Genomic DNA, 60,948 nt, shown 5'->3' with positions numbered 1-60,948 from the left:
GCAACATAGGGCAGGGGTTCACATTTTAGATCTGGGTGCTGCACACTTTAGTGTCTTAGTGGGGACATTTCAGGCATGGTACTAAGCCAGTGGAGAAAAGGGAGGCTGTTTTACGGGGCTGGATCAGCCAGTTGGTCAGAAAGTCCCCACCCCCGACCAGACCCACCCTTGGTAACGACCTGCAGAAAGCACAAGAGACAAGGGGCCAAGGTTTGTCATTTAATGCCCAACCATCACAATATGAGGTTTTACATGGTGCTCGTCAAGGCAGGACCAGAAACCAGGCTGGAGGTAAGTGACCCGCATGGAATCCCAGCACAGGGACCAGGTTCCCTCTAGACACTGGTATCCAAGGCTCCACCCAGGAGCCAGCAGGCTGGCCGGGTTTCTGCTCATCGAGGGCCCCAAGAATGAGGCGGGGACTTCAGGACACAGTGACGAGAACCAGAAATCTGCTTGCAAACAACCCCAAAAGGCTTTCATTTCAAATGCTTTAAGCCACACCATGCTCGGACACAGGAACACCCAAACTCTTTCACTAAAAACTAAACACAGCACAGAACTGAGACTGAACACCTGGAAAGGAGAAATGAAGTCAAACCCACACAACAGCCAGTTTTAATGCGCTGTACCTTCCTCTTCTTCCCTGTGGCCGCGCTGCTCAGACCACAGTGTGGCTGTGGAGAAGGGAGGGTATGCTGGTTTTAAGAAATGTCCTCAAATCTCCGAACTCTATCAGACAACTTAATGCTACTGGGTTCCCAGCAGCCCCTGCGCCTTAGATGCCCCTGGGGGCACAAGTGATGGGGGCACGGCGGGGGTAGGCTGCCAGAGGGACTGGGAGATTTCCTGGCAGAAATAAAGTACCTCAGAAAGAAACTGGCTTTTCTTCTACCCTGGTTTTAAAGTTTATTGGGCCCCTAAAGGGAATTCCACTCAAAATGCTTTTTAATGCACTTAATGGAACTTGGGAGGTTTCAGGCGTCACTGGCAAGAAAGAGGCACGAAGTTGTTTCCTGCATGGAACCCGAGGCTTGGCCCGGGTGGTCCAGGCCCTGAGCCAGGCCGGGTGTGGAGAGGTTGGGATGGGAGGGGGCAGAGGCAGCTGCTCTAGATACAGGCCATGGGCCCAAGGGGCAGCCCCTCTGTCTGGCCCTGTGGCTAGGCTTTTGGGGAATGAGCTTCAATTCTGGCTGGACTTTGCCATAAGATTCATTCCCGGTGGGTCCTGCCAGCCTCTCCTTTTTTTCTGATTTAATTCTAGGAGAAAGCTCCAGCCAGCGCCCCAGGCGTGGAAGGCAAAGGTCTCTGTCCTCAAAGATGGCACATGGCTAAACCACCTCACAAGAGCCATGACGTCTCCAGCCCCACGCGCTCCAAACCAGGTCCTTCCCTCCACCCAAGGGCCCAGGGGCAGTCTCTTGGCCCTGGGCATGATGGGCTTCCAAACTGCCTTTTGCTGAGACCCTTGTGAGTATCAGGAGAGAGGAGACGAAATGCACCTCTGTAAAAGGCAAACAATTAGTCCTGTTATAGACTGGGGCAGCTGGGACCATTCCTGAGAGGGTACCGACTTGAGGACCAGGAAGCTGAGCCGATGACAAGGCCTGACTGTCCCCAGCTGGGCATTAGCTCACATTGGACCCCACCCCCAAAGAAGCCCACCTCCCAAACTTCAGATGCCAGTAGGTCAGCTCAGGAGCAACCCCACTGAGCCGACTTCATATTTGAAACCAACTTAATGCTACAAACTTAAAAAACAAGAAAGTGCTGCCCTGCTGAGTCCCTGAGGAAACCTAGCTGCCCAAGGGTGGGTGTTGGGTCTCAGACTACCACCACCCCGGGCTGCCTCTCTCCAGAAGGCACAGCCTGGCTTTGGCCCAGAGCACCCCCACCCCGAGTTGGGTGGGGAGAAGAGCTGATTCCTTGCTACCCAGCTGGGCTATATGGACAACGTGGGATGGTCCAGCCTCTGGGGGATGGGGAAGAGGTCAAAAGACCAGCTTATTAATAGGACCCCAAGCCTGAAGAGGTAATCTGAGCACATCTCCCCATTGGTTAGCTGCCAGTGTCTGGTCTGCAATGAAGACCCTTCCCTGTCACCTTTTCAACGTCCTGTGACAAAAGGAGCCAACGTGCCATCAAACCATGGTCACTTCTGTCCCTAGGTGGGTCTGTGTGAGAGCTGGGGGCAAGGGGAGGTCCTTAAAGAATCACCCCCTTCCACGAATGTGCCAAAAAAAAAAAAAAAAAAAGCTTCCTGGGATGGGGAGGCCCATACCAGCAGCTGCCATACCAGCAGCTACGGCAAGAGGTACTTTCTGGCAGTTTCTTCCTTTAATCTCACCCTTGTCTTCAGTGAGGCTGCCTCTGCCTCCCAGGTCTTCAGTGTTAAACAGCCCCCTGTCCCAGAGAGAGGCAACCACAGAGCAAAGGAGCCTACAGCAACGTCCCTCGCTTCCACGTTCCTGCCCCTGTTTCCCCAGGAGCTCTTCTGGGCTTAAGCCCCTGGGAACCCCAGCTCTGGGACACAGAACAGGAATCCAGCGGCTCCCTCTCGCTGGAGTGAGGAGGCCGAAGTGCAACTGGCGTTCCAGAAGACTGGACGGGCCCTCGGGCCCAGCCCGCTGTGTTGGGGGCAGCTGGGGATTTGGCCTGGGCCCCTGGAAGCCCCAGCCTGCCCTTGGACAGCAGACGGCGCTGGGCCTGTCTGAGGAGCAGTCTTACTAGAAACTAGAAACACCTCCCTGCTAAAACTCAGGGAGGGCAGACAAACAAAACTCAACCTGCAATAAATACAAAGGCATTAAGTGCTTCTCGATAAACTGAGGGTTCTAGTGGCCCCTCAAAAAGGCAGTCGCCAGGCCTCTCCTTAGACCCAGTCCCCTCCTCTAGAGCCCTTCAGGCGAGAGGTCAGAGATCAGGAAGCTCACTAGGCCTTCCCAGGCCCGGCTTCCACGAGGAAGGACAGGGCCCCACCCCTGCTGGGCTCCTACCCGGTATCCTTCACCTCCCCCAGGACAGCATCGACTGGCAGGTGGGTAGGAAAGGAAAGGGGAGGAGGGAACCCTTCCATCCTGAGGGCAGCACCTCATGTCTCACATCCCGTGAGGAGGTAGAAACGGGCCGGGCTGCCCCGGGTCGGGTGGAGGGTGCAGGCAGCGCCAATTCAGTTAATCAGCAGGTCCCCGAGATCATAGGTGTCGAAGAGGTCGCTGATGCCCTCCCCGCCGTCCAGGCCCCACAGGTAGTCATCCTGGTCTAAGGGCGGGGAGAAGCTGATCAGAGGGGAGCTGCCGGGCAGCGTCGGGGACAGGAACTGGTCCTCAGTCTGCTGCAGCAGTGGGTGCGGCAGCTCCAGCATGTTCTCCGTGGCCTCCAGGGGGACAAGGGGAGGCGGGGGCTGTGGCAGGACCTGCGGGGATGTCAGTGCTGGCTCTGCAGGCAGACAGACAGACAGGGTTACGCCCGGTCCCCCCAGAGCCGCCGGTCAGACCTCTGGGAACAAGAACTGCCTCCAGTTCCCTGGGCGGCTATGAACCCTGTCTCTTCCATCCTGGCCCTCGCCCGAAGGCACAGGACACCTCCCTTTCCCACCCCAGTTCCAGCAGCAACCCCCTTCACCCGCACTCTCTCCCCTCCCCTCTCCTGTCTCCACACACACCCCCAGCTTCTGCCCCAACCCTCCCCACTGTCACCATCAAGGCCCGCTCCCCTGAAGTCATCCACTGTTCTCTTTCTGCATCCACCCCTCTCACTCTCCTAGGTCTTTCCTGTCGACGCACAGACATCCTTTAATAATTCTTATCTTTAAAGAGCATTCCTCCTCTGACCTCATGACTCTCTCCAATTACCAGCCCATTATACTGCTCCCTTTCGCAGTGAAGTTTCTCAAGAGTTACCCATGGGACTTTCCTGGTGGTCCAGTGGCTAAGACATTGTGCTCCCGATGCGGGATGCTGGGGTTCAACCCCCGGTCAGGGAACTAGATCTTACATGCCGCAACCAAGAGTTTACATGTTGCAACTAAAGATCTCGCATGCTGTAACTCATACCTGGTGCGGCCAAAAAAATGTTTCCCGTGTTCACTCCCTACTTCCCCACCACTGTTCATGCTTCAGCCCACTCCAACCTGGGGTCTGTCCCCACCACGCCACTGAGCCAGGGCCCTCTGTGTTGCTAAATCCAGTGGTCGGTTCTCTGACCTCATCCTGTTTGACCTTCCAGCAGAATCGCACGCAGTCATTCACAACCTTCTGGAAACATGTTCTTCCCTTGGCTTCAGAGGTACTAGATTCTCCTGCTTTTCTTTCTACTGCTTTGGCTTCTTCTCCTTGATCTTCTTTCCTCTTCCCAACTTCTAAACCCTGAAGCCCAGAGGCTCCATCCTCTGATTCTTCTCTCCTTTGGTTTCACTCAAACCCAGGTAATCTTAGCCAGCCCATGGCTTTATACTTGTCTCCAGACCTGCTGCTCCCAAGTGGATGCCTCCAGCCTGGCCGCCACTTCCAGGCTCTGGGTTCCTGCTTCATCTCTACTTGGTGTTTACACGACATCAGAGCTCAGCATGTCAAAACCACACTCCCGGTTTAGTTCAGTTCAGTTGCTCAGTCATGTCTGACTCTTTGCGACCCCGTGGACTGCAGCACACCAGGCCTCCCTGTCCATCACCAACTCCCGGAGTTTATTGAAACTTATGTCCATTGAGTTGGTGATGCCATCCAACCATCTCATCCTCTGTCGTCCCCTTCTCCTCCGGCTTTCAATCTTTCCCAGCATCAGGGTCTTTTCCAGTGAGTCAGTTCTTCACATCAGGTGGCCAATGTATTGGAGTTTCAGCTTCATTTTCAGTCATTCCAGTGAATATTCAGGACTGATTTACTTTAAGATAGACTGGTTGGATCTCCTTGTAGTCAAGGGACTCTCATGAGTCTTCAACACCACAGTTCAAAGGCATAAATTCTTTGGCTCTCAGCTTTCCTCATAGTCCAACTCCCCAAATCTCGGTCTCCCCCATACGTTCAGTGAACCCACACCCACTTGGCTGGGCTTCCCTGATAGCTCAGTTGGTGAGGAATCCACCTGCAATGTGGGAGACGTGGGTTTGATCCCTTGGTTGGGAAGATCCCCTGGAGAAGGGAAAAGGCTACCCATTCTGGTATTCTGGCCTGGAGAATTCCGTGGACTGTATAGTCCATGGGGTTGCAAAGAGTCAGACATGACTGAGTGACTTTTACTTTCAGCTACTTAGTTGGGCTTAGGCCAAGAGGCCCAAGAATCATCTGAAATCCTGCCATTTCCCCCGAATCTAACCCAGCAGCAAGTCTGGTCATCTCCACAACCAAGTCAACCCTCCAAGCTGCCCACTGGCTCTTCAGTCCTGCTGCTGCGGTCTGGGGCTCACCCCCTCGTCTCTCACTCAGGCCCCTGCCAGGGCCGCCTCGCCCGTCTTCTTGCTTCAACTCTTGGCCCTCAGTCTATGCTCTGACTTAAAAATGGGTTAGAGGGACTTCCCTGGTGGTCCAGTGGTTAAGAATCCACGCTTCCAGAGCAAGGGGTCTGGGTTCAGTCCCTGGTCAGGGAACTAAGATCCCATATGCTGTGTGGTACCACCAAAAAATTGTTTGTTTCTTTTTAAAAGACTTAGAATAAAATCCAAGTTCCCACCAGAACTGAATAGGCTCTGTACAATCTCGTCCCTGCCTCCCTTTCTGTTCTCTCTCCGCACTATCCCCCACAGCTCACGCCGACCTCTCCAGACACGCCGGCCATCACCTCCTCTTCAGCATACCCAGCTCATTTCCACTTAGATGTAAGGAGGTGATTCCCTACACAGGCATGTGGAGCAAGGCACTGGAAATCCCCTGCCAAATATACCCTGACACCCAGAATCTCACCACCCGAATCGGTCCTTACCAACCAAGCATTGTTTTGAAAATACAACCATGCTGGTGTGCCAGACTGCCTGATCAACCTCCGAGCTAGGTGACTTCCTGGGTGGCCCAGAGGTTAAGAATCTGCCTTGCAAGGCAGGGGATGCAGGTTTGATCCCTGGTTGGGGAACAAAGATCCCATATGCCGTGGGGCAATTAAGCCCGCACACAGCAACTACTGAGCCTGCGTGCTGCAATGAAAGATCTCTCATATGATGCAACGAAGACCCTGCATGTCTAAACTAAGGCCTGATGCAGCCAAATAAATACTTTTTAAAATGGGTGGAAGGAAAATAAAATAAAATTCATGAAAAATCCCTAGAATTACAAAAAACGAACAGCATACACACACAAACCTCAAGCTAGCTGTGTAATTGTGTGGACGAATGACAGCACTCACAGGCCTCAGTTTCCTCATCCCTAAAACGGGAATGACAATACCTGCCTCTGGTTGTTGAGAGGCTTAAATGCTAAGTGAGGCTAAAAAGAGCTGGTCTGCAGGCTGCCCTTCTGAAAAATAAAAATAGATTCCGATTACTGAGGGCTTGCTTCTCAGGTGGCTCAGTGGTAAAGAATCCACCTGTCAATGAAGGAGATGCAGGTTCAATCCCCGGGTCAGGAAGATCCCCAGGGGGAGGAAATGGCAGTCCACTCCAGTATTCTTGCCTAGAGAATTCCATGGACAGAGGAGCCTGGCGGGCTACAGTCCACGGGGTCCCAAAGAGTTGCACATGACTAAAGAACCACCACCGAGGGCTTGCCAGACCCAGCTCTCCTCTCAAGGAGAGGCCTGTTCACCTCCTCAGACACTCAAGCAGCCCCAAGGGAGGTACTGTTATGATGTCTATTTATAGATGAGGAAACTGAAGCTCAAAGAAGCCAATCAAATGTAGCATTTGCATGAAAAAAAAGTTTGTTTAGCACACTGCAGAGGCCTGCAGGTGTTAAGAGGAAAAGACTGGAGGCTCAGACTCTAGCCCCTCTCACCGGCTACAGGACTCGGCACCTCGGTTTTCCCACCCAGAAAAATAAGGACCCACCTCCCTGAGCTGCGGAAGCAGTAACCGAGCTGTCACATGTGAGAGGTTCAACCCCAGGTCAGACTCCTCTCATCCATCCACCCACCGACCCGCCCACCCATCCATTTCCTCTCTCTCGCTCCCTCTTTCTCTCTCGCTATTTATTACATCCAGAAGAGAACTGCTCCTTATAACATCTGCGCCTCCACTGCACCCTGAATGGCTTGTATCCACTTAAATATCTCCAAACCCATACACAGTAGGTGTTTAGTTCACATAAATTTTTAAAAAGTCACATTCACGCTGTATCCTTGCCTGAAATGCACCCAAACATCACGAGGGAGATTTAGTGTCTCTGTTTTAGAAACATGGAAACAGAGGCTCAGAGGAGTTAAAACAGCTCTCCCACAGTCACCCCATCATAGAAGGGGAAGCGCAGACTGAAACCCAAGCCTCCCAACTTCAGCTCGGGCACCCTCAGCCACATGTAGGTTTAAGTCAGAATGTCACAGCCTGGAGGGATGTTCAATGACCCAGGTTCTAACCCTCCCGTTACAGATGAAGGAAAAAAGTTCCCAAAGTGTTAGTGATTTCCCTGGTGGTTCCAGAACTGGGAAACCATCCCTTCCCAGGATGGGAACCTGGGTCCCAAGACTGCAGTGACTTCCTCTTGGACCTGGCCCTTGGACCACAGGATGACCCTGCTTCAAGCCAGAACATGGAGCATGTGCGTGTGTGTGTGTATACTTTCTGGAAGACTTCTCTTCTCAGCAGGGACATCACTAAGAGGCCATGTGACAAGGGTGGAGGGGGGCAGCAAGGGCACAGGCCCTGGTACAGAGCTGGCCCCTCCACCGGCTCTTCTGTAAACCTCTCGTCCTTTGGGGCCTCAGGCTCTTGACTTGTACAAGTGAGGTGAAAACCTCACCCTGGTTTCTGCATTCAGGTCCACCACCTCTGCCCAAGGTCTCAGATGAAAACTGAAGGTTCTAACTCTGGAGAGCCACGCACATGTTGACAGTGGGGTGAAAGAGCAGCGGAGGAGGAGGGAACAGGGCGGGGCCCCAGTCTGGACTGGCAGATAGGCACTGGGAGGTGCCCAGAGGGACAGATGGCTGACGCAGGGAGAGCCTTGGTCCCCGGACCAGGCCAGGACACAGCAGAGATCACTAGAGAAGAACTGGAAGTCTGGGCTCTTGTCTAGGCCCTGCTGCTATCTTGCTGTGTGACTGCAGGAAAGTCACTTGCCCTCTCTGGGCTTCAGTTTATTTGTGTATAAGATGAAGCGCTGAGTTAAAACAGAGGTCAACAAACTTCTGTAAAGGGGCCAGATAGTATTTTAGGCTTTGCAGGACATGTATGGACTCTGCCACACACTCATCACTTGCCCTACCCCGAACCCTCAGCTCTGTAAAACTATGAAAACCATTCTCAGCTTATGGGTCATATAAAAACAGGTCAGATTTGCTTTGCAGGCAATAGTTTTGTTAACCCTTGAGTTAAAGAAATGGAATCCAATCTGCGTTCTGTAGATACCTGCTCCCATCCACCACACACACAAAAGCCTCTTCCAGGGGATTCCCTGGCAGTTAAGAGGTGAGGACTCAGAACTTTCACTGTCATAGCCTGGGTTCAATCCCTGGTTGGGGAACTAAGATCTCACAAGCCACACGGCCACACACACACACAAAAAAGCCTTTTCCACCAGACCAGCTCTAGCTTTGCATTTGTTTAAACACCAGGGTTCTATTTAGGGGAATTCTGCTGCTAAGAAAACACGAGCCTTGCAGAGGCTCCCATTTCTACTCCTACCCGACTCCCAGTCTGCCCAGGAAGCCCTCAGGGACTCTCCCACTTCCTTACTTCTTGGAAACAGCCTCATTCTACCTCCGGCCAGGTGTAGACAGCTTTTAGCAGTACCACCCACCTCCCAGCCACCGTCCTTGATTTGTTCTGTGCCTGGTGGAGAGATTCCTGGGCTATGAGTGTGGAGACCAAGGTTCAAGATACAGCTCCACTGCCTTCCAGCTGGGAGGCCTTGGGCAGGTCACATCAGCTCTGTTTCAGTTTATTTATCTCTAAACTGGGAACAATAAAAACCACCTCAAGAACTGATGTGAGGAGTTATGTGATAATGGATGTCCTTGATACATGGTTGTGGTTCAAAAAACCTTCGTTATTATCTCCTAAGAAAGTGTTCAGAACTTCCCTGGCGGTCCAGTGGCTAAGAATCCACCTGCCAATGCAGGAGGGTTCAGTCCCTGGTCTGGGAAGATCCTACCTGCCACAGAGCAACTACTCCTGTGCACCACAGCAACTGAGTCCATTGTTGAGCCTTCCTTGGAAAACCTACAGTTTCCATTCACTAAGGGCTGATTGAGTGTCAAGGAGCTTTTCTATTGGTTGTTACAGAAGTAGCAGGACTAACGGCAGAGACCACCATAATGATAATAATAGGTAATTATTATTGCTGTTAATAACAATATTGCCAGTTATCACCAGGCATTGTTCTAAATGCTTTACCTATATACATATTTTTTTGGCTGCACCTTGCAGTATGCAGGATCTCAGGTCCCCCAACCAAGATTCAAACCTGTGTCCCCTGAATTGGAAGCTTGATGTCTTAACCATTGGACCACCAGGAAAGCCCCCACCTTACTTATATTTATTAACTCATTCAATTTTCACAACCTGTGAAGTAGATCCTATTAATTACTATGCCCAAGTTACAGATGAGATTAAGACAAAGAAAGGTTAAGTGACCTGTCCAAGATCATACGGCTGGTAAGTGGAAGAGCTAGGATTCGAACACAGGCCCTCCTCTGCCCAGAGCCACGTCAGTCTTCCCACTGAGACAAGGAACATGCGTGTGCTTTATAAAGTGTAACGTGCAATGCACACACGTGGGGGAGGATTCTCTCCCCTGATGGTGGGTAGAAGGTAGGTATCCCACAATTGCTGATACGGAAAAGGAAGACTCGAAGGCCGGTGCCCTCCCCATCTCCCGCCCCTTGTCTCACCTGAGGATGCCATGGGTTCTGTGATCCCAGGGTCGCTGTTGCTGCTGGGCTGGGTGGAGTCAGGGCTGGGGCTGAGGGCGGAAGTGGAGGGAAGGGGCTCCCTGGCAGGACTGTGGGGCTCCTGCACCTCTTCTGGGCACAGGTAAACCTCGATGGGCCCCTGGGTGCTCTTCAGATGTATCTGCAGGTTTTCCTGCAGAAGGGAGAGAACCCAGGTCATGGGTCTGGGCACCAGAGCACTTACTCATGGCTCAGCATGTGTGGACGGACACATGAGGCTCTCAATGTCCATGCGAGCTCGCAGCCCCTGAGCTGGGTGCTGGGCCTGCCCCATGTGGCCTGTGGCAGACATCTGTCTGGGCCCAAGACCTCCCCGACCCCTTCTTTTAGGGAGAAATCTTTGATTTTCCTTAGAGAAACCACTCCTTGCCTACTCTCAGGCCTGAGCTGGTATCATAAAAGCTGTCTTTGCCACTGCAAGTGGAGAGCTGGCCCGGAGTATGGCAGAGTGAGAGACGGAGTGCGTGAGGCCAACTTGAAGTCCCAGTCTGAGCACCTGAATCCAGCCTTGCCTGCAATTCCCAAATCTTCCCCTGGACCCATCACTTGGTTCCCCCGGGGTGCCCCTCACTGAAGCAGGTTGGACGAAGTTTTCTGTTATTTGTAACAGAGAGACTGATACTTGGCCTTCCCGCCCTTGCTTCCTGGCTGCCTCAACCAACGTAAGCCACAGCTGCTAACACAGCTGCTGCTCCTGACGGCATCCAGGTGTCCACGCCTGCGCCCAGGCAGCCCCTCTGCCTGCCCCCACTTCTCCTGGCAAAGACCCTATTCATTCTTTAGGACTCGATTTTCCTGTCATCACCTGTGGGCCCTTCTTCCAACTCTTCCTCCAGGCCCTCAAAGCAAATGACAGCATCACTGCTTGCTTGGCTGGCTCTTTTCCCCACTAAGTCCTGAGATTTTTCAAAGTGAGGGCAGGGCCCTTATTTATCTGAATGCTTTTCTGCTAAACAGATTATGTCCTGAGCCCTTATTAGACTCTGGGTTGGGAGTACAACACGGGTGGAACATGGTTTTGTGGAGGTTACCCTCTAAAAGAGGAAGCAGCACATAATTATGTAATCGCCGATACATTCTGGCCAACGGAGGTTAAATGTGATGGAGAAGGGCAGGTGGTTATGAAGCTGGGGAGTAATCAAGGAAGGCTTCCTGAGGAGGTGACATTCACGTTTTGACCTGCAGGATGAACAGCAGTAAAGCAGGCAGAGACGGACTTCCCTGATGGTCCAGTGGTTAAGAATCTGCTTTCCAGTGCAGGGAACGAGGGTTCAAGGAACCTGGTTGGGGAACTAAGAGTCCACATGCTGCAGGGCAACTAAGCCCACGTGCCCTAGAGCTCACGAGCTGCAACTACCAAGCCCACACACTCTGGGGTCGGCACTACAACTAGAGAACCCGTGTGCTGCAGCTAAAACCCAAATAGAAATAATGAGGCCAAGAGAGCGAACAGCATGACAGAAGGCCTCGTACTGGGGTTGAGCTTAGCGTGGTGTGGGAACCGCAGGCAGGTCAGTGTGGCCGAAGTAAAGACAGGTCAGGAGCAGCACAGAGAGGAGGCTGGAGGGGTCAGAGCTCAGACGGTCCCATAAGGTGTGTAAAGAATGCTGGCCTTTAACCTAGGAGAGCACAGTTAACATGGAAGGACCATTGTGAGTACCGACAGCGCTGTGCGTGGGCAGGGCTGGTGGGAGGCGGAGAGAAACCGGGAACAGAGAGATTTCTCAGGCCGGTAACTGATGCCCTTGCCAGCTTCTGCCTCTTCTGCCGCAGCTCGGAGACCATCAGTCTTCCCAGGGCCACCAGCACGGCCTTGGGAAGCTTGGGCCTGGGCAGTTCTGGGGACAGAACCCGCAGGGCTGCCTGGAATGTCCCTGGCCCTGCCCGCCACCCAACGCTTCCCCTCTCACCTCACTCCTGTCAGGCACCTCCAGTCTCGTCTGCGGAGGGGCCTTGACCGCAATCACCGTCTGCTCCTTAAAGTTGCCCACAGCACGGATGTCCTGGTACGTCACGTAGGCCAGTGTAGGGGCAGGGGAGTCAAGAGAAGTGACTGTTGGCTTGAAATTCAAATTCCCAGCTTGCCCAGAAGGGATCTAAACCCACCTCTCAAAACCTCTAACCATCTCCAAACTATAATCTGTTATTTTAATATCATAAGCTACATTGAATCCCTTGAGATATAGGGGTATAAATCATTTTTTAAAAAATCTGCCTTAGGGGTTTCCCTGGCAGTCCAGTGGTTAAGACTGCACTTCAAATGCAGAGAGTGTGGGTTCAATCCCTGGTCAGGGAACTAAGATCCCACTTGCCACGTGGCATGACCAAAAAAATAAATGGTGCCTTATATCAGCTTTTTACATAAAGGCTTCAACTGTTAAGGTAGATTATAAGCTCTGTCTTATTTCTTTATATTTCTCACAATGCCTCCCATCCTTCCAAAAATATAAAGTCAGATCCAATTGCCAATTAGATGGGCAAACCATTTGGGGAAAGAGTATGTAAAGCCATTGCAAAATTTATGCTCTTTGACCTCATTGATTCAATCCTAGGAATATAACCCAAGGAAATAAGTTAAAAAAAAAAGAACTCAGGAAAAGGTTCTATCTATAAAGATATTCATAACAATGTTTCTTTACAGATACAGAAATCTAGAACTGATCTCATTGCCATTCTAGGCCTTGTCAACAAATCACAGTGGGCTGAGTAGGACATTCTCAAGCCATTTAAAATGCAAGGTTAAACCATACGAAACTGCTGTTTTTTATAGCTTAAAAAATGGTCCAATACCAATTTCAAGTGAATCAACCAAAATAATTAGAAAGGACGTATAACAACATAAAAACCACCTATGGTAATATACTAAGTGGAGAAAAAAAATGAAAGTGAAGTCGCTTAGTCATGTCCAACTCTTTGTGACCCCATGGACTGTAGCCTACTCGGATCCTTCATCCATGGGGTTTTCTAGGCAAGAGTACTGGAGTGGGTTGCCATTTCCTTCTCCAGGGGATCTTCCCGACCCAGGGATCGAACCTGGGTCTGCTGCTCTGCAGACAGACGCTTTACCGTCTGAGCCACCAGGGAAGCCAAGTGGAGAAAAGTAGGATATATTAAAATACTGTGTACAGTAGGCACACATTGTATTTATTTTTCTCCATATATTATGTTTTCTCCATTTTCCAGATTTACGGAAATGTACTTGTCTTTTTTTTTTTTAATCATAAGAAAGTAACTTTAATAGACCCAAGAGGAAAAACCACCAAGGAAGTCTTTCTTCAGTGATATGCCAGACCCCTGGGATACATCAGCCCCTGCAGAGAGGTTCTGCATCAGCTCTGGGTGGTTATGAGCATGCCACAGGCCCCCTGCCCCCAGACCCCTTCTTCCCAACCAAGGAGGATATCTCTTGTTGGCCTTGTCCTCTGTCAGGTGCTTGAAGTTCAGAGAGCAGCTGTGGATGAGCTGGTCCAGGGCCTGCTCCATGCTCATCAGCTCCTTCAGCTCCTGCCCCAGCTGCTGCTGCTTCCCAGGCCGCGTGGGGTCTTCAAACAGTCCCCTGCCTCTGGGGACAGAACAGCCACCCCACCCAACAGTGTCAGTCTCAGTCTCCACCCAGGGACCCCCGCCCCAGGGCTGCTGTGCAAAGCCGCACAGGCGGTGCAGGCGAAACTCCAGGAAGAGGCCGTTCACAGGGTCTATGAAGGTGCCCCCTGGCTTGTAAAGATCAGTGGTCCTGCCTAGCTCCCAGGGAACTGCCAGGGATTGAAACTTGAGTTTTGGGGATTGGGCTAGGGAAAAGAAACAAGTCAGGGCCTGACTCCACTTTTGAGGGGCGGAGGCTTTCAATGTTACCCACCCCATGCCGCAGGCTGCTCCAAATGGCAGGGAGCTGCAGTGACCTCACTCCTGACTCCTCTGCCTGCATTCTCTTAAGAGCTCATGCCAGGGGTTACAGACCTGTTCTATAAGACCTTGTAGAAGTGAGGGATGGAGTCCTTATCTCAGCTGAAAGGAGTCTAGGTTACTACTGCTCAGTATCCCACAGGACTGTCCTAAATTAGAAATATTGGGACCCCTGGCTTAAAAAGATCTAGGGTGCTCTTAGCCTCTACACGCCCTGGATATCACTCTCTGCTCCCGCATGCTCTCCTCGTTTTATTCTAGCATATACACCTGCTCTTCCATCCCCTTCTTAAATACACTGGCTCCACCCCCAGCATGTAAGCTCATTGGATGTTGCCCTGGAATTCCCCAGCCAGCGCGTGTGCCCATTGGATGCTGCTCTCAGGCCCGCCTCCCACATTGCAACCTGCGGCTATTGCCCCTGGCCCCGCCCACTACACCTGCACTCACTGGTGCCGCCTGCCCCAGGCCCAGGCACTCACACCCACTGGATGTTGTTCTTGGCCTTCTTGCGGATGAGCTGGATGCCCTCCAGCACGTTGGTGATGTCGTAGATGCGTCGCTTCTGCACGTCCAGCACCTCAGCAGCCCAGTTCAGGTCCAGAACCCCATCCTCAGACTCACTCAGGAGGTAAATGAATTTCTTGGTGAGCAGCCCCAGCGATGTGTCATAGCGAGTCTTTTCCCCAGGGGACTTGGGGGCTGAGGAGGAAAGGGGCTCAGTCACTGCTCAGAGAGGGGCCCTGGGGACCTTCCTCCATTGACCTGAAGCCACTAAGTCCCACCCTTCACATGAGCACCCACTTCCCAGTTTACAGAGTACTGGGAGGGTGGGAGGGTGGTCATTCACCACCACTGTTCAAATAGGGAATCTGATAAACTAGAGAGGCAAAGTAACTTGCTTCAGGTTTCACAATCATGGAGGCGTTATCAGGGCTGGAAACCAATTATTCTAACTCTTGGTTCACACCTCTCCACCAAAGCTCAGAGCAGCCATACCACCACCAACACCAACAACAAATGCTTACTGTGTGTAGGTCACTGTTCTAGGCACTTCCCATATACAACATATTTAATCCTTACCACACCCTATAGGTTTGGTATGGAAGCATCCCCATTTCACAGATGAGAACACTGAGGCACAGACAGACTAAGTAATTTGCTCAACTCCCTCAACTAGCAAGTGGCCGAGTTGGCACTTAAATCCAGGCAGCCTGGCTCCAGAAGTCTCCTTTCCTAACCACTACCCAATCCTACCAGTTATGTCAGAAATTTGGAATTAGGGTAGGAAGGAAATAACAAGGAGATGTTTATAGACTTGCTTTTTCTTTGTTTTACTGAGATATAATTGACATCCAACACTGCATAAGTGTAGACTTGCCTTTTCTTTCTATGTGTCATCCAGTGATTATCTGAGAGGAATCAGTCTTGTTACGTCACATGCAGCTGGTTCACGAAAAAGGTCCCTTTCTTAATGAGGTCGATGTCACAAGACCATACCTCAGCTGCAGCATCTTAAACCACAAGAAGACTTTTGCAATCTAGTGACTTGCAAGTCATATAGCAAGTTAGTGGCTAAACTAGTTCTGGGAAGTGAGTTTTAGAGAGTCTCAGATTCCTCTAGAAGGGGACTTTAGAACCCCTTAATATATAGACCCAACCAGTCCATCCTAAAGGAGATCAGTCCTGGGTGTTCATTGGAAGAACTAATGCTGAAGCTGAAACTCCAATACTTTGGCCACCTCATGCAAAGAGTTGACTCATTGGAAAAGACCCTAATGCTGGGAGGGATTGGGGGCAGGAGGAGAAGGGGACAATAGAGGATGAGATGGCTGGATGGCATCACTGACTCGATGGACATGAGTCTGAGTGAACTCTGGGAGTTGGTGATGGACAGGGAGGCCTGGTGTGCTATGATTCATGAGGTCACAAAGAGTCGGACACGACTGAGCGACTGAACTGAACTGAATATATAGATAGCAAGTATTTGGCACACAGACAGCTTTGTCAATTTTTGCATCCAAGACAGACATTACTAATTGATTGGGACCCTTCAATGAAGAGCTCTGGGAAGCCTCTACTAGTCAACTGAGAGGAAACTTTCTTGCTATTCCTGATCTAGCTGCGCCTTGTTTGACAGATGATATGGCTAAGGAGTGACCACTCATGTGCCCTGCCCAGACCTGGAAGTTCCAGACCCTCCATCTTCCAACCCAGTCACATACCTTTTTTTATTAGGTCTCAGTTCCCCCAAATTAGCGTTAATACAATTGCTTAAACTCCCTCTCAAACCAGGATGGTCCTCAGTCACTCAGTCGTGTCTGACTCTTTGCAACACTGAGGACTGTAGCCGCCAGGCTCCTCAGTCCATGGGATTCTCCAGGCAAGAATACTGGAGTAAGTTCCCATGCCCTCCTCCAGGAGCTCTTCCTGACCCAGGGACTGAACCCACGTCTTCTGTGTCCCAGGTGGATTCTTTCCTGCTGAGACACCCCTGGAAACCCCTCAAGCCAGAATACTGACTGAAAATATCAAGAGGCAGAAACTGGCTTCTGGCCCTGACTCCACTGACTAGCAGTTTGACCTTGGGTAAGTCCCTGAAGCTCTGAGTCTCCAGCTGCCTCATCAGTAAAAGGGGGATAATCAACCTGCCTGGCAGGATCCAGTAAGAAGGTACAGGACACTGCTTTGTAAACCAGAAAGTGCGCTACAAATATCACTCCTAGTGACTTGGCCTGGGCTGCTGCCCTCTGGCCCTCCCCTCTCCACCTTGTCTCCGAGCCTGCCCTTAGATAATATCCCATCGGCGTGGGTATCTTACTTTTGGGGCTGGGGAGGCCATCCACTCTAATGCACTTCCCCTTGGGAGTCCGGAATTCAGGGACCGTGGGCCTCCCGATCCCCTCCAGGTCCAGCTTCCTTTTGGCCTTGGAGAGAGAGAGGAGAGAGAGGCAGAGTTTGAGAAGCATTCCTGCTTTAGCCTTTCCCCAACCTGGGGCCAAAGCCCTAAGGCCGCCAGAAGCCTAAGGCCTCCGCCTCAGTTTACCACCAATCCTGGGGGAAAAAAAATCACTGTACCTGGTAAGGAAATATCAGTGACTTGAAAAGGAAGCTTTCAGGGGAAGGAAGTCCTATTGCTGAGGGGCCTACCACACTCCCATCTTCCGAGGCCCAGGCCCTCAAGGCTACCAAAGCCAGTGTGGGTTTTAATGCAGGGTTCCTTAATAAGAAGCCCCAAGGTCACTTCTGCATCCGTCTCTCCACCCACTCCCGGTATGATACAGGGAGGAAGGAATGGGTGGGGCCTACCCCACATCAGGCTGGGGAGAGCCCCCCTCCCCCCTTGCAGAAGCAGCTGGCCCAGCCAGACCGAGTGCCCATCACAGCCTCACAGCTGGCCCTTTATCAGGGTGGGGCTGGGCATCCGCCCAGGCTCAGGGGACTTCCTGGCTCAGTGCCACACCCCAGGGAGGTGCCCACATGGGGAAGAAGTGCAAACATCCCCCCACCCCCATGTTTGGGCTCCAGCTCAAGGGCCCCGGGAGCCTCCTGAATAGACTCTATTTGCCATTCTTTCTTTGCTGAGCAGGGCAGACAATGAATCCTTCCCCTGTGTCTTAAGGACAAGCAGCTGAGGTCCCCCCTGCTCCCCCCTCCCTGTTCCCGCCAAGCTTGGGAAACACCTGCTGGGGAAATCAAACCACAGACCCATCTGCTCCTCTCCACCCCACTGCCGCCCGGCCTCAATTACGCCCAGAAGCAGTGCTGGCCCGGAAGGGGCCTCTCTCTTTGCGAGGGCTGGGCAGAGGCAGGGTTGGGGCACTGGGGCACAGGTCAGAGATATGGGCTTGGGTCTCCCCACTCCTTCACAGGCTCGCTGTGTGACTTGGGAAACGTTCCACATTTAGGAGCCCCTGTTTCCTCCTCCTAAAATGAGGTAGACGATACCTACCACCGGGGGCTGTCCTAGAGCTTCAAGGACACAGACAACCTTTGTAAAGTGCTCAGCACTCAGTAGGGGTTCAGGCTAATCTCAGCTTCTTCTTTGACAAACTATTCTGGGGGTCGCTGAACCCATTTCCTTCCTCTCCCTTTCCCCCAGTCACCTAGACACCCCTACCCTAGCTAAGACAGAGAGGCCTATTTTAACCTTTGGTGGTGAGGTCATGCTCAACAGGGCTGAGACTTCTAACCGCTGCTGAGCACAGCTGGGCTGACAGGTGTTGGGGGTGATGATGGCTCTTGCTGCTGTCAGCTCCCTTCCCCCTTCTCATGCCTCCTCCAGGAAGTCTTCCTGGACTGATCTGAGGAGCCCTGTTCCTTGGTTTGAGGAGCCTGGATATGATTCTCCTCTCCTCCACCCCCATCCAGACCTGGACATGATCCAAACACCACACCTCTCTGCTTATTTGAATCTCTTGTTGAAGTCTCTCTGAAATATTCCTTTTCTAACCTCCCAGCTGGGGAGATGCTAGATTCTAGGGACGGTAACCTGCTCTAGTCCCATCTTGTCTATAGAAAAAGTCCTAATCATTCACTGAGATCTTCTACCTGCCTTAGACCAAGTCCCAACATTCATCATCTCGCTGAATCTTTTCCATATCGCAAATCCCCATTTTACAGCTGAAGAAAGTGAGACCTGGTGAGTCCAGGGCAAGGAGAGGAAGGGGAGTCACGCTGAGTTCTACCTGAGACAGAGATGGCGCCCAGAGTCTCCCCACCCCCACTCGCCTCCCCCACCCAAAGAAAACCAGCCTCTGCTGAGCTCACAGAACACACCAGGAAGAACCACACGACCTGCAGAGCAAGGAGGGGAGGGCCTTGAACGGAGTACCCGAGCGGGGCCTAGCGCATGCTCACCAGCCCTAACTCATTATGGCAATCTCTCTTCCAGAAGGAGAAGTGGAGACTCAGAGAGGATAAGCCATGTGCCCAAGGCCACACAGAGAGGACAGCCAGAGTTTGAACCCAGGTCTGTCTGACTCCAAAGCCATAGACCAGCTCCAAACCAAACACATTGCCCAAGAACCTGCTGAAATTCAAGTCAAGACCTGGCTGTGTTCATCTGCCCCCATCACTACTTCACACACACACACCGGTCCCCTCCCTTTTCTTCCCCCCTTCACCTGGTTGTGTTCACCTGCCCCCATCACTATTTCACGCACACACATACCGGTCCCTTCCCTTTTCTTCCTCCCCTTCACCCTTATCCTGCACTCTCAGGGTCCCTAAGCAGCAAACTGTGAGTACGTCTCGCTGACACCTTTGAGCACTGCCCAGAGAAAAGTCAGCACGGATGCGCCTGAGCCCGGAGAACAGAAGTGGCAGAGGACAAGCCCAGGAGGATGAGGACCGAGGAGAGGCTGAGTGCAGGCCTTGGAGCCAGAGCCATCTGGGTCCCCATCCAGGCAGACCTCCTGAGCTCCACCGGCAGAATGGGGATGGCTGCTCATCCCCTGTCATCGAGGATCCCGTGAGAGGGCAGCAAAGGGCTTGCACAAGCCGCGGAGCTGTGATCGCTAACCAGGGGCAATAGCGAGGGGAGGGCTCAGAGGCGAGCTCAAAAGCATCGCGGATGTGCCTCAGAGCAAAGGCCAGCTGGGCTCCAACCTGACCCTCTTAGGCAGCCCCTCTGACTTAACCTAAAGGCCTGGTTAAGATTCCAGTCCACACTGGCAACCCCACAGGAGAAGAATGAAGTTCCTTGCTCGGGCAGCCCTAGAGGTGAGAGGGCCAGTGATGCCAGACATCACCCCCAGCAGGTGAGGTAACCCAGGCTCAGAGGAGGGGAGGTGACTTGCCCAAAATCACACGGGGCGTGGAGCCTCGTCTCTCCTGAGTCCCAAGTCCTAAGTTAGACGGTGCGGATAGGAGCTGGTGTTAAGAAGCTGAGAACTTCGCTTCCAGATCCCCCCCCAGCCTCCCTATGCCTACATTTCCTCATCGGACCCAGCTTGTAGGGGTGCTCATTAAAATGCTCATTTTCCTTCCTGATTCTCAGAGGAAATTTGGAAAATACAGACAAATGAAAAGCAAAGGAGAAGTCCGCAGGATCCCACCCTTTCCCCAGGCTCCGGCAGCCTGACCCCAAGTGAGGCCATGGGCCTGGCTGGAGCCAGATCACCCCACAGGTGGTGGAAAGAGCTCTAGCCAGGGAGCGAGGAGACCCAGGTGCCTGCCTTCTGTCTGCCACTGATCTTGTTTTGCCATCCCTGAGCAGTGCCTAAGGTCCCTTTAAACAGCAGCTCCCCAACAAATCCTGCCTCACCCTGCACTTTGCAGCCTGGCCACAAAGCAAGTGGCCACACCCAGGGTTGGGGTTGGAGCTGCTCCTGGTCACACCCTGTGAAAATGAGTAACAGGGGTCCACGGCCTGCCCACAAGGCTTTGGGACACAGGGCAGCCGGGGAATGACCGGAGAGGGGGCTCTGGGCCCCAGAGGCCTTTAGGGTGACCTGAGGCAAAGAGATGCTCCCACGTCTTGGCTTAGGACCTGGACAAGTGACTTCACAACTCAGCTTAGTTTCCTCATCTGTGAGATGCCTCATCCCAGGCATCTTGACCAAGAAAACGAATGTGAAGAGTGCCAAGCAGTGCCTGGCACATGAGAGGCATTCAGTAAAAGAGCCATTCTTGCTGTGCTCACTGAGCCCCTCCGGGAGGGAGGTACAGACAGATGCACTCGGCTCCTCTGGGAGGCAAGCGGTTCAAAACCACAGCTGTTACTAAAACTCTGCCGGGTCGCCTGAAAGCAGCTGGCCAGAGGAGAGATTGGCCCACCACTGAGCCCCCTCCCTGGGGGCACCCAGCTCCTAAATCAGGTGGTACTGGAGAAAGTCAAGCAGAGAAGAGACTGTATCTCCCTATATAACTTCAGACAGATTACATTCCCTTTCCAAGCCTCAGTTTCCCCCTGCAACATGGAGCTGCTAGGGTACAAAACTGTTTTAGATTGTAAAATACTGATCAAGAGATAGATGCAAAACTCCTGGTTATCCTTGGGTGCTTGAATTGTAAAAATAGGAAAAGCACTTCTGCCTCCTTCCTCCTAATTGGAAAGAATGTACAAGAAGGGGCTCTGAAAGTTGAAAGCCTTGATCATGAGCAAAGCAGGATTCCAGAAGCAGGAAGTGGGGGCTCTGCCTGCAGCCTGGGAGCCTAAGCCTGCTGACTGACACAAGTCTGATCAGTGCCTCTAGAGGCACTGGGGCAGAGGGGGTTATCAGTTTCTGTACTTGAACTTGATTCACCTCTCGCAAGAAAGCAACCTACAACATCACCATCTTCCCTCCCGGATCCTGCTTCCAAAACCCTGGACCTTGAGCTAGGAGAGAACTGAGGTGAATTAGTTCCCACAGCTACCCCACCCCGCAACCCCAACACACACACAGATTTTCAAGACAAGGAAAATGAAGCCTAGACTCGGGCTAAGACTTGTTCGAGGACACACAGTGAATTAGTGGCAATCAGGATGAGAAACCAGGCTCCCCAACTACCACCCCCACTCCCCAGGGCTCTTCTCACTCCATCCCCACCCTATAGTTGTTTCATTTTGCTTGGGCTCCAGGAATTCCACTCCCACAAAACACACCCTGTGCCTGGTGCCACCACACTTTGGGCCCTCCCTGGCAACAGGCCTGGGGGTTTGAGAAAGGAACACTCCATCTGCAAAGGAACCTCAGAGGGCTGCCCCAACCTTGCACCTGCTACTGGCTGGCTGGGACAGAAGACTGGGCCTGGGGGTGGGGGTGGGGGTGGGGGTGGCACCTAGTGCAGATAATTGGGAAAGAGTTGGCTGGATGGTAAATTGAGTCTCAGCCCAGCTGGATCTGAGACCTCCTCCTGTTTTAAAGCCCCCACGGTATCCCCAGGCTCAGCTCGGTGCTTGGACAATAGCAGATACCAAGTACTGGTTTCTGAACCAAACAATGAATGAAAGAATGAATGAAACTGATTCCATAGATTTCCCCAAGGTCACAGGTGCCCCGGGGGTCGTGGATTGGGTCTCCACACTCCTGATCCAGTATTCTTTCTAATCCACTCCAGTGGATGAGCTCATTTCATCCCAAGTCTGAAAAGGAAAGGTTCTTCTCCTTAGATATTGGGGCAATGAGTTGTTCTGGAAGCTGAAAGCAACCCTTCTGCCTCCCCAGACTCGATCTGCCTCACTTAGACTAGGTCCCAGGCGCCCCTCCCGCCTTCCCCACACCCGTAAAAGCAGAGAGGGAAGCGTTGGGTGTGGGTGGGTGGGGGTCCCCAGCATTACCGGCAGCCGGCCAGCCGGCACGCATCGCACAGCTTGACCCTCCGGTCCGTGGGGGGTGGCGTCGAGGCAGGTGCCGGGCGCCGCAGCGGGAGGCACAGTCTGCGGATACATCTGGGTGTAGTAGGTGGTGGTCGGGCAGAGCTGGGGGCTGCTGAGGCCCGGCGACCACAGCTCCGTGGGGCTCATCGCGGGCAGCCCCTTTGGGGGTGGCCCGGCTGCAGGAGCCAGGGCCCGAGGCCCCCGCAGCATGGCGAGCGCAGCGCCCCCCTTCCCAGCCAGGCCTGGCGCGCCCGCCGGCACCTGCGGGCTTCGGAGCCCGCGGCGGCTCACACCGCCCGCGGCATGGCGCGCAGGCCAGGCAGGGCCGGACCCTCCTCTCCTGGCCCGCAGCCGAGCCGGGCAGCGCTTGGAGATCGCCGCTTGGAGATCGCCCGGCGCCGCCGGCGGCGGCGGCTGCGGCAGGGCCAGGGGCTGCCCCGCCCCTGGGGCGCCAGCGACCTGCGAGGGCCCCGCGCCCCCGAAGGCTTCAGCCCCTGGGGTCCGGCGCACTCCGGGGAGGGGGTCTCTGGGATGCCCACGGGCTCGGCAGAAACAGCGATGCACTCAGATGGGGGAGGGGGACCGATCGCACCGACTCCCTCTCGCCTCGATCTGAAGTCCCTGAGTCTTTCTCCGCTGCTTTTTTTTTTTCCCCTTTTTTTTTTTTAGCGCGAAACTGCGTGCCGCGAAATTCGGATCTCCCGCGGAAAATGCCGGGCTCCAATTGGTCGTGCTACAGGCACAGGCTCCACCCCCCGGAAGGACCAGTCCCTCGAGGTGGTGATTGCAACACAAGCTTGATGCTTAAAGGGGCCGCCGTACGTGCTGTCGCCCGGTGCCCTCCCGCTCTGGCAGCCCGAGAAACAGACCCGGAGGGTGGTTCCCAGACAGCAGAGGCAACCACGCCCTGAGGACTGGGTCCGACTACCCAGGGGGTGGAGGGGATCTTTTGGCGTAGAGTCTTTGGCCTGAACCCAAACCCAGTGGTACATTGCTCCAGCTGCAGGCCTTTTGTTAGTTTGCATTATAGCTCAGCTAACGCTAATGTAGAGGTATTTATATCCTTTTCCCCGCTGAAATGAAAGCCAGAAAAGTCCACTCTTTCTTGGCACGGGGCGGGGTGGCGGTGGGGGAAGGGCGAAGGACGGAGACTAAGGTTTATACCTCTTCATAGGGGGATCCTAACATCTATCGGATGAGATGGATGGCATCACCGACTCAGTGGGCATGAGTTTGAGTAGGCTCCAGGAGTTGGTGATGGACAGGGAGGCCTGATGTGCTGCAGTCCATGGGGTCGCAAAGAGTCAGACACGACTGAGCGACTGAACTGAACTGAACATCTGTGCCCGGCCACAGCATGCCTAGCACCCCGCTAGATGATTGCTTTATTCTATTTTATTTAACTGAATCCAATAATTGCCAAAAGAAGAGTGATGATCTTCCTGGCAAAGATGGACCGTCTGAGAGACTAGGTCACTTGCTCAAGGTCACACAGAGAGACTGGCTGATTTGTGATCTGACAGTTCAGTCTGGGACAGGCCAGCTCCTGAGCCCTTGTTTGTTCCAATGAAAGGATCCTCCCACACTCTCCCAAGCTGAGCCCAGGCCCTTGCAGGCTTGGGTGGAAGTCCAGAGTGCAGAGCTCTGACTTGTCCACAGTTGTATTCCCAGAGCCCAGCACTCAGTAAATATTTGAACATCTCCAGGTTTCTCCTCAACAATCCTTTCGTCACAGGTCTTCCTTCCTTCATGGCCAATAATCCATTTACATTCTTCATCTCTCCAGTCTAGAGAGGCCAAGGCTCAGAGAAGTAACCTTGGCTAGTGAGTGGCAGAGCCACTAAAAGGTGCTGCTAGATTCCAGGTCTGCTGATTCCTGCCTGCTTCTGTATGATTTTTATGCAAGTCTGAACCTGGCATTTAAAGCACTTCTTCAGAGTCAGTTCCCAGATCTTCATACTTGATCCTCAGATCTCGAAGAAGAGATGGTAATAATGCATGGGAATGAAGAACCCAGAGTTTGAAGCAGATAGCCCTGCTTTCAAACTTTACTAGCTGTGTGAGCCCAGGCAAGTTTTGTAAACTCTCTGAACTTGGGTTTTCTTGTCTCTTAACACTCACTTCATAAGACTGTGGGGAAATCTCATGAAATAATGCATGTAAAGCTCTTAGCACAGAGCATGGTTTATAAGGAACCCCCAAGAAATGGCAGCTGTGGTTACATCTCTGACCTTATCTCCAGTGCACAGATCCCTTTACTCCAGTCTGCACATTTCACTGGTCTTTCATGGCTCAGTTTATCTTTAAAAGTTTTATTATTATTGTGTTATGTTATTCGAATGAAAATAGACTTTACTGCCCAGGGATTAAAACCATTTGAACATATATTTTTCTATATAACGTATTATGAGGTGATCAGTGTTCACTAAAATATTAATTTTCATCATTTGCTTCAATTCATGTCCTCTTGACCAATTCTTTTTTTTTCCTTCTCATATATTGTATGACACATCTTTCAGGCAATGAAGAATTTTTTAAACACCACAGCTAAGGGCTTGAACATTCATCTGCAAGTACTTATATGCTTATTATTAATACATGCATCTATGTTCTTTGTAGTTTTTTCACAGCCATCCTCTACCACAAGTTTTTGGAAAACATTTATCATGACAACCTTCACTCACCTTCAACTCATAGGCTCTGTTTCACCTTGAAGAGTCTGGTAACTGGCCTCCAGGTGCTGCTGCCCTATCCACACAGCTGATGGTGCCCTTGGTGACTTCTTTCCCCAGCAACCACATGGGGAAAAGTTTCATGCCCTAGTTTAAATATCACCTCCTCCAGGAAGTCTTCCCTGCCTGCCTCCCCTCTCCTAGTCAGAGTGCTTCTCGCCCTTTTCTGGACCCTTTGTGTGTTCTGCCTCCACAAACAAGGCTTTGTTTCCATGCTTTGTTTATCTGTTAGGTTCTAAGCTTCCTCAAGGGACCGGGTGGTATCCCTCTCTGAATGTCCCTCAGCATCTAGAGCCTGGCTTGGCATGCAGAAGATGGATAATAAATATTGATTAAATGATTCATTCATCTTCCCAGCAAAGACTGGCAGAAGTTAATGAGATGTGAAATCAGAGGCTCGGCAAGCCCAGATTCAAGTCCCACTCTCCAACCTCCCAGCTGAGAACCCTCAGAGAGGCTTCGGCTCCACCTCTCCACGACAGTTTCCTCAACCATCAAATACTGATAATGCTTCCAGTTGGCCGCTGTCACTAGACTCCAGGGATATTATTGGCTAATGATGGTGTTGATGATTGCTAATATTTATGGAACCTACTGTGTGCTGGGCTGCAAGCACTTGGGCCTCTCTTCTGATCCTCGTGACACCCCTCTGATACAGGCACTGTTATTATCCCCATTTTACAGATGAGAGAACCTGGAAGGAATTGTGGAAGAGCAGGTTTGGGGAAGGAACAGGGCCCCAGGGCCAAGAAGGGAAATGGGGGTGGTAGGGTGGGGCTGAGATGAAAGAAGGGAGCCAACAAGGGGGCCATGAGCCAGCTCTCTGCGGCTGAGTTTCGGGCAGCTGGGGCTGCCTTTAGAGTTTCACTGCCTGGGAACTAATTCCTGCCAGAGGTGTGGGATGCCAATCTGCAGTCTGTCGCCCTGAACTTGAATTCCTGCCCCTTCTGCTCCTAGTGTACGGCTCTTAGTCAGGCTGCTGGGTCTCTCCGAGCCTCAATTTATCCATCCTTGCAATGGGTATGGCAAAAGTGACTTTTCCATTCAAGATTCAATGAGGTGTTGGATATAAGGGGTGCACAGCAGGTATTTAATATATTTTCACTGAGCTTTGTGTGAGTGAACCAGAGAGACCTTCACAAGGAACTAAACTAAAATACTTGCAGTTTTCCATTCACGCCCTATACGCTCCTGTCTCCCAGCCTTGACTTCCATGCCTCGGTATCCACAAGGCCCCTCCTGCCTGCCAGCCCCACGTGACAGATCTGACCCATCCTTCAAGGCCAGTTCAAATGGTGGAGTGGCAGGAACAGAGTCAGAATAAAACTTCCACCGACCCATGCTGTGTCTTCATCTTCATGCCCTCTCCCTAAGCGTGCTGGGCACATAGTAGGCCAGCAGTAAGTGATGACGGTGTTAAGAGTTCACGTCTCCTGAACACTTCGTCAGTGTAAAGCACCAACCAGGCACTTTATATGCATTCTTATTTTTTAATATTTATTTAGTTTTGCCTGTGCTGGGAGTTGGTGATAGACAAGGAGGCTTGGCGTGCTGCAGTCCATGGGGTCACAAAGAGTTGGACACGACTGAGCGACTGAACTGAACTGAACTGTGCTGGGTCTTCACTGCTATGTGCGGGCTTTCTCTAGTTGCCAGGAGCAGGGAGTATTTTAGGTGCGATGGTTGGTCTTCTCATAGTGGTTTCTCTTGTAGAGGAGCACCGGCTCGACACTCAGGCTTCAGTAGTTGCAGCTCCTGGCCTCTAGAGGGCGGGCTCAGTAGTTGTGGTACACGGGCGTAGTTGCCGGGCAGCCTGTGGGATCTTCGTGTGTGTCTCCTGCATTGGCAGGTGGATTCTTAGCCACTGAACCACCAGGGAAGTCCTATGTGCATTATTATATTGAAACTTCCCAACTACCCTATAACATTGTACAATGAGGGCATGTGTGCATGCCTACTAAGTCGCTTTGGTCACGTCTGACTCTGCAATCCTATGGACTGTACTCTGCCAGGCTCTTTTGTCCATGGATTCTCCAGGCAAGAATACTAGAGTGGGTTGCCATGCCCTCCTCCAGGGGATCTTCCTGACCCAGGGACTGACAGAGGCTCAGATCTGTGAGGAATTTGAGCTGGGGCTGGTTAAAGAGGAGAGTGAAAGCGTTAGTTGCTCTGCTGCTGCTAAGTCGCTTCAGTTGTATCCGACTCTGTGCAACCCCATAGATGGCAGCCCACGAGGCTCCCCCGTTCCTGGGATTCTCCAGGCAAGAACGCTGGAGTGGGTTGCCATTTCCTTCTCCAATGCATGAAAATGAAAGGTGAAAGTGAAGTCGCTCAGTCATGTCCAACTCTCTGCGACCCCGTGGACTGCAGCCCACCAGGCTCCTCCATCCATGGGATTTTCCAGGCAAGAGGACTAGAGTGGGGTGCCAGTGCCTTCTCCGGTTAGTTGCTCAGTCATGTCCAACTCTGTGATCCCATGGACTATATAGCCCACCAGGCTCCTCTGGGCAGGGAATTCTCTAGGCAAGAATACTGGAGTGGGTTGCCGTTCCCTTCTCCAGAGGATCTTCCTGACAGAGGGACTGAACCCAGGTCTCCGGCATTGCAGGCAGATTCTTTACTATCTGAGCCACAAAGGAAGCTCAGTGGTTAAAGGGGAAACCAGGATCTGAACTCAGATCTCTGTCTCCCAAGACTCTGAGCTATTATTTTGAATGAAGAACTCAATGCTAGAACCAACCCCATTGAAGCAGGGTATGTTCTGCCACTGAACCCAAGGTTCCACTGCTGCACACATTGCCGTGGGTGGGAAGAGTGTGCCCACAACTATCAATTACTTTGTAATTACAGATGTTTAGCCCCATTTTCCAGATGAGGAAACTGAGTCACAGGGGATGTTAAGAGAGGCTACACAGCTGGTAAGGGAGGCAGCCCTGTTCTAGCAAGAACCAAAAGCCCTGGAAAAGTCCCCAAAACAAAGCAAATTTTCATTTCAGCTATTGTACCTCATCCCTGGTGAATTTTCTTATAAAAAATGCCTCTGATTCCCTCTCCTCAAAGCCCTACTTATCAAAATATAATATACTTGATAGAAACTTCCCAAAGGCACAGCCCTCCTGTTCTGGGGCTCCCAGTGTGTTCAGTTCAGTTCAGTTCAGTCGCTCAGTCGTGTCCAACTCTTTGCGACCCCATGAACCGCAGCACGCCAGGCCTCCCTGTCCATCACCAACTCCCAGAGTCCACCCAAACCCATGTCCATCGAGTCGGTGATGCCATCCAACCATCTCATCCTCTGTCGTCCCCTTCTCCTCCTGCCCTCACCTTTCCCAGCATCAGGGTCTTTTCAAATGAGTCAGCTCTTCTCATCAGATAGCCAAAGTATTGGAGTTTCAGCTTCAACATCAGTCCCTCCAATGAAAAACCAGGACTGATCTCCTTTAGGATGGACTGGTTGGATCTCCTTGCAGTCCAAGAGACTCTCAAGAGTCTTCTCCAACACTACAGTTCAAAAGCATCAATTCTTTGGCTCTCAGCCTTCTTTATAGTCCAACTCTCACATCCATACATGACCGCTAGAAAAACCATAGTCTTGACTAGACAGACCTTTGTTGGCAAAGTAATGTCTCTGCTTTTTTAATAGGCTGTCTAGGTAGGTCATAAGTTTCCTTCCAAGGAGCAAGCATCTTTTAATTTCATGGCTGCAGTCATCATCTGCAGTGATTTTGGAGCCCAGAAAAATAAAGACAGCCACTGTGTCCACTGTTTCCCCATCTATCTGCCGTGAAGTGATGGGACCAGATGCCATGATTTTAGTTATCTGAATGTTGAGCTTTAAGCCAGTGTGTTATCTGTTCACAAAAATCCAGAATCAGACGGAAGGCACGTTGGAGCTGTGCAAAGGGAGGGGGACCTCTGCTCTGCCGTATTTGTACTTTTCTGTGCAGTCTTTTTCAACTATTCTAAAATAAGTGCGTATTCCTCAGCCAGTAAAGAATCCGCCTGCGATGCAGGAGACCCCGGTGTGATCCCTGGGTTGGGAAGATCCCCTGGAGAAGGGAACAGCTACCCACTACAGTATTCTGGCCTGGAGAATGCCATGGACTGTATAGTACATGGGGTTACAAAGAGTTGGACACGACTGAGCAACTCACACTTTCACACTTTGGTAACTGGAGAAAAAACGTTATTTTAAAAAAGAAGTTGTGAGGGGGCACTTTCCTGGTGATTCAGAGGTAAAGAATCTGCCTGCCAAGGAGACATGGGTTCGATCCCCTGGGTGGAGAAAATCCCCTGGAGAAAGAAATGGCAACCACTCCAGTATTCTTGCCTGAGAAATTTCAAGGAAGGAGGAGTCTGGTGAGCTACAGTCCATGGGGTTGCAAAAGAGTTGGACGTGACTTAACAACTAAAAAATGAGTCATTTTTTTAAAGAAAAGCAATAAGTTGCTGCTTCAGGGAAGCAGAGAAGTTCTATTGATAACGATAGTTTCACTGGAAAATTGTTGAAATGTGAGGTTCAGGGGTTCTCTGGACTGGCACATAGTAAATGCTATATGAGTATTTGTCAAGTAAATAAAACTCTGGGCCCTGACATTCTGTAAGCTGGGGCCTCTTGGGCATATCATGCCACTACTCAGGGCCTCAGTTTCTTCACCTGAGAAATGGGACAAATCATGGATTCCTCATCTAGTTACTATGACAGCTGAAGAAAATCCAGGATGGTACATGAATGTGTTGTGTGTGTTGGGCATAATATTACCAAAGTGAATTGAGAAGATAAAAGATTTGAATGAACAGTTCTCCAGAAAAGACATATAGAGGCCAGTAAGCATATGAAATGGTGCCCAGTATCATTAATCATTAAGTAAATGAAAATCCAAATCACAAGACTCATACCCTCTAGAATGGTTATAATCAAAAAGAATGTTAGTAACAAGTTTTGGCCAGGATATGAAGAAATTAAAACCCTCATATATTGCTGGTGGGAATGTAAATTGGTGTAGCCATGTTGGAAAACAGTTTGGCAGTTCCTCCAAAAGTTATACACAGCTACCATTATTGTTGTTCACTTGCTAAGCTGGGTCTGACTCTGCGATCCCATGGACTGCAGCACGCCAGGCTTCCCGGTCCTTCGATATCTCCCGGAGTTTTCTCACATTCATGTCCATTGAGTCAATGATGCCATCCAACCATCTCGTCCTCTACTACCCCTTGCTTTTGTCTTCAATCTTTCTCAGCATCAGGGTCTTTTCCAATGAGTTGGCTCTTCACATCAGGTAGCCAAAGTGTTGGAGCTTCAGCTTCAGCATCAGTCCTTCCAATGAATATTCAGGATAGAGTTATGATATGAACCAAGGATTCCACTCCTAGATATACATCCGTGTTCATACAAAAACATATACACGGGTGTTCACAGCAGCAGTATTCATAATGAGCAAAACATGGAGACAACCCAGATGTCCATCAGCTGATGAATGGATGCACAAATGTATATCCATCCAAAGGAATATCATTCAGCCAAAAAGAAATGAAGTACTGATATCTGCTACCACCTGCATGAGTCTTGAAAACATTATGCTAAGTGAAAGAAGCCAGACACAAAAGGTTCCATACTACATTATTATATTTAGGTAAAATGTCTAGAATAGGCAAATCTATAGGGACAGAAAACATTCCGACATGAGGATGTTAGTGCCATGCTTCTCCAGTGGAGACAGGCCATAAGAGGATGCTGTTCGTGACCCCCACACATGGGTAGGGCTTCCCAGGTGGCTCGGACGGTAAAAAGAATCTGCCTGTAATGCAGGAGACCCAGGTTTGATCCATGAGTTGGGAGATCCCCTGGAGAAGGGAACAGCAACCCTTTCCAGTATTCTTGCCTGCAGAATTCCACGGACAGTCCAGGAGGTCGCAAAGAGTCAGACATAACTGAGCGACTAACACTTTCACCTTTTTCACAGGGACAGAAAGTCGATCAGTGTTGCCGGGGGTGGGTTGGTTTCATCTTACAGATGAGGAAACTGAGGCTCAGAGAAACTGAGTTCCGCTATGCCCACCTATCTGGTGACTTTGGACTGGTGCCTTCACCTCTCAGAGCCTTTAGTTTTCTCAACTAAAAAATGGAAGTAATGATGGGCACCTGAGAGGGTGGTTGCCCACCTTCAAATTAGATCATGTCCCTTCTCTCTGGCCTTTCCAGGCGGAAGCTGGTGGGGTTAAAGGGGTAAGGCTGCCACCTAGAGGTGAACTCTGGTACCTACCAGAAGCCTGCAAAGCTATATAATACCTGTTAATCAATGAACCAACCCCTTACAGACTTGGGGAGGAGAAAAAGAATGTGAAAGATGCGGCCCACTGGGAAGCCCAGGGCTACCAGACTAGCCAAATTCTTTCCAGATGTTTCCAGGCCCTGAAGATGTTTTTCACAGATGTTCGGTCTCATTGGAGGAGGGCAATTGGATTCAGGTCCCAGCAGAGGTGCCCAGAGGAGTTTGGGGAAACACAACCTACGAGTCTTGTGATTCTCAGTTTATTCCCTCCTTTTCCCAAAGGAACTCTTTAAAACACACACCTGGTCTTGTCACTCTCTAGCTTATGATCTTGCAAATAGCTCCCCGGCATGGCCTGGCCAGCCCACCCCCTGCAAGTCCCTTAGATCTTCAGCCTCCTTCACACAACAACCTTAGGCTTTGATAAAACACCCTTCTCTTGACACTCCCTCTGACCTCCCTGCTCTCCCTGTTAGCCCACATTATTCTCTCTGCTTGGGCTTCTCCCCACCTCTCACTCCAGAAAAAAAAAAAGGTCTGCTCTGAGACACAAGTTTCTCAGATACACAAGTCACAGAGAATGCTGTGTATGCCCCCCATGCACAGGTGATCTCAAACTACACTCAATAAAATGGGTGTATTTTCCATCTACAGATGGGTGGTTAAAGGGGATGCGGTGCCTGTATACGATGGAATATTCCTCAGTCTTTAAAAAGAATGAAATAATGCCACTTGCAGCAACCTGGCTGGACTTTTTGAGATTATCCTACTAAGTGAAGTAAGTCAGACAGAGAAAGACAAATATGACTTCACTTATGCAGAATCTAAAAAAAATAGATACAGATGAACTATTTACAAAACAGACACAGACTCATCGACTTCGAGAATGAATGTATGGTTATAGTCGGGGAAGCGGGCTAACTGGGGGAGGGAGAGATTGGGAGCTTGGGACTGACATGTACACACTGGTATATAACACTTAAAACAGGTAGCCAGAGACTTGCCTGGATCTCTGGCAGTCCAGTGGTTGAGGCTCTGTGATTCTACTGCAGAGAGCATGGGTTCGATCCCTGGCCTGGGAACCAAGATCCCACATGCTCTGCAGGGAAGCCAAAAAATAAAATTTAAAAAAAGATAAAAATAAATAACCCACAAGGATCTACTGTATAGCACAAGGATTACTCCTCAATATTCTGTAATAACCTAAATGGGAAAATAATTTGAAAAAGAATGGCTACACGTGTATGTATAAGTGAATCACTTTGTTATACACCGAAACTAACACAACATTGTTAATCAACTATCCTCCAGTATAAAACTAATTTAAAAAAATGAGTGTGTTTTAACCCTTCAGCTGAATAGAATTGAAACCTGGGACAGCAATATCAAAAATCCAGATCAACTACTAACATAAAAAATAAGACTCAGAACTATTTTGAAATAAACAAGACACTCAGTCTATGGAGTCTGAGTGGTATTGGCCGCACTGTGAGTGTGAGCGGTGATAGCTTAGAGCACCCGTTTCTCAGATGCTGACTCTGACCCCTGCTCTACACTTCCTGTAGGGGATCTCAGCCTGTCATCATCTCACACTGTAATTCTGTTCTGTCCCTCCCCCCAGATTAAAGTCACTCTGTGTCTTCTTTATTGTCGCACCCCCATATTCAGCCCAGGGTTCCTTGCTGAGTAGAAGCCCGAGAACCGCTGATTGAAATGAACTCAGTGGAAGATTCTTGGAATAGTTGAGAGGCCACTCCCAGTCTCTTCCCAGAAAGGTCCTTGGCCACTGTCAGAGGCCCTGTGACTCTGCAAACCAGAGAGACTGCAGGGACCAGAATTCTCAAGTATCTCCTCCTGGCTTGTTGACAGAGTAGCATCTCTCCGCCCATGCCTCTGCCCCCATGATCAGCCCTCCCCAAAAAGGCAGATTAAAAAAAAATGATGCTAACAGTAGCAAAGCAAGTACATTCATACCTCAAATCCACTTTAGTTACCACGATAGTCCACAGAGGAAGCCACGATTAGCCCCACTGTACAGGTGAAAGAAGGGCTTCCCGGGTGGCTCAGTGGGTAAAAGAATCTGCCTGCTAATGGAGGAGGAGCAGGAGGTGCGGGCCAATCCTTGGATCGGGAAGATCCCCTGGAGGAGGGCATAGCAATCCACTCCGTTATTCTTGCCTGGAGAATCCCATGGACAAAGAAGCCTTTTGGGGTCACAAAGAGTTGGACAGGACTGCAGTGACTGAGCTCACATACACGCCCAGGTGAAAGAACTGAGGCCAGAAGCTCAACGATACTCCTGAAGGCACACAGCTTAAGACATGTCAAGTGTTCTGAAGGCTTATAAATCTTGTTTTATATAATCCTCGTAACATCGCTATGAAGAATGTATTGTTATCACTCCTGCTTTACAAATATGAATCAGACTCAGAGCTCGGGTACTTTTCTCAAGATCATCAGGCTGGTGATGCCTGGTTTTGAGCCAGGGCAGTCTGGATTCACCCTCTCAACCCCTCTGCTATCTTTGCTTCCTTCTGCATGCCATCTGAAAGCCTTGGCTTCAGCTTGTGTAAGGAGGGTAAGAACACCCACATCACAGAGTGGTTGTGAGGATTAGATCAAATGTACGTGGGCATCTGGAACACACTAGATACCAAGGAAAAAGAGGTAACAAGTTTGGCTACTCAAGTCGAAACTGACAATTGCAGCAACTGGCCACCAGGGGGAAGTCATGCGCTGAAGACCTAATACCTTCCTGGGTCCTGGTTGACTGCTGGATGGTTAAGAATTCTATAGAGACCTTTGCCCTGGGCCGCGACCCTGTGATCAGTGACATCTTGCCGATGCAGAACCTGATGGAACTTTCCTGCAGATGAAATGAGGTATAGACCTTAAACATATCCAAAGACCCTTTGCCAACACCAGTTCTGGGAGGATGTATGCTGGGGGGAGCCTAGCTGTGTCCCATTTAGGGGTGGCCGTGGTGGGGGGCAGCGATTACTAGCAATGCCTGTTCTGCTGGAGGCTGGGCTCCTGGAGCCACAGCTGCAGGGTGGAGGGCGACAGGAGGGGCTTTGGAATTGTCTCCCTACAGGTTTCCATGGTTACAGATTGATGCAGGCAGCCCACTAGGCTGGGTCCTTTATCTGTATTGTCTCCTGGGGAGACAATGGGCTCTAGGGATTGGGGCAGGGGGTGGACACTCCATGCAGATCACTGCTGCAGGAGGGTCCTCCTGGGCCCTGCTCTGTGAATCCCTTGACCCTGGGGCTGCTGGGGCTGAGAGAGCAGAGCGTAGGGGTCAGCCTTGGCAATCACTCCCTGCTTTAGGGTCCAACACACTGCTAGAGCCTTGGGAGCAGCCATCTTTGGGGCCCTGAAACAACAGCTGCAGAGGTCTCGGGGTCCTGGGCAAAAAGCACACAGTTTAGAATTGGCCCTGATTACATCATGATTACAACTCGAGAAATAACTTTTTACCTGCCTGGGTCTCAGTTTGCTCATCGGGAAAGTGGCGGGGAGCAGCGACTTCATAAAATTTCTGTGAGGCAGCATCAAGCACAAAGCCTGGTATCAACGAGCTCAAGGAGTCCCTAAGCTCCGAGGGACTCGGAGCATGCCTCAGCTCACAGGACTGGCTGTCACTCAGTCTGTGGCCTTAGCCAAGGCCCTTCCCCTCTCGGGGCCTCAGCTGCCCCATGTGTGGCTTGGGGACTTTGAAAGGTTTATAAAGGATGAGATGAGATGATAAGAAAATGCTTAGAAAAATAGAAGTCAAACCCTAACACACCACTCTGCCTTCCAGGACTTAAAGGCACTTGGAATATACAACACATGATCACAGCGGGCACGTGACATCCAGATGAGTTGAATCTTTGGTGCTGTGGCAGAAAGGGGAGGTTATTTAGGAGGCTGGACGTGGAGGGTCTCAGAATCAGGCAATTAGTCCAAGAAGATCTGCCACCCTGATCAAAAAAAGAAACAAAAGCACAGAGAGGGAATTCCCTAGTGGCCCAGTGGTTAAGACTCTGTACATTCACTGCCAAGGGTGAGGGTTCAATCCCTGGTGAGAAAATTAAGACCCTCCCCCCCTCCACAAGCCAAGGGGCATGGGCAAAAAAACAAAACAAAACAAAACAAAAAGCACAGAGAAATGAAGGGACTCAGCTCTCTGCCACCCAGTTTCATCATCTTGTTCTGTCATCACCTTCCTCTCCAAGGAAAGGGTGTGTCTAGGGGGGAGGAAAGGAAGGGGTAAGGGAAAGTTACTGTCATTTATGGGACACTTTTATATGAGGTTAAGTTGATCGTTAGCCCCATTTTATAGATAAGGAAACTAAACAGTGCTGTTCGACTAGATTGGCCAAACAACATATGAGGCCCAAGAATAAAAATAATTTGTCTGCATGATGGAAGGCAGAACTTGCTCAAGAGAAAACTAAAACAATTCCCAGCAGAGGGAATCAAAACTTTTAAGCGTCTATCACTCATCCTTCCATTAAGATGCACTCAGTCCAGAGTCTTGCACAATACAAGTGTCCAGGAAATGAAAGTTCTTATCACCATAAATGCTACTATTAAATTTATTACTACACATTCAACTCAGGAGATACAAAGGTAAATAAAACTCCCTCCTGTCTTTGAGGAATTCAGCCTACTGAAAGGGAAGGAGGGTGCAAAAAATAATCTCTTACAGTTATTGGACTTGACAGTGTACAAAGCACTTTTACATACGCCATCTCAACTGAATTCTCCAAACAACCTCATGAGGAAGGCATTTCTCCCATGTTAGAAATACGGAAACTGAGGCTCAGTGAGGTCCAATGACTTGCCCAGACATTGTAAAATATGAATAAATTAGGAAAGAAAATAATTTTAGGAGGAAAACCACCTTTATTGGATTAACAGATGTGTTTAAAAATCAATAAAGGGTATTAATTACATAAGGCACCCAGATCATAACCCTGTTTTATTAAAGAATATAAAAAGATAGCTCTTAGTGAGTTAAAAAAACCAACATGCTTTGAAGAGCTCTCATATAGGGAGCAATGACAATGTGCCAGGCACTTTTTGTTCACTTCTCTAATCCTCACAACCTTGAAAGGTCCGCCCCCTTTCACAGATGGGAAGTCAAAGCTCAGAGAGGTGGAGTGAGGTGCCCAGGGTTGCACAGCAAGGAGGGGAGAGAACCAGGACTGAGACCTGGGCTCTGATACTCAGGTTAAGAGCTGGAGTCAGGGCTTCCTCCCAGGTCAGTTTTTTTTTAATTTTTGTGTTAATTACTTCTATTTATTTATTGGAATATAAGCTTTACAATGTTGTGTTAATTCCTGCTGTACAACAAAGTGAATCAGTCATGTGCATACATATATCCCCTGCTTCTTAAGCTTCCCTCCCACCCCCCCTCCATCCCGTCCACCTGGGTCATCACAGAGCCCCGAGCTGAGCTTCCTGAGCCTTATAGCAGCTTTTGTCCTGACTGACAGGAAGAGTCAAGACTTGGGCTTACGGTGGAAAAAGCCTGGTGCTCCCCAGAAAGACAGCACTGAATTGATCTGCTGCCAGCGAAGGCTGTCATATCCTAGGTGGTCTGGCCCCACCTGACTTCTCGGCTTTTTATTGTTTTTAATTTTTGTTGACGTAGTTGACTTACGATGTTTCGTTCCTTACTGCTCTACAGCAAAGTGGTTCAGTTATACATATATATGCGTTCTTTTTTTATATTCTTTTCTACTATGGTTTATCATGCAGGCGTGCTAAGCCACTTCCATCGTGTCCAACTCTGTGACCCCGGGCACTGCAGCTCACCAGGTTCCTCTGTCCATGGGATTCTCCAAGCAAGAATACTGGAGTAGGTTGCCATGCCCTTCTCCAGGGCCAGGTTAGTTTTGCAAAGGAATTCTCCTGCTGAGAGGTCACAGAGCCACCAATCTCCCTTCACAGAGGACAGCGAGTAGGAGCATGCAGGCCGCTCTTCAATGCAAGAGGGCTTGCTTCAGCTCATCATGAGTGTGTGTGTTCATGCACACGTGTCTGCACACGCACAAGTGTGGCTCTGTGTGAAGTTTGTTAGGCACTAGATCTTACAAAAGCATATGATAAAAATCTGTACATCTTCTTGAAATGCCAATCTTTTAAAAATTGAGATATTAAGATTTTGCATAAAACAGATGGCTATAGAATGTATGAGAACACAAGCTCCACAGAGTGCGCTGAGATAATGAACGGCAGGTAGCATTTGGGGGTTCCTATTACGTGCCAAGCATTAGACCGAGCGGACGATGTGGCAACTGATTTAATCCTCACACCTGGGAATTCCCTGGCAGTTCAGGGATTAGGACTCAGTGATTTCACTGCTGGGGGCCTGGGTTCGACCCCAGGCTGGGGAACTAAGATTCCACAAGCTTCATGGTGTGTCCAAAAAAGAAAAGTTAAAAAAAAAAAATTTCCCAGCTGTCTGTAGTAGGGACTTTCATTATCCCCATTTTATAGGTGCAGACACTGAAGATGCAAGAACTGAAGTTGTTTGTCCAAGATCACACCGTTACTGGGGGACGGTGGACACACACAGCATATGAGAAGCCAAATACTGTTTGTTCAATTGGAAGTTTACAGAAAGATTCACAATGAAGGTGATGATAAAGACGCAGGTAGCTCCCGCTCCACTTCATCCTGATAAAATGATAGGGACTGCCAACTTCAAGCAGTTCATCTGTGCCGGGTACTCTGTTGTCTTACTTAGTTCCTGAAACAGCTCTACGAAAGAGGTACTACTGGGAGCTTTAGAAGAAAAACTGAGGCTGAGAGAGGTGGTGTCCTTTAGCTGATCACACAGCTAAGAAGTGGCAGAGACAGGCCTGTCTGATCACAAAGCTCCTGCTCTCCTGATTTCACTATGTTTGGCCTCCAGGTTCTCTGGCCTCTGAGTCACGTCCATCCTACCCCAACCCCGACCCCTGTTCTCTTCTACAGAGGGATGCGCTCACCAGTGAGCTGGTTCTGTATCAGGCAGAGCCTGGGTTCAAAGTTCTGACTTTCCACAGCTGAAAACACCTTTGTCATGAAATGATTACAAATCCCCGTAATGAGAGAGTAGTAGCTGGGCAAAGGGAGAAGGCAATGACAACCCACTCCTGTATTCTTGAATGGAAAATCCCATGATGGAGGAGCCTGGTGGGCTGCAGTCCATGGGGTTGCACAGAGTCAGACACGACTGAAGCGACTTAGCAGCAGCAGCAGCAGCTGGGCAAAGGGTGAGAGCATGAAGATCTGGTTTTTAATCCCTGGGTCTGTGAGGGAGTCTTTTCACATGACACCGGGTGCATCACTTATGCCCTCTGGGACTCAGCCTCTCCATCTGTGAAATAGGATTATTTCTAACTCCAACTGTAACTTCCTGAGTGCCTCCATGTGGGAGCGGGCCTCTCGGTGCTCTATCTTTGCTGCTGCTAAGTCACTTCAGTCGTGTCCAACTCTGTGTGACCCCTTAGACGGCAGCCCACCAGGCTCCCCCGTCCCTGGGATTCTCCAGGCAAGAACACTGGAGTGGGTTGCCATTGCCTTCTCCAATGCATGAAAGTGAAAAGTGAAAGTGAAGTCGCTCAGTCGTGTCCGACTCTTAGCGACCCCATGGACTGCAGCCTATCAGGCTCCCCCGTCCATGGGATTTTCCAGGCCAGGGTGCTGGAGTGGGGTGCCATTGCTCTATCTTTAGGTCCTCACTAAATCCTCAGCAGGACTCTGCGGTGGCTCCAGGCTGGTTTTCTGAGGTTCAGAGAGGTTAAGGAGCTTGTCCATGATGGCGCAGCCTGGGAGTGGCGAGGCTGAATTGCAGCCCTGCCCTTTTAAGTCCTTGCACTATTCCTCAAGGCAGCAAGCGTCCTGTTGATCACATACTCCTGCGTGTGTGTGTGAAAGGCCTCTGAAGAGCACGCCTGCTGGACAGGCAGTGCTGAGATGCCGTGGATGGGTTATGCCAAGAACACTGCCACCTGGAAAGATGAGGGAGGGATTATGTGAGCAGTCTGACAATCATGCCCAACAAGCTCTGTGGCTGGGGTCACCCTGGGCCCACCAAGTGCCAGGCGCCTTACATGTCATCTGCTTTAATCGTCACAGCAAACACGTGAGGCTCTGAGAGGGTAAATAACCTACCTCTAATGGCTGGAGAAGAGATAGGCTACCCACTCCAGTATTCTGGCCTCTCCTTGTGGCTCAGCTGGTAAAGAATCCGCCTGCAATGCGGGAGACCTGGGTTCGATCCCGAGGTTGGGAAGACCCCCCCCTGGAGAAGGGAACAGCTACCTACTCCAGTATTCTGGCTTGGAGAATTCCATGTTCTGTATAGTCCAAGGGGTTGCAAAGAGTAGGACACAGCTGAGCAACTTTCACTTTTCACTTTTCTGATGGCATAGCTGATACATGACAAAGCTAGGATTTCCATCAGTATCTGATTCCCAAACTCACAGCAAGTACAGGAGGGCTGTGGGGGTTGAGTGAGGCCAATTCTGTATGACCACTGGTTAGCAGGAAGTTTTAGAAGAGCTGCATTGGCTAAATGGTAAAGAATCCACCTGGCAAAGTAGGAGACATGGGTTCGATCCCTTGGTCGGGAAGATCCCCTGGAGAAGGAAACGGTAACCCACTCCAGTATTCTTGCTTGGGAAATTCTATAGACCAGAGGAGCCTGGAGGGCAACAAGACAGGATGTGGAAGCTGTGTTGGAGACTTGGGCTCTGATGCTTACTTCAAGGTGATCTTTGGCAGGTCCCTTAATATCTCTGAGCCTCACAGGGGTGAAATGGAGGCAGCCTCCTAGGATCCTACAACCACATAGACTAAAATCCTGTGTACCAGGAAATGGCCTCTTTGAACATTTTCTTGCTGCTGTCTTTGAATATTAAGTTCAACCTGCCCAGGGAAATGTGATTGACGGGATGTGGGACCAACATTTAGGCTCCTCAAGGCCCCGCCCCCCCCCCCCCCCCACCCATGAATCCTGGATGGAAGCTGAGACCATCCCTTCATACACCTGGACCCACTGCAGGGGCCCTGGTGGTGAAAAGACATGTGTGGTGGTTCTGGGGGGGGCTGTCTTGATGGTCCCTAAATCTCTGATTCTACCCACAAAACCTAGAGTGGCCTAGTACCCAGTATCTAGAAATCACTTTTTTTTTTTTTAATGTTAAAAATGGAAACAATACCTGGTTCAGGAAGAACCTGGATCAGTGAGTGGGCAGGTTATTCTGGTGAGTCTGCCTTAGGAACCCTTCACTACCACACAACACACACTTTTAGCCCCAAACCGACCAACTGCCAGCTGGCCAGCGACCACTTCGACTTAGGGTAATGAGTTCCATATGTTTCCATAAGAACCCAGCTAAGCTTTTCCCCAGCAGTTTTTAAAAAGTGTTCTCTCCTCTCCCCAGCTTCATCCGGCCACCCTTGTTTCATTCGCTCCTAATGAGGGCGCCAGGGACGGGGCTGGGTGGCAACGACAAGGGCGCAATGCTTCAGGGAATCACTGGCTCCCCACTTCACAGTCCAGATCCTCAGGTGGGTGCAGTCCACTCGCCCCTGGCAGTCCCTCTATGAGAGCCGGCTGAGTCCAGAAGCCTCTCAGGGCCTCAGCTGCCCCATCTCTAAAGTGGGAATAACAATCCTTGCTCAGGGTAGGCAGAGGATCACAAAAAGTGCCCTAGCTAGAAAAGTAAAAGGCATGGGTTTCTGTCTTTTTTTTTGGCCGTGGGATCTTAGTTCCCCCACTAGGGATTGAACCCAGGCCAGGGCAGTGAAAGTGCTGAGTCCTAACCACAGAACCACTAGGCAGTTCCCTTGAGTCCTGTCTTGACCACGAACTTGCTGGGTGTCCCTGAGCAAGCTTCTTCCCTTCTTGGGCCACACGTGTGACCTCTAAGAACCCTTCCATCCCCAACAGCTTTTAGGTTTGTGAAAAAAAGGCAGAAGGTACAGGGAATATCAAGGTACCTGTTCCCCATGGGTGACAAGTGTGGGGGGGGGGTCCCTCAGAAGCCTAAGGCCTCCTTGCCATGGCCAGTCTGACCAGGGGTCTGCCCCAGCCAGGGTTTTTTGCCTCCAGCATCTGGCACAAGGTAGGAGCAGAGAGGTGTGGACGGCAGGGAGTGTCCCAGATGGAAGGCCAGCTCCACAGTCTGAGTAATGCCAGGGGGAGGCTATGACCAGCCCCCAGCTGTGGAGGGATAGGAATCTGAGTCCAGAGAGCTACAGCGCCACCCCGCCCCATTGCGCTTATCTGGTTTGTCAAAGGCAACCACCAAATTCTAGTCTCTGGGTGACCTAGTACCCTGATCCACACTGTTCACTGACCCTACCCAAGACTGACTCACTGACTTTGGCCACTGATGCTACTACACTCTGTCTATTAAACCAGGCCGTAGACTGACCACTGGCAACTTCCACCCACACTATCTCCAAACCTTGCCACGGACTGGCTAAAACCCCAATTCTGGCCACACTCTGACCCCTCACTCCACTTTCAGACTGACCCTTGATTTCGGTCACAAAGTGATCCCCTGACGCTGCCACTGACTGACCCTTAACAGGAGAAATAACCAGAGAACAATTAACTGCTAAACTCGGAGTGAAGCCGGACATCAGAGATAGAAGAGTCGGGCGGAGTAGCGAGGCAGATCGGGCGGAGGGCGGAATCTTCCCGGAGGACCCCGGTGGGCCGGGAGCCTGCACTCGGAAGGTCGGAGAGGCCTCGTGCGGGGCACGGCGCAGGCGCTCGAGGAATGCAAGTTGCCTGAAAAGAATGAAGGAAGGAAGGAACGGGATGCGATCCAGGGCAGCCGCCCGGCCCGGGCAAAACTGCCGAGGCAGGAAGCGGGGTGGGGGCGCGTCGAGGCCGCCGCGGTCCGAGCGCAGCTGGGGGCAGCGAGAGAGCAGTAGGGTCAGCAGCTCGGCTGGGTGGGGGTGGCCCCGAGGTTGGGGGGGGTGGCCCGGGCCCCCCGCCCCTCAAAGCCAGGAGGCTGGGAACCGGGAGGCCGCGCTGCTGGCAGAGCGGCAGGGGCGCCGCGAGGCTCCGGATGGGCTGGGAGCCCCGCCCGCAGGCTGCGGAGGGAGCCGGAGCCAGAGCGGAGCCAGAGCTCAGACATCCGGGCGCCAGCGAACACCTGCGACCGGCCCCCAGGGCCCGCGGGGGGGGGGAGCGCGGGTCGCCGGGCCGGGGGCGGGGCAGGGGCGGGGTTATCTTGGCCCCGCCCAGCCGGGCTCCGGGCCACGTGGGCCGAGGCCCCGCCCCTGCCCCGGCCTCCAGAAGCCTTGGCGGGAAGCGGAGCGCCAGAGGCAGTTCTGCAAGAGCGACGCGAGGATTTAGAATGTAGTCCCGGGAGTGGAGACGAGTGCCAGCCAGCCGTGAGAGATGATGAGGTCGAAAGACAGCCACCGACGGTTGTCCGGCACATCCACAGCTAAGGAGAGCTGTCACTGGCCTTCTCGGACAGGGCACCGTCTCTGGTTTGTCACACGCATGAATTTGAATCCTTGCTTTGTCACTTAGGAGCTGTGTGGCCCCGGGCAAGTTACTTCGTCTATTCTGAACTTGTTTTTTTTTTTTTTTTAAAAAAACAAAACAAAGTAAAAATCCCTTCCCAAAGTCCGTTTTTCAGAGCTGATGCAATAGTGAGTGAACTGTTAAGACTCAGTTAATGGTGAATCTTATATTTTCAGGGAGGCTGGTAGATGCTTTATGCATCTTTAATCCGAAGCACAGAACTGCAAAGGAGGCACCATCATCCTCTTTTCACAAATGAGAGGGAGACCTGGGGTGGGCCTAGGTCTTTCATTTAGCAAGCACCTACTGGGGACCAAATATGTGCCAGGGGAAGGGAATGGAGAGGGAAAAAATTGAACCGTGGACTTAGGAGCTAGGTGGTGCTGGATGCTGCTTTGCTGTGGCCCTTCCTTGCTATGTGGCCCTTCCTTGCTATGTGACCTGGGTCAAGTTATTCAGCCTCTCTGAATTTGTGTCTTCTGTAAAATGGGAATAATGATGCGTTGCTGGGTGGTGGTGAGGATTAGAAAAATGTTAAGATGAAATAGAGCCTGGCACCTGGTAGGCATTTGGTAGGTGTTTGTGACACAAGACGACTCTCCTCTCTCAGAGTTTTCTGACCTAGGGCCAAATTGCTTTCACTCTCTAATGACTAATGAATTGGTGTGCTGGTTTCAGCTTTTGTCCCCGCCACCTGAACAGCTCAGTCTCCGAGGACCTTACAGGCAATTTCCTTGGAATTAGCTTAATAATACCTTGTAGGTGTGTGATGCATTTCAAAGAACTTTCCCACCATTATCTTCTGTCCTGGGAGGCAGCAATGCAAGAAGCACCAGCTGCTGCACAAGGGAGGAGAGAGGCTTGGAGAGGTGAGGTGGCTGGCTCAAGGTCACATGGCAGATAAGCCATCCAGCACTTCCTAGCCTTTCAGTCCTGCAACTTCTGAGCAGGAAGCGGCATGCTGTGGTAGAAAGGGCACAGGGCATTGAGTTCAGTGCCTGGCTTTGCTGCAATTAATGGTTTATTGTGGGGCCAGGTGCCTCAGAACTGTATCAAGATCAGCAGTCTCACACAGGTGTGGACACTGAGGCTCAGTAGCAGCAGCCCCTAGCTTGCAGTCAAACAGCTAGTATGCTGTTTGCACCTTTGTGTGGCTGACTTACTTCAGAGCCAGCACAGGACACCTAATGTAGACCCAGCCTGGGTCTTGTACTTACTGGGTTTGAAGCAAAAGTTCCTCCCATGGGGACTGAGGGTTCTCCCCCGGGGCATTGGAAGTTTGCTTGGCCATGCGTGCATCCTCAGTCGCTCAGTCGTGTCCATCTCTTTGTGACCCCATGGACTGTAGGCGGCCAGACTCTTCTGTCCATGGAATTCCCCAAGCAAGAATATTGGAGTGGGTTGCCATTTCTTTCTCGAGGGAATCTTCCTGACACAGGGATTGAATCTGTGTCTCCTGTATTGGCAGGCAGATTCTTTACTTCTGAGCCATCTGGGAAGCCCTATTGCTTTGGTAAAATTGTGTGTGCGTGTGGATTTTCTGAAGAGTATTCATACCTTCCACCAGATCATTGGAAGAGACAGGAAACAGGTTAAGAACACTGGTCCATCAGGAGAGTGGTTCACAAAGACAAAGTTTGCCTCCCCATCACATGCCCCTGTTCACCCTGGCAAATTCACCAGGGTTAAGGCATGTAAGGTGAGTGATGATGTGACCTGTTTGTTATGAAATACCGAAGTACCTAATGCCAGGTGCCGACACATGAATGAGATCATATCATAAACAGGAATCTAGTAAGACCAGGCGCCTGGTGGAACCTGCCTGGGGAACTGCCAGATCGAGGTGGAGGGGAAGCAGAGGAAGATGGCATGGTTTGGGAGTCTTGCCCTCTGCCTGACTCTCAGCCTGGCCCCATGGAGTAGCCAGTCTCAGATCCTGCTCCTTTCCACTACAGTCACGGTGACTGTTGTTCAGTCACCAAGTTGTGTCCGACTGTTTGTGACCCCGTGGACTATAACACCAGGCTTCTCTGTCCATGGTCACTGTAGTTAAGTTTAAAATCCCATTTCTGCCTCTCGAGGGACTGTGTGAACCTGGCTCCAACTCACTATCCACTGAGCCTCAATTTCTCCATTTCTGAAATAGGGCTAAAGATACTTACAGAGACTCCCATTGGAGATGTTATTGGAAGGATATACCAGAAATGAGGGGTGTGGTGCCCTCTTCCTCAAACTCCCAGTCTAGGCTCAGTCTTCAACTAACTGGTGGTAGAATAATCCGTTCCCCTATTTCCCAACCAGCACCAAAGTCCTTCTGATTAGAGTGGTTGATCAGATTTGAGGGATTTGTCCTATTTTCCCCAACTTTGGAAGCCCAAGAGGAAATAAACCAGAGAACTTGAGGCAGGAAATAAACCAACCCCAGTGATCCATTTATTCATCTCTGAAATGGGTCTATCAGCAACATCCCTGCCTAACAGGTGAGGGTCCTGTTTCACATCCCCTGCTAGAGAAACATCATTAATGGAATTAAAGAGGACAGCCATCTGCTAGTTAGCAACATAGCTCTCAAACTACCAAAGAACTGGGACTCAGGAGAGCAGATGTCTATCCTAGGCCCCCAACTTGCTGGGTGAGCTTGTTCCAGTCACTTTCTCTTTCCAGTCTTCCCTCACTTGTAAAGTGAGACAGCACAAGGCTCTTCTCTGCACCCAATGCGTGTGGGGCTCCACCATGAGCCTCTTCTACTTCCCCCTCTTACCCAGTCTTAGCTAGGCATTCTCCTGTCTCCCTTTTAAGGGAACAAGCAAGTTTACTTTTCCTAAGCTCCAAGAAAGGTATGAATTTATTCTCCCTAAATCCAGCTTTGTGAGAAACAGTGCTAGCACTTAAGGAATCAAATTATAAACAAAAGTGTTTAAAAACCGTTTATTATGCAAAATGTTAACTTTTATAAAAAGTTTAATATACATCGCATGGTTACAGAAAGTCACCTTCCTGCAAAAAAGGTACAAAAGCTAAATACTCTATTATAGAGTTCATAATCAGGGCAACAGAGTCTTTCTCCAAGGAGACCAGAAAACCAGCTCTACCGCTGCCTTGGCCAAGGCAGAATTTGGAGAACAGCCAGCCCCCACCCCCAACCCCGTACACCTCCACACACTGAAAGACAGTCTTTAAAACTTGGAAGTGGCGTGAGGGCTAGGGGAGGTTGCCCAGCTGGTGCCCAGAGCTAGCGCTGGCTCTTTAGGCCACCCATGTTCACAGTCCTTCGCTCCTGGGCGCAGGTCCAGCCTCGAGGCAGGGGTTTGGGGAAGTCAAGTGGGCAGGGCAAGGTTGAGGCCCATCCATGCCCTCGGGCTTCCGGCCGAAGAGGGTCCCAGGGTCCCGGACGGGCGCCAGCACCTGCGTTCTGGGCGGGGGAGGAAAGAAGACCAGGGAGCCGTCAGTTTCCGCCGAGCGCGCCGAAGCGGGGGCCGTCCGCAGACTGGCCGGCGCCAGGGAGGAAACTTGGTCTCTACCTCCAGCTGATAACTCCTCGCCCCACACTGCCCCCACCCAGTTGGCGCCGAAGGACCACAGGCGGAGCTTGCACCACCCCTCCCTCTTGGAAGTGACACTAGTTGGGAGGGGGGCTGAGGAAAACGCGGCTCCTTTTACGACTCCAAGCCACAAACTATTTTATCTAGTCGGACCTGCGTCTATAGTTTCGCACCTTTGTCCAGTGGGGGAAGACGGTAACAACGTGCACTTAAGATTGAAACGAACTCTGGATCGGAATTGGTTCCGTCATTCATTTGCTGTGACCACGGGCAAGTCACTTGCGCCTCTCTGGCCTGAATTTCCCTAAACCGAGGGGGCCGCGGTAATCCTTTAAAAGGCCTACCAACTCCAAGATCTGCCGTTTAAGCACCAGCCGTCCCCCTTCCCGGCCCCCGGGAGAAGGCTTTGATACTCACCTGGAGGCGCCAGGACGGGCCAGGTCAGTGGCAGAAGCTCCTTTGGTCGTTGGAGATGACAAGTTCCGGAGCGAGCTCGGCTGTCTGAGAGAAGGAAAACGGGGGAAGAGTTTACGCACGGAGTTTGGAAGGTCCAGGGGTCCCCGTAGCATCCCAGCCCTGGAGCTCAGCCCCGCCCCGGCTCCCGAGCACTCCCGCGCGCACCTGGATGGGAAGATGCGGGCCGTCTGGGGGCCCAGGGGCCGGCTCGGCCAGGACCACCTGCAGGTCGAGGATGTAGTCGATGACGCGCTGCAGGATTTCCACCTGGCTAAGCTGAGTGCCTCGCGGGACTCCGGGTACCAGTTCCCTCAGCCGCGAGTAGCAGTGGTTCATGTCGTCAAGCAGGCTCAGCGGCTCCTCGGCGGCCGGGCTCTTGCCACGGCCCCGCGCGATGGCCAGGCTGCGTTCCGACAGGCAGCACACCGCCTCGTAGCAGCCGCGAACCGGGCTGAGCGCCTTCATACTGAGCAATGAGGTTGGGAAGTGCTGGAAGGAAGGAGAAAGCCAGAGACCCTCTAGAGCAGCCTGCAACGCGCGCACGTTCGCCGAAGTCTGCATTTATAGAGTTGGCCTGGAGGACACGCCCCTTTATGCAAAACAGCCCACGTTGGCCCCGCCTCCGTCGACCCTGGACGTTCACAACCCGGGTAAATTGCAAACAGGCTTCCTCTGGCCGGTGTGACGCCGAATACCGCGGAGCCGCGGATTCAAAGAATGAGGAAGCGCTGATACTGGGGAGAGGCGGGCCTCTTTGCCAGCAAGGATTTAAAAAAATCACTTAAAACCATTAACTTTTAAGAATTTGCCTTTTCCTGGCAGCGCCCTATATCTTTGAGCTCCCCTGCCCGCTTGCCAGTCCACCTACAGCCCAATACTGGTTCGAACCCGTAGTCCTCCAAGGTCATAAATCCCTGAACAGCAAAGCTTTTTTTTTTTTTTTTTAAGCAAAAGATTTTTCAAGGGAAACTTGTAAGGAATTAGTGCCGCCTTGTTCCCCAATTTGCTGTTCGTCTGACCTCCAGACTCACTGGCGTCAGGAATTATCTTGTGACCAGAGGGGGAAAAAATTAATTGCGGTGAGGCTGAGGTTACAATGAAGAAAACAGATTTGGGCTAGGCGCTGAGATTGCAGAAGGAGGAGGGCAAGGGGGTTTGAGCAAAGAACACTGAGCAACAAGGAGAAAGAAAGAAAAAAAAAGCTTGAATTGTGCTTTTTGCTTGGGGAAGGGAAAAAGCTCCCACCCTCTGGCCCCATGCATTCCATAAGGAGCCAAATATATGCCCAGTTATGTTTTGGAAGTGAGTTTGATTAGAATTTTGGACAGGGTTTTGAATATGGGATACAGATGGGCTGATTTCTAGATAACCTTTTTAGGAGCTCCCTTTGGGTCAGTTAATCTTTTTTTTAACTCTCCCTTCTCCCTCCCTCCAACCCCACATTCTCCACACACCTCTATGCAGAAAACAATAGTTTGGTAATTTCATCACTCTATTGTCTCTTTCTGCTGTGGAAGGGCAGGCCACCTGGACTTGATTATTCTTAGCCTTGCTGAAATGGCTCCAGCTCTATCTGAGAGCCCCCAAGAAAGGGACCAGCGAGTAAGCCCCGTATTGCAATGGGACATTGCATTCTTTGCTTGTCTTGTCATTTCCAAGGGTTTGGGGGAAAGTGCAGCCTCTGAATGCTGGTTTCCGTCTGGGGAGTGACCAGGTGGGATCCTTCAATGGTTGCTTCTCTAATCGATCACTTGATGAATATTTATGGAGTTGCTTTCCTTAAAACTGACTTCTGCTCTCAAGGATCCCAGGATGGGGGGAGACAAGATTAACACCGGAAACAATTAAGAGTTCTATACTATGTGGCACTGATTAACGGGACAATGGGAGCTCAGAGCTAGGACAATCTCAAAAGAGTCATAGTAAAACAGGACACTAGACTGGGAGTTAGGAGTCCTGGATTCAACTTCCCAGCCTTGCCAATAATCTGTCCTGTGATCGTGGACAAGCTCAGGTACCCTGGACTTGGTTCCTTGTGACTAAAATGGAGAAATGGTGCCAAGTGATTATTTAAAATCCATTTCCAACTCTTGAAGTCTGATGCTTTATGAAATTTGGACAGGCAGGTGTGGGATGGTAAAGGGTCCAGAAAGGAGTTATAAGATGTTTCCAAGGTCACACCACAAGTAATGGCAGAGCCATCCCTGAAGCCTCTTTGTTTTTTTTTTTTTTTTTCCAGCTGTCATACCACAGGAATCTGTGTCCCAGGTAAAAGGTCTTCAAAAGATTTCTTCCTGAAATATGGATGTTGTCTCTTTAGTATAAGAAGATGCAAATATCCCATGAATGGACAAATCAGTCTATGTATGCTACAGAAGTCAACTGGAGAACTTGTCAGCTATTTGGTCTCAGGAAGGGAATATGGTGACTATGAGAACTCCTGCATGACCAAAAAGAAAACCTTTTCCTTTTCTGTCACATAGACCTCCATGGTTTGTGCAAAATAGTGAAGCCCAGGTTCTGGAAAAAATCATGGCCTTTGGGGCTAGGCAGATTTATGTTCAAATTTCCATTCTTTTTTAGTAAACCTGTGAGTTTTGGGTAAGTCACGTTTCTCTGCCTCAATTTTCCAATTTATAAAATGGAGCTAATTAGATCTACCTCCTTCCTTTCACATATAATTATTAAATGTCTCTTCTCTGCAAGGCGCTTAACATACTGTCTGCATCACATCCATTAGTCTCCTTGGTGCCTGAGGACTGGTTGAGTGGATGTGAGGGCAAGTGACTGCTGAGTGCATGTGTCTGGCTGAGTGGTCCCTGCTTAGTCCACAGGTCCGCATAGATTCGGGAGAAGGCAATGGCAGCCCACTCCAGTACTCTTGCCTGGAGTATCTCAGGGACAGGGGAGCCTGGTGGGCTGCCATCTATGGGGTCGCAGAGTCAGACACGACTGAAGCGACTCAGCAGCAGCCACAGAGATTACCCCCTCTCTTTTTCACTCCTCCATCACTACCACTGATGTCTCAGGCTTGTACAGCAGTTTGCAAAGCACTTTCGCGTTATCTCTAAAGATGCTTTCAGGCTAAAATGCCCAGAAGCTGGGCGACACAGGCAGGAAAGAGATGCAGTGGGATTAACAAGCAGAATTCTTTCCTGGTCATGTCAATAACTTGCAATGTGGCCTTGGAAGAATTTCCTTCCTTCCTGGGCTTCATTTTTTTGTAAAATTGTGGGAGGGGGCAGCAAATGACCTCTAAGGGTACTCTCCAATGTAAGATGCTAATTCTGAAAGAAATGGGTTACGGTTGAGAACACTGGATAAAGTTTGAACCCAAAAGACTTCTTTTTCCCAACAGCGGACTGAAGGGCTAGCTCAGGCCTTCTGCAACTTGTTTAGCGGTGGTGGGGCCTCAGTCTCTTATTCCAAATGCCTCTGAACTTTCTGTTCCCAGTTCTGCTCCTTTTACCAGCTTTTTCCCCCCTCTTGCATTTTTTATTTTTATGAAAGGATGTCATTAAGGCTTTTGTCTGCGCTGTTTTTGTTTCAGAACTTTTCTCACAATCCTATTTTTTGTTGAGGAATCCGCTCCTTTGCCCAGCTGTGGGTCCCGGTCCCACAGCTGTGTTGATCTAAGACTCAGCCCCAGACAGCCTGGCGCCAGGGTGGGACGTCATGCGTTCACACAGGGATGCGTGTCCCAGGCAACCTTTCCTCGGGCAGTCACCGGCCGGCGACTGCCGCCCCCACCAATGAGCGTCCGACACCCGAGAAAGGGGCGGAGTCTGCGCCGCCGCGACTCACAAGCGGCTTGTGAATTGCAGATGCTGAGAATTTGATAACGTTCCTTGAATTGGGGCCCTTTAATGGCTTTCACCCCTCCTTCTGTCTCTTTTAGTTCTTTCTTTTCTTTCTTTCGTTGATTCGCTTTCTTCCCACCTTCGTCCTTTACTACACGTGTTTAATAAGTTTTCGTCGTCTTCTTTTTTTAACTATCTCCCCCCAGTGTCAGGAATCATTTTGCAAGCATTTCCAGGAACTGAATCTTCCTTTGCCAAAATTAAAAAAAAAGAAAAGAAAAAGTCAGTGTTATGCTCTCTGATTTTTTTTTTAAGAGTTGGCAGAACTGTTAAGTTATACTGTTTTGTCTTTAAAATTTTAAAAAGTGGTGGGGGGTCTCTGAGCTGTCGATTTCAAAGCCAAAGTAATGATGATGAGAACTGCAGATGTCTTTTTGCCTAAACTGAGCTTCTATCTACCTTTCTATTTTTTGCTTTTAATGTCGAAAGTGGGGATCAAGGTAACCTCTGAATCTTGCCCAGAGTTACTCTGGATATCAGTGGCTGACCTGTAGCCAGGACCCAAACCTACCCTTCATGTCCACTCTGCCCTCTAAATCTCTTTTGAATTAGGGTAGTCTGCTGTATTAGGGATACATTAGGGGTCTCAGGAATCCTCAGATGCTGCATTTTCTAATATATACCTGTTTGACTTCCCTGATGGCTCAGACAGTGAAGAATCTGCCTGCAGTTCGGGAGTCCCTGATTCAGTCCCTGGGTCTCCAAGATCCCCTGGAGAAGGGAATGGCAACCCACTCCAGTATTCTTGCCTGGAGAATTCCATGGACAGAGGAGCCTGATAGGCTACAGTCTATGGAGTCACAGAGAAATGGACACAACCAAGTGACTAACACACACACACCTGTCTGCTCACAAAGTACCTGTAAGAGTGTGAGGAGGATTTCCTAGCCACACACTTAGAACATACCCCTCCCTCTCCCCCTAGCAAGTCTAGACCTCAGACTACAGCTTGAGACTCTTGTGAAACAAGATCACAGGGAATGCAGGTTCAAAACCAGGCTCAAACCCTTGGATGGACTACCTAGCCTGCCTCTGCCTCAGTTGTCTCCTCTGAAAAATGGGGAGAAATACCCACCCACTTAACAGCTGGGAGGGTCAAGGGGACAAGGGATAGAAAGTGCCACAGGAATCAATTAGTTATTTTCATGTGCTGTGATGTGATATAGCCCCTGGTGAGTGAGATAGGTAGTTTCAAGAAGCTTAATGGTTCCTGCTGAGACTGTTCTCAGGAACATGGGCAATACTGAGAAGAGGACTATGGGGAGCGTCTGGATCTAGGCATGAGTCCTTATAGGAATGTGGACATCAGGGGCCTCCAAGATGGGCTCCTCTACAGTTCAGAAGTACTCGGTCTCATCATTATCATCATCATCGTCGTCATCCTTCACTGAATCTTAACTATTTGCCAAGTGCTGCTTGCCTTATGCATTATCTCATTGATTCATTCCATGTTCCAGCAGACCGAGGCTCAGGGAAGTTAATATACTTGCCTAGGGTTACATGGCTAATAAGCTATAGATCCAAATTTTGTACCCAAGTACCTGTTTTAAAGCTTTTATCCTTCTGTGTTTATGTTTTTCCTTCTGCCCTTTCAAGGGACCTCCTAGGAAAGTAGTCTGCTCCTGAGACAGTTTTATTCTACCCGATAGAGAAAAGCAAGGGGGACAATCATTAGGTTGGAAGACAGACACTAAGGTATTAGAAAATGTTTTCTAAGTAGAGAGAGACTCAGAGAGCTTTGGAAATTTCTTGGAAATCTGTAGATTTTTTTCCCCCCAAAAAAACCTTCCTGTCCATGCTTTCAGGGATGTTTATTCTTAAACAAAGGCAAACTGACTACTCCTGTATTTAGGAGTCAGCTTTGGAGTTGAGTTTCCTCCCTCTCTCCTTTCAACCCAAAGCCAGCCTAGCTTGGTCCAGTCATACCACCCTGAAGTTAACTAAGCCCTTATGTAAGCAGGTAGGCAGTGACCGTGGCATGTCCAGGGGCTGGCTTGGCATCTGGGAGGTGTGTGGGTGGGTGGACAACCACAGGGAAGTACGAAGGGAATTTATTTTCTGAGAGCCTATCATGTGCTAGTGCTTTATAAATTCTGTCTTGTATAATCTTCTCTTTTGAGGGTAGGTATTATGACAAAGGCACTGAAGGTCAAAGAGACTTGTCCACAGAGCTAGACGAAAAAAAATTCCAACAATCAAAATCTGAACTCTCAAGTCTGGTGGCTCAAACATTGATGAATAAAAGGATGGAGACAGACATTCAAACTGCACACAGTGTCCAGACACACAAGGACTAATTCCCTCACTCCAGCACTTCTAGGCTAATGAGGACAGATAGGGATAACCTCATTTCCCCTGTTAAGAGAAGTTTGGAGAAAAAAAGAAAGGTTTGGAGCTTCTAGTCTTTGGAGAACATCAGTAGGTTATGTGGGAATCTGGTTTAACAAGTAGCAAAAGGAAAAGGAATTATTGCAGAGGTTTTGCTCTTTCCAAAGCACTTTCCTTCATAGTTTCACTGAACTCTTCCAACCATCCTGTGGGGTTTATAGCTCACCTGCTTTGTAATTATGTCATATTGTCTCCCTGGTCTCATTATCCCTCACAGTGCCTGGCAGAGAATGGGCAATGAGTAAGGATGTACTGAATTAAGCTCCACCCCAGTGATCACTCGTGGGAGACCCCTTAGGGGATGTTCTTTACCACAGACAGATACTGACATTTGGATTAGGGCTCTCACTACTGGGGTCCAGGAAGGGCTTTAGAAAGATGATGGAACCAAGGCAAGAAGAGAGGAAGGTTAAAAAAAAAAAAAAGGGATCATGGAAAAGCAATGTTCACCCTGCCCCGATATTGTCTTGTGTTGGCCCAGGCCCCAGCAGCGGTTCAAAGGGTAGGTATTGAGGTTGGGATGGGGGCGGATCCAGCCTGGGGACAGGGCTGACCCTGCTGAGGTCAATTCCACGCCCAGCTGGGCATTGCAGTAGAAGTGCGGGGGTGCGGGAAGGCCGAAGACAAGCCGGCCACTGCTGCCCCTGCGTGTCTTCGTTACTGTGGCTCCAGCATCAGCAGGCTTATAAGGGGTTCATTTTACCAAGTGCCAATGATGAGTCAGGCATCTTTCATATATTGTCTCGTACAACCCACATATCCACTGAAGCTCAGAGAGGTGAGGCGACTCACCCAAGGTCACACAGCTGTTAGGAGGCAGAGCACAGCTGCTTGAGTCCAGAGCTTGTGCTCTGAAGCATGAGCCAGGCTGCCAACTGCAGGCAGGGTCTGGAAGCTAATACTGGAGAATGCGGGCCAGTCTTAAGGAAGAATGGGGGTTGGAAGGAGAAGTGAAGTGATGTGAAAATCTCTCAGTCGTGTCCGACTCCTTGTGACCCCATGGAGGATACAGTCCATGGACTTCTCCAGGCTAGAATAATGGAGGGGGTAGCCTTTCCCTTCTCCAGGGGATCTTCCCAACCCAGGGATCGAACCCAGGTCTTCTGCATTGCAGGCAGATTCTTTACCAGCTGAGCCACCAGGGAAGCCCAAGAACACTGGAGTGGGTAGCCTATCCCTTCTCAGGGGGATCTTCCCCACCCAGGAATCCAACCGGAAGGAAAAGGAAATTCATATTGGAAACTCACGTTGCTGAACAGATCTTTGAGGTGTCAGGTAGTGTGTGGGTGTCTGTGGATGTGTGTAAGTGGGTTCTTCTTTTGAATAAGTGTGTTCCTCACAGAGTGTGTGTTGGCCCCTCTCTGGCTGTGGGACCCTTCTTGAGAGTTTGTGTGTCTGTGTCCCTGGTGAGACAGTGTGTGTGTGTGTGTGTGTGCGCACGTGTCTCCCTGAGTGTTACTTAAAAGTGCGGTGCGTCTCCAGAGTTCTCGTGGCCCCCTGCCTGAGTATACGACCTCCTGCGGGTGTGCAGCCTTCTCCCCAAGTGCCCTTTCCGCGTGTGCCCATCTTCCCCCAATCTCGGGGCCAGCTGCAGAACAGGGCCAAGAGAACAATGGGCTTGCGCGCCCGGGTGGCCCTTTTCCTCCACTCCCTCGGCCCCTGCGACCCTCCCGCCCGCACCCCGCGCCCCCGCGGGCCCCATCCCGGGCCGGGTCAACCTGCCCCGGCCATCCGCACCCGCGCCCCTGCGCCCCACCCCGGCCCGGCGCGACCTTGGGGGGGCCTTCCCCGCCCGCGCCCCGGCGGCCCCACCCGGGCGGCCCGGGGCGCGCAGCTGCGGGGACACACAATCGCCGGGTCCCCCGCCCCGCCCCCTCGCGCAGCCCCTCGCCCAACAAAAGCCGCTTTCTTTCCCCCACAACAGATTAAAGACCAGGAGGGGGTGAAAAATAGCTTCTCCGGCCCTGGCGGGGGAGGGGCGCGGGAAAAGTCGGGGCTTTGGGGACTCTTTGATGGCGAGTGTGTGGGAAACCCGGAGGAATGCGGCTGCTCCGACCGCCGCGGCGGGGAGAGGCGCCGAGAAGAAGGCCCGCCGCCCCCCCGCCGCGACCCCCGCGGCCTGAGCGCCCCCCGATCGTCCGCATCGCCCCTCGCGCCCTCGGGGTGCCCCCTTCCTCCTCGCCCTCGCCTCCTCGCAAGAGCGCCTCTCTTGCTCTTGCGGTCTCTCCCGCACGTTCTCATTTCTCTCTCTTCTTCTTGCTCTGCCTTCCTCTCGTTTTCCTTGTTCTGAATCCCCTTTCCATCTCCACCTCCTTTCTCTCTCTTCCGTCCCTTCTCTTCGTCTCTTGCTCCGCGCCTTGATCTTGATCTACGCGTCCATCCTTGTTCTCGTCTGGGGCACACTCTTGGTTCCCCTTTGTGTCTGCGTCTGGGTTTCTTCTCTGTGCCTCTGGCTCGGGCCCTCCTGGGTTGGCTCGTAGCGATGATGATGCCGGGTTTAGGACGTCTCTCTCGCCCTTTCTCCTGCCTGTTTGGAGAGGCTGGGAAGAGGGCACAGGGATGTGGGCAGTCTTTACACATTTAAACACCCCCTCTCCCTAACACACGTATGAGTGGAGACGGGAGCTGCAGGGGAAGTCTGGGGGAGCCTAGAAGAGAGGAGACTTGGGGAGGCCTGGCCCGCTAGATCCGGGCAGAGTAGTAATAAAGAGCTCCTGGAGGCGTCCAAGGGTGCGGAATTATTTTCCGGCTCAGTTTAATTCAGTCCCTGAAAGGAATTCCTGGCCCAGGACCGGACGGTGGCCTTGGGACCCTGGGGGGAATGGGTTGGGCCTCCTGACTCCCCCCACCCCGTTCTTCTGTCTAGTCCTCAGCATAGGCTGGGAAGAGGAAGGGGGCTGGCTCAAGACAAAAGGCTTCCAGGTGGCTGGGGGCAGGGGCCTTCCATGTACAGACGGTGAGGTCCATGCAGGGGAACTCGGCCTGAGAGCCCAGAAGCCCTGCTTTCACATGTGGCTCTGCCACTGGCTGACAACCCTGGACAAACCTCCCTTTTGGTCATCAGTGTCCCCACCTGTCAAATGAGATACATATTTAGATCCGTGGTTCTCAGTCTTATTACACCCAGAGGTGCCACGATCTGACTTATTCCAAGTGCACTGCTTCTATTAATTAATCTGCTTTCTCCTTTCGTGTTTATGAAAGACAAGCATTCAGTCAGAGCTTCTGATTAGCATGATTCATTACCATGAAGAGCTGTTCTGATTCCAGCCAAAGGCACCCCAGGAGACCCCCCTTGATGCTTCAGTGGTATGTGCGGCAAAATGGAAGACTATGGGCTTTGGCGGCAGACAGCTTGGGTTTGAATCCTGCTAGTGTCCAGCTGTGTGACCTTGGGGAGATCACACCCTCCCTCTGTTTCCTTATCTGTAAAAAGGAGATATTCGTAACAGCTCCCCACAGGGTTGCACTGAGCATTACATCAGATAACAGGTACAACAATGTAAGAAAATAGGTGCTCAATAAACAGCAGCTGTTAAGCTACTGATGCTCTTTACCAATGCTGTCCAGTAGAACTAGCATTTAGGCACAGATGTGAGCCATATGTGCAATTTAAGGTTTTCTAGCAGGCTCATTTTTAAACTTTTTAATAAATTAATTCCAATAATGTATTTTTACCTAACCCAATATAGCCCCAATACTATTTAAACCTGTAATTAATACCAAGTTCAGTTCAGTTCAGTAGCTCAGTCGTGTCCGACTCTTTGCGACCCCATGAATCGCAGCACGCCAGGCCTCCCTGTCCATCACCATCTCCCGGAGATCACTCACACTCACGTCCATCGAGTCCGTGATGCCATCCAGCCATCTCATCCTCTGTCGTCCCCTTCTCCTCCTGCCCCCATCCCTCCCAGCATCAGAGTCCTTTTCAATGAGTCAACTCTTCGCATGAGGTGGCCAAAGTACTGGAGTTTCAGCTTCAGCATCATTCCTTCCAAAGAAATCCCAGGGTTGATCTCCTTCAGAATGGACTGGTTGGATCTCCTTGCAGTCCAAGGGACTCTCAAGAGTCTTCTCCAACACCACAGTTCAAAAGCATCAATTCTTTGGTGTTATATTACTTTTTCATGCTAAATCATCAAAATCTGATGTATATATTATAATTCAGCACATTTCAGTTCAGACTAGCCACATTTCAGGTGCTCAACAGCACTCAGACAGCGCTGGTCTAGTTAGTTAGAAAGTCAGTATAGGCAACTTCCCTGGCGGTCCAGTGATGAAGACTTCAAGCTTCCAATGCAAGAAGCATGGGTTCAACCTCTGGTCAGGGAACTATGATCTCACATGCCGCACAGCATGACCCCCCCCCCCAAAATAAAAGTCAAGATAGACCTTGGAGAGGAAAGGACACCTGAGCTAGACCTGAGTCTTGAAGGCCAAGTAGGGTTTTAACACTTGAAGAGAAAGCAAGAGGGAGATGGCAGAGAATGGTAGGAGCAGAGGTGTTGATCAGCTTGGCTGGGCAGAAGCTAGAGGGCAGGGTGAGTGCTGGCCAAGACTGGATGGGCAAATGGAGCAACGGGGTGTGTGGAGAGCCTTGAATGCCAGGCTAGGAGGATAAAGGGTGCTTGGGCTTTAATACTGTCGAGGGACTGCCTTTTGGAGATTCACTTTCTTTCCAGGAAAGGAGGCAGGAGTACCTTGGATTCTAGCACTATTCTATTAAGATTCTGTTAAGACCTCTACTACTACTAGCTACCATTTATAGAAGATTCACTATGATCAGGCACAGTGCTAAGCATTTTATGTTAATTATCTCATTTAATTCTCTCAGCCAATCCTCATACGTTACTGCTGGGCATGTAAGACGTTGAAAAACTAGCAGTTTCTTATAAAGTTAAATATTAATTGACCATATGACTTTAGCCATTCTTCTAGGTATTCACCCAAGAGAAATGAAAGCATATGTCTGTTCAAAACTTTGTACAGGGAACAGTCATAGCAGCCTTGCTCATTATAAACCCACACTGGAAACAATCCCAAAGTCTATCAAATGATGAACGCATAAACAGAATGTAGTACAGTCATATATGATTGAATATTACTCCAGCAATAAGAAGGAACAAACATGGGAATTCCCTGGTGTTCCAGTGGTTAGAACTTGGTGCTTTTATTGCCTTGGGCCTGGGTTCAATCCCTGGTCAAGGAACTAAGATTCCCACAAGCTGTGAAGTGTTACCTAAAAAAAAAAAAAGGAGCAGCTACTGATGTATACAATCTATAGATGGACCTCGAAAGTATTAGCCTAAGTGGAAGGAACGAAGCACAAAGGACAACACATTGTATAATTCCATTTATGTTCAATTTCCAGGAAAGGTAAATTTATAGAGATAAAATATAGATTAGTGGTTGTCTAAGGCTAAGAAGAAGAAGAAGGGAAGTTACTGCTAATGAGCACAAGAGAGTTTTTTTTTGGAGAGACTGATCACGTCTGACTCTTTGCGACCCCTTGGACTGTAGCCCACCAGGCTCCTTGGTCCATGGAGTGGGTAGCCATTCCCTTCTCCAGGGGATCTTCCCAACCCAGGGATCAAACCCAGATCTTCTGCACTGTGGGCAGATTCTTTACTGTAAGAGCTACCAGAGAAACCCCAATAAAAACATTTTAAAATGGCTGTGGTGATGCTCATACAATTCTTTAAATAGGCTAAAAATCACGTAGTTGTGTACTTAAAGCAGGTGAATTTTATGGTATGTAAATTATACCTTAATAAAGCACTTTTAAAAAAAGAAAAGAATCTCAAGATCTGAGACAGATACACTGGCCTTCCCATTTCACAGGTGTGGAAGCCTCAGAAAGGTGAAGCCCACTGCCACTCAGCTAAGAAGCAGAGAAGCCGGGTTTGAAACCTATAAGGCTGTGCTCTTGATCACTAGGCTCTCTTGCTTCCTGAGGTTTGCCTGGGCAGTGCCCTTCATCTTTCTGGAGCATCTAACTCCCAAGTTTGGTGCCAGACACATTTGCAAGCTGCAACAACTGCTCGCTAGATGATGAAGGTCGGGGGAGGCGGCAGAGGCCCTGGGGTGAATCTGGGACGCTGGGAGAACCTCCTCGTGAGAAAGCTCAGGCAGCAGCTGGGCCAGGGTCACCCATGGCAACCCCCCCATGCACTGACACCCCCTCCCCAATCCTGTGTCCCTCCCTGGGGAGAGAGGAACTTGGCTCCAAAACTGAGACCAGAATGTGAGCCGTAGACCTGACCTGACCCCCACCTTAGAGTCTACAGGATCTGGGACTATGACAGGGGAGGGGCTGTCCCCAAACCAAGCAAACTGAAATCCGACTGCCCCACTCAGTCCTGTTATTTTATGATCACGCTATATAATCACACCAGAAGACAGACTTTAATTGAAAGTCATGGAATCTGGAATCTTGAAATCCTGGTTCAAGCCTCTGTCTTCTCTGTGTCCAAACTCAGTGTCCTTGAGGAACTTGCTTACCTTCTCCAGGACTCAGTTTCCTTATCTATAAAATGAAGACATGGATATTCCCTTCAGAGCATGGTTGTAAGGATTTGGGGGGCCAGAGGTTAAATTCACTTCATTTTGATCACCTTCATTGCATGTCTTGTTATTGTGTTAGTCACTCAGTCATGTCCAACTCTTTGTGAACCCATTGACCGTAGCCCGCCAGGCTCCTCTGTCCATGGGATTTCCCAGGCAAGAATACTGGAGTGGGTTTCCATTTCCTTATCCTGGGGTATCTTTCTGACCCATGGATTGAACCCAGATCTCCTGTATTGCAGGCAGATTCTTTACTGTTTGAACCACTAGGGAAGCTGTAAGTTGTTATGGTTTTAATAATTCTCCCACTCAAAAGAAACAAGTTTAGAAGAGAAGGGTAAAAATAATAATAAGAGTCTTCATTTTTGGACACTGATTTTGTGTTGTTCCAATTGCCTCAACTCATTAATCTTCATAACAGTCCATAAAATTAGTATCATTACTACCTCTATTTTACAGACCGGAAAACTGAGGCTCAAAGAGGTTAAGCACATTGGCTTAAGGTCACCAAGCTGACTGACTCTCAATTCTTAGCTTTTTGCCATTCAGCTTGGAATAGAGTGGAACTGAAGACACCGGTTTGTTTTATCAAAGTCCTGGTGTGTGAGGATAAGGAAAAGCAGCAAAGATGATGGATCCAAAGTAACTGGCCCACTTTGTTAATATTTATTCACATTTCCCCATTTCTAAACCTTCCTGCCACGAGGTCACACATTGCACTCATGTTTTGTGTTTTTTACCTTGAACGTAAACTATTGTATTTTTAAAATATTTTTAAATGAATAAAGGGATTTCAGTGTAATGTTTTAAACAGATAGCACTTCCACCTGGTTCGAGATTCAGAAGGCATGAAAAGGCAGAGAGTGACAAGCCTCCTGCTCACCCCGACCCCTGCCAGCCTCCTGCCTGCCAGTCTCCACACAGTCAGCCAGTGTTGCTAGCGCTTTCAGGGGGAAGAGAAGACCTGATACATTTTGAAATTAGAAAGGGTCTGCTTGATTTGTTCTGAAGCCGTGAGGCATGAAGCCTGCCTCAGCCTGGGTGCTTTCTTCAGGTCGGCCTCCGCCTGACTTCCTGTGCCCTCTGATGTACTACTGCTCCTGCAGGTGATGGCCGGTCCCTCAGGGAAATGGCTGGTCCCTCCTCCCTCTCAACTTTCCCCCGAGGCACCCCCTGCAGTACCTGTGCTGCTCCTGACCACGTACCCTCCCACGTCCGGGACCAGCTGGTTCCTCCTCCCCCAGAGCCTGGAAAGCCTGTAAATGCCAGAGGACATCTCATCATCTCACCATCTCACCACTGATGGGGTGGAGATGAATTCAGAGGTCACACCTGGTTGGCCTCAGGCCAGACCTACCCCA

At 50.5% G+C, this 60,948-nt stretch overlaps 2 protein-coding genes and 1 long non-coding RNA gene across 3 annotated transcripts; 1 reads left to right on the top strand and 2 right to left on the bottom strand.

Annotated features, from left to right (window-relative positions):
• Positions 1-206: 206 nt before the first annotated feature.
• E2F2 (E2F transcription factor 2) lies at positions 207-22,892 on the bottom strand. Its single transcript, XM_069579055.1, has 7 exons — positions 22,202-22,892; positions 16,757-16,862; positions 14,418-14,637; positions 13,436-13,594; positions 11,943-12,057; positions 9,973-10,165; positions 207-3,438 (listed from the first exon to the last, which is right to left on the bottom strand). The coding sequence occupies exons 1-7, from the start codon at positions 22,448-22,450 to the stop codon at positions 3,170-3,172; spliced, it is 1,311 nt and encodes a 436-aa protein (XP_069435156.1). The 5' UTR covers positions 22,451-22,892; the 3' UTR covers positions 207-3,169.
• On the top strand, positions 15,611-20,930 carry LOC138434400 (uncharacterized). Its single transcript, XR_011254766.1, has 3 exons — positions 15,611-16,524; positions 18,830-18,907; positions 19,159-20,930. It is a non-coding gene; the product is annotated as an uncharacterized lncRNA (long non-coding RNA).
• Positions 22,893-45,691: 22,799 nt separating the features above from the next.
• ID3 (inhibitor of DNA binding 3) lies at positions 45,692-47,970 on the bottom strand. Its single transcript, XM_069575028.1, has 3 exons — positions 46,941-47,970; positions 46,737-46,820; positions 45,692-46,189 (listed from the first exon to the last, which is right to left on the bottom strand). The coding sequence occupies exons 1-2, from the start codon at positions 47,334-47,336 to the stop codon at positions 46,761-46,763; spliced, it is 456 nt and encodes a 151-aa protein (XP_069431129.1). The 5' UTR covers positions 47,337-47,970; the 3' UTR covers positions 45,692-46,189; positions 46,737-46,760.
• Between the last annotated feature and the right edge of the window lie 12,978 nt (positions 47,971-60,948).

Source organism: Ovis canadensis, chromosome 2 (assembly GCF_042477335.2).
Source record: "Ovis canadensis isolate MfBH-ARS-UI-01 breed Bighorn chromosome 2, ARS-UI_OviCan_v2, whole genome shotgun sequence".
Classification (NCBI taxonomy): domain Eukaryota; kingdom Metazoa; phylum Chordata; class Mammalia; order Artiodactyla; family Bovidae; genus Ovis; species Ovis canadensis.
This window is presented reverse-complemented; position numbering and strand designations above follow the sequence as displayed.

Coding starts and splice junctions, on each gene's coding strand:
- E2F2 (XM_069579055.1), bottom strand. CDS start 22,450: ATGCTGCGGGGGCCTCGGGCCCTGGCTCCTGCAGCCGGGCCACCCCCA. Junction 10,166..11,942: donor AGGTGCCTGACAGGAGTGAG/GTGAGAGGGGAA, acceptor TCCCTTCTGCAG/GAAAACCTGCAGATACATCT. Junction 3,439..9,972: donor AGAACCCATGGCATCCTCAG/GTGAGACAAGGG, acceptor GTCTGCCTGCAG/AGCCAGCACTGACATCCCCG.
- ID3 (XM_069575028.1), bottom strand. CDS start 47,336: ATGCAGACTTCGGCGAACGTGCGCGCGTTGCAGGCTGCTCTAGAGGGT. Junction 46,821..46,940: donor GCCCGCATCTTCCCATCCAG/GTGCGCGCGGGA, acceptor TCCTTCTCTCAG/ACAGCCGAGCTCGCTCCGGA.